The sequence below is a fragment of the Mustela erminea genome, chromosome 11 (genome assembly GCF_009829155.1).
Source record: "Mustela erminea isolate mMusErm1 chromosome 11, mMusErm1.Pri, whole genome shotgun sequence".
NCBI lineage: Eukaryota > Metazoa > Chordata > Mammalia > Carnivora > Mustelidae > Mustela > Mustela erminea.
This window is the reverse complement of record NC_045624.1, coordinates 103,648,787-103,720,875: the sequence shown is the minus strand read 5'-3', so window position 1 is coordinate 103,720,875 and position 72,089 is coordinate 103,648,787. Positions and strand designations below refer to the sequence as shown.

The 72,089-nt window shown below is 43.3% G+C and overlaps 1 protein-coding gene across 1 annotated transcript; it reads right to left on the bottom strand.

Moving 5' to 3' along the window:
* Positions 1-30,684: 30,684 nt before the first annotated feature.
* Positions 30,685-42,028, bottom strand: INHBA (inhibin subunit beta A). Its single transcript, XM_032305327.1, has 2 exons — positions 41,256-42,028; positions 30,685-31,685 (listed from the first exon to the last, which is right to left on the bottom strand). Exons 1-2 carry the CDS (start codon positions 41,641-41,643, stop codon positions 30,799-30,801), a joined length of 1,275 nt encoding a protein of 424 aa, XP_032161218.1. The 5' UTR covers positions 41,644-42,028; the 3' UTR covers positions 30,685-30,798.
* Between the last annotated feature and the right edge of the window lie 30,061 nt (positions 42,029-72,089).

Genomic DNA, 72,089 nt, shown 5'->3' with positions numbered 1-72,089 from the left:
TGAATGCAAACATTTCTAGCTTTCCCCTAGAAGATTTAGGCTGATTTTTATTATTTTTTTTCAGCAGGTGAGATTATTTATCGATTTGTATTTTGTAAGTGAATGGTGAATGTGTGTGTGTGTGCGTGCTTGTGTGTGTAAAATAAGCTTATGATCTACATATATTCTAAGGCTTCCTAGTATTTAAAAACATCATGGGATTCAGGGCGTCTGGATGGCTCAATCAATTAAGCATCTTCCTTCGTTTCACGTCATGATCCCAGAGTCCTGTGATCAAGCCCCACATCAGGCGCCCTACTCAGCGGGAGAGTCTGCTTTTCCCCTTCCCTCTGCCCCTAACCCCCCAACTCATGCTCTCTCTCTCAAATAAATAAATGAAATATTTTAAAAATAAATAAATAAATAATATAATGATTCAATTTTTTAATTATCTGTATTATAATTTGTTGTAGGCAAACTCTCAGTAAAAACAAGATCTCCCAGGGACTCCTGGGTGGCTCTGTCGGTTAAGGATCTGCCTTCAGCTCCGGTCATGAACCCAGAGTCCTGGGATATAGTCCCACATTGGGCTCTCCACTCAACAGGGCATCTGCTGCTCTCTCTCATTGTCCCTCTGTGCTCTTTCTTTCTCAAATAAACAAAACTTTTAAAAATAAATAAATAAAAAACAAGATCTCCCAGAGAAGCCAGTATATCTGGCAGTATTGGAAGATGAGCTTTTTTCTAAATTCATTGTTTTTACATTTTGCAGATCTTGGACACCCATCTTGGGGCTTTGCAGAAGTCTGTGCAAGTCTCCACTTAGAACTAAGTTATCTTCAAGGCACACATTTCCTTGAGAGCATTCTTATTGAAACCACATTTCCAACTTTTACATCCCTGATGTTACTGTGCCTATGAGGTTGGCTCAGAATCAGGAATATGTCTCCCATATCCCTGCCACATTTCCTGAGTGAATTCAGGGTTCCTGTTGTAGCTGCATATTCTCTGAACTGGAGACACATTCAAGAAAGACCATGTCTGATAGTTAAAGAGTAATCACCGACGTCTTCTCATGCTGGCAGACACATTTTCGTGAGTCATGGGAGGCTTTGTGTGTCCAGTACCACCACAGGGTCCTCTGGGTTTGGTCATTTTCTAGCTCAAGTGGTAAAGCAGTTGGCCTTCATTTCATAACACAACCCAAATGTAAAAGTAGGTCACCACAAGTGGCCCCTCATGGATAAAGGCACAAGGCATTTACTAGAGAAGAAAAGTGGGGAGAATAGACCAGTAGGTGCTACTTCATCTCCCATTTCTGCCATCTCTTGCACAATGTTTAGCATTGAACTTCACATTTCGAATATCAATAATGTGAAAAGTTTATTGGAACCCCCAGAAGCTATGTAATAGGCTTCGAACACCTAACAGAAATCACACTGAAATTGAGAACTATGCTGTATTGATGTATTTCTGCAAAGCTATGGGTTGTTGTTTTTTTTTAAGCTACTCTATCATCAATTCAACAGAAGGAAGCCTCCATTTTACTTCAGCCATTCACATTTGTGAATGTTTGTTTCCTTCTGTTTCTGCTGTATCTGAGATAGTTTTCTGATATGTTTATAGACTTTGACAACACTTGGGACCATATCAATAGGAGCTCACACATTTTAATTTCTGCCTTGAACTTAAATTCACCATATTTTAAAAATTGCCAAGATGGTTTTTCAAATAAGAAGAGTTTCCAAACTTCTGAGTACATTTTGGTGTACTTCATGTGTAGATAATTATTAGAAGGTATTTAAATGCTTTTCATAAAACTTCACATTTTGAAGAGTTTCAAGAGCCACTTACATAGAGACTCTCATGAAAATTTTTATTATGGTTGCTGTACAAACAAAAGAAATACATTAATATCCTGTCTTATGGAATGTTGTATTGTATTTCAAAGTCCATACTTGATAAACTCAGAACCTTGCTAGAAAAAAAAAAAGTTTAAAAAATAAATAACACTTATCTACAATTTAGGAAACCTAAATTCCATTTCCATTGGTCTTTGCTCTTGCTGAACTGACCAATTCCAGAGTATCTACCTATCTACATTTTATTGTGGGGAGATGGTAATATGGAGTGCTTGCAGATTAAAAAGGTTTCCAAAGGAATTAAACTAATGGTGCCATTTCTGAAACTGGGGCTGTCAGCTGGGCGGAGATGCTGGCAGCTGGTACATCTGCCCACTGGAAAGGTCAGCCATGTCTGTTCCTTGGCAGAGAGGACTGTGTCTTTTTCCCTACCCCACCCCCATTCCACGGAACCGGAGCCAGTTCCTAGGAGCATACCAGGCACTTAATGAACAATTTCTCCATTATTCTTTCAGGAGGGCACTAGCCACAAATCTAAGAAGTTTGGAGAAGAATTTTCCTTGGATCTATTTTAGTCCTTGCAGACTTAAATGTAGATAGACAAGAGGGCCCCCATTCATCCAGGGCATGTGTGTCAAACCACAGCGGAGCATCGGTATTGCAGTCTGTTCCTACAGGGGAATGCAGATCAGGGAGGGAGTCATACAAGGAAAGACAATCCTGCCTGAGGGAGGCCTGAGGAAAGAGATCTCTCTTCCAGGCTGACATCCATCCTAGGAATGACTGCTTTCCCTACTCCTGGTACTTAGCTGCATAACAAAACTCAGCTTATGTGATGAGAAAACAGAATGACTCTGGCAGTTTTAATTTGTGAGTATGCCCATGTAAAATGAAGAAGACACTGCTATCCAAAAGAAAAATAAGACTGAGGTTCTCTACAAGTAGCAAAAGTATGTTTTCTTCACCTACAGAACTGCCACAATAATGACAGAGAGCGTAGTGATAAAGCAGTGTTCAGCTTCACTGAGAACATGGTAGGAATCTGGCCCAATACACACCAGCACTCAATTTTTCTCAGTGGGAAGGGTTTAGGGGTACACCGCGAAGTACTAGTAATACTAGTAATACTAGTATTTCACTAGTATTAGTGAAACATTCCTGCTCTTGAGAAACAAGCTTTCTATGGAGACCTAGTAGGCAACTTTCTATGATTTACCATTTTTAATTTAATTTGCTGTTGCGAATAGTAACTGAAAGCAAAAGAGAAAGATGGAGGGAAACACTGACCATGCAAGCTACCTATTAATGTCTTACATCTATTTGGGGCTAGGTTTCTTGGGCACACCACACCTTATTTGATTTTTTAAGAATTTTAATTTTAAAAAGATTAAGTAAACAGTAATAACCAGTAGGTTTTCTAAATCAGATCCTATAACAAAGATCAGGGAAAAAGAGAGAGAGAGAGAGAGAGAGAGAAATCTCTAGAATAGTCATAATCAAACAGAGAAGAATCCCTTCAATCAAAGTTCTCTTCCCACAATAAATATCTCCCCCACCATGATGTTATGGGCAAGTTCTGGTGGGTGGATGTGTGGATAGCCTCAGTGCTGTGACGCCATTCTATCAAGGGTCAGCGTTCACTGAGCTGGTCTGGTGGTCCAGACAGGTGCCCTTGACATTTCTGGATGGAGACGTATAAGGGAGTTATCTGGCTTAAGAGAGAGGCCCACTCCCTAGAAAAGGGGTCCTGGCGGCCAGGAGGAAGGTAAACCCAAGGGCATGAGGAGGGAAACAATGGGTTTAATTTCAGTAAGACAGGGAGGAAGGACTATTTTATGTAAATGGACAAGGAAGTCTTCATAGTCAAGGCAACAGAAAATTGGTTTTACAGTGGGAAAAAATGAGGTTGAAGAGGTGATAATGGGTTATGGGGTAAGCTCTCTGATGACGTAAATTGTGGGTGGATATACAACAAAAACATGAAACTATTTCTCCCAAGGGTGAGGCTGAGCTAACCTAAATAGTAGAGTCATTATGATTATGTAATTTAGGGGGAAATGACACACAAAACCTGTAAAATGAAAGTGTGAAAACAAAAAAAGAGAGAGAGAAGGAAAAGAAAAAGGAAGACAGGATGACAGCAGAACAATGGGAAAAAAAAAAAGAAAGAAAGAAAGAAAAAAAGAAAGAAAGAAAGAAAGAAGGAAAGGGGATATGAAATCAGTCCCTGGGTCTAAGGCAGCATTTCCCCAGTCTTCATGATAGATGAGTGATTTTTCAAAATGTTTCAAACAACTGCTTCATGTAGTGTTAAAACCCAAAGAAGGTAGAGCTGAGGTGAAGGATGAATGGAATAGGTTCCTAGGTCTGGGGCTCCACTGCCTCTCAAAATCTAGTTCCCACTGTGTATGTAAATAATCCCATAAAATTATTTGGCTTCTGGAGCATAAAACAACTTTCTAAATGGTCATACCTCATAGTGGCCATTTAACCCTACTCTTGAGAGTAGGTTCCATGATGGGGCCTCCTTGACATCCCTACAAGTCAACTGAAAAAAAGTTTAAATGACTTAATTCTCAAACCAAGCTGACTCTCTCGAGCCTCCGTAACACTCAGTTACAAGAGTATATTAACACAGGCAACCGGCCCCATGTCAGTTTTTTGCTTACTGTGAAGGGGCAGGGTCATAACTGTTAGTGGAAATCATTTTCGTTATTCAGCTTTGCGCAGAAAAGGGTAAGAACCAGTGAAGTCAAACCCCTGGAGTTCTACCCTTGCCTCAGACATCACTTGCATCCTCAGAGATGGTCTGTGGACCATTTTTATGTGTCTTGTTTCTAAAGGAATCCTGACACCACCACCAATTTCCCACCTTTGCAACCTCTTTGGAATCTTCGGCCAACCCCACTTTATCATCTGAATTTTAAATAACAGAAAAACTGGTAGGTATCTTTCCTTTGTATTTATGTGGTAAATTTCAGGCAGTGTCACAAGGATTTGGCTACTAAACTTGGTTTAAATGAAAACAGTTTTCATTGTAACTCTGACCTAAATCAGTATTGGCTTATAGATCTGTCAGTACTATTGGTTAGAATTAATTCATGTGGAATGAGACAGGAATACTCCAAATTGCCTTGTCTCTTGAACTCTGTAACTTCCCAGTCCTTTATAGAACATTCTTGATCCACTAGGTCTAAGTGTCATTGTATCAAAATCCTACACATTTTGTCGTTTCTAATTCTTAATATATTTATAACTCAGTTCTGCACTATAATTCAAGTACTACACTTCTAAATCAAAAACGTTCATCAATTTTCATGTCCTTGTACCAGAATGTCTACATATACTAGAATTTCTTAGAAACCCCTAGATCTTTGCTAATCACATTAGTAAATTCTTCCTTGGTACCCTATCTTATTATGGCAACATGTGCTTCACATTTTGGCTGCTCACAAGTTATTTCTTACAGAAGAAGGAGTGCATTGCACTTGACTAAATGATGAGCATATGTTAGCACACAGACCCACACATGAACATACTTTGAGTCAAAGTCTGCTGTTGGGACCGTGACCCATCTGGCCAATGAAAGTTATAGATGTTCATTGGAGGGCTCTCTGTGCTAATTCACGTAATTAATAAAACTTGTTCAAAATGTCAGGCTCATATTGCTGTATTTACTTGAAGTATCTCTACCTTAACTAATAGAGTCATGTACCATTCCTCAATTCAAGCTGTGGCTTTCTGTCCCTTAGAGGCTTTCTGTCTGAATAGATTGCAGTCTTGACATCATCACGCTCTTGCGTGCTCTACCCACCATATGCCTGGATGCCATCTTTTTTTGAAATCCTGACTACATCTCACCAGACAATATGTACCTTCCAAGATGTTTCATCATTCCTTCGAATACCTGCTAAATCCAACCACACTTGAAATTTCACGTGTTTTCTGCTCTTAAAAATAAGAAACATAAAAAGGTAAGTCTAAGCAGGCGTTGTATATCATGCTTAAGCAAACTACTTCTCACATTATATGCCCCTGATTCATAATTTTACAACAAAAAAGAAATACTTGTGTTTGGCCTAGGATGATTTAAATGCTACACCTACACCACAACCGCTCATGCTGGAACCCAGTGAAGTTTGTTCCTTCCTAACCTTCCCATTGGTAACATCACTTTTGATAACCTATGTGGTAACCAAGACCTCTGAGGAGAGAATATTCCCCCCCAGTGACGAAGTGCCCCGAGTTGAATTGTGACCTCCAAAGAGGTCCTAATCCCTTAAACTTGTTAATGTGACTTTATTGTGGGGGGGAGGATCTTTGTAAATCTAATTAAGGACCTTGAGAGGAGTTCCTCCTGGATTATCAGGGTGGGCCTTAAATCCAATGACAAGTGTCCTATAAGAGAACAGTAGAGGGAGATTAGAAATACAGACATAGGGGCCCCTGGGTGGTTCAGTCAATTAAGCATCTACTTTTGGCTCAGGTCATGATCGCGGGGTCGCGGGGTCCTGGGATCGAACCCCTTGTCTTGGGGGTGGGGGTGGGGTCTCTGCTCCACAGGGAGTCTGCTTCTCCCTCTCCCTCTGCCTCTTTCCCAGGCTTGTACTTCCTCTATTTCTTCCTCTCTTTCTCTCAAATAATAAATAAAATCTTAAAAAAAAAAAAAAGAAGAAGAAGAAAGAAGAAAAATATAGACACAGGCACAGAGCAGAAGGCCATGTGAAGATTTAGCCAAAGACCGAAGTAATGCTCTACAAACCAAGCAACACAGAAGCCACCAGAGGCTGCCAGAGACAGGAAGCATTCTACTCCTGAATCTTCAGAGGAAGCACAACCCTGTTGACACCTTAATTTGGAATCTGGCCTCCAGAACTATAAAAGAATAAATCTCTGTTATTTTAAACCTCTAAGTTTGTGGTAAATTGTTATGGCAGCCTTAGGAATCTAATACACCATGACTTGCTCTCCCTCTGATATAACAAACAAAAATATAGGACCATTGGGTATCAATAAATGTTACCTTTTAGTACAGGAGAGGAAAAGCAAAACCTGGGTATAGGTATGAATATGGAAAGTGGAAAATTTTGTTGCATGATATAGAATTGATGGTATGATAGGCTGTTCCATTTCAAAATAAGAGGTATTGACATGGTAACACCTGAACAGGAAAGTCAAAGAAAGATTATTGACTTGGAAGGGAGTTTTACATAGTCAATGATCAGGTCAGAACATATTTTTTATAGATTTGGGGCTATAACATAAAAACACTGCAAAGAGCAAAATCTTATAAAATCCCCCAGATACAAGACTGGATAATAGCCATCTTCAGGAAAGTACAGAGTAAAGAGGCCTTCAGTGTGTCTTAATTGTAGAAGAGTCAAGGGACCCCAGTGTCTCATGATCTTATCTTCAGATAGGATTTCCTGAGATAGACACATATGATTCCTGTAGCTGGATCCAAAGTGCATCTGTTTACAGACTGTACTCTTGGGTGGTCTTCCAACGTCAGCATGAAACTCCAACTTCACCATGTTTTTTTTTTGTACCTATTAATTTTTAGAAACATTAATTTTTGTTTTAGCTCAAGTTGTTCTAATTTTGGTTACTTGTGATTATTTCTCATTAGTTGTAAAACAGATCAGGTGTCCCCCTGACTGCACTGATCTGCGAGTATTCAGCACTCAAGATATGAGAGAATCAGCTTCCATTTGAATTGATCATGGATTTCCAGGCTCTCCCTGGGGCTACCCTCTCCAAGAATGAGCTGTGGTTTCATCCTATTGTTGTTTCCATCTGAGAAGACATCTTGCTTCCAATAGATGGTGTGGTTTTATTATGAGAAGGTCATGGTAGGTCACCTCTTGATGCCTTGAACCTTCAAAGTGTTACTGCTTTCTGCATTATGTTGTCTCAACTTTGAGCTCAAGTCCTTTACTCAAGTTCCTTACTCAAGTCCTTCCCCTATGCCTCTGGGGAAGACTAGGTTCCAACCTTTCAGAGACTTTATTGGAATTTGAGGGAAACCTGAAAAGAAGAAAGACTCAGCGAATAACTTGCACCCATGACCAGGATCTCTGGGACCAAAGAGGGTGATATCAGAGCCTAACTCCCAGTTCTGTCCTTTTGAATAGGCTAGGTACCTCCCGAAGTGAGAATTTCTTCTGAACTCCAGTCTTAAAAACCAGACTTCAAAAAAAGAAAAAGAAGAAGAAGAAGAATACCCCAATCGAGTCCCCCCGCAAGGCCTCTCTATCCCAGCCTTGTCTCTCTTGAACAAGAGGGGAAAAAAACATGTGCACAGAAAAACAAAGCTAACTTCATGTTCATCTCATTCTGTGACAAGTCCTCCTTCTTTCCATCTTATCAGGCCAGAATTCTGGTCATCTCTGAATTCTCCCTTTGTCCCAGAGCCATATCTAGTACATCACTTTAGCTGTTTCCAGTGCGTATCTAGAATCTGAGCTCCTTTCACACCATCCACTGGTATCATATGCTCCGAGCACCCATTACCTTTTGCCTGGATTAATGAAGGAGGCTCCTAATTGGCCCCCTTTTTATCCCTTGCTTTTCCCATCTCTAGCAGTATCCAGTAGTCCCTCATTATCTGGAGTCAGCCGTGTTCTGGAAGCACATGATCCTCCTGACAGCTCATCAGAAGATCAGTAGTAGCCTCATACTACATCATAGGGCCTATAATGTCATTCACCTCATCACATAGCATTTATCACCTCCCATCATCACAAGAAGAAGGTGAGGGCAGTATAAAAAGATATTTTGAGAGAGAAACTGTATTCATGTAACTTTTATTACAGTGATTATCTTAGTATTATTGTTATTGTTGTTAATCCCTTACTGTGTCACATTCGTAAATTAAACCTTTCCATAGGTATACATGTACAGGGAAAAGCATAATACATATACATATAGGATATGATACTATCCATGATTTCAGGCAGCCACTGGGGGTCTTGAACACATCCCCCACAGATAAGGGGAGTGACTACTATATTTTCCACTGAGTAGTTTACTGAGATTCTTTTACCATTTAGGTCCTGTTATTTCATGCTCAGAATCCTCCGAGCTTTCTCTAGTACCAATCTTAGAGCCAAAAACAGGTGACCATGCAGAGCCCCCATCTTCCCTCCCCCAATATCCATTGCAAGATGAGTACCCCAAAGAGGAATTCTCTGACCAAATGTCCCCAGACCACTTCTCCAGCAGCGAGAGCCCCATCTCTGCTATCTTCTCTAGGCTAAATTGTGGAAGACCTAGGGACACCCTTAAGCTAAGAGGTGGGGTCAGGATGTGGCTATGGGCTTCCATTTGTCCTCTCACTCGGGTCCCAGAACTGTTAGAGACTGGTTTGTGCTTCTCATGTCACTCAGAGAAAACCTTCAAGTCTTGTAAGGTCCTTCAAGGGCAGATGATATCTATCTCCCCCACCCCCACCTTTTATCTCCAAGTTCATCTGCTCTGGAATTCTGAGCCTTCTAATGGTTTTTGGAGCACTTAGAAGGGTTTGCATCTTGGGCCTTTGCTCTGGTGATTGCCTCTGCCTGGTAATCTCTTCCCTTCTTCTCCTTTTCTTGCACAATTTTTCTTCACAGCACATATGACCTTATCATACGCTGTGTTACATACTACATAATATTATATAATATTATATTTTATATATTATATAATATATAAAATAATAATATATTAGCATTATCTGCATATAAATAGATATCTGCATATATATATGCAGATAATGCTAATATATTATTATTTTCAGAAAGGTAAAATGATGACTCTCCTATAAATATAAAATAAGAACAAGTCAAAGATTTTATTTAGTTTGTCAGTAAATTGTTAAAACAGTTCCCTAAGAAATCCTGCAGAGATTTATATTTACTTAATAAAATTCACTTGCATGGCCATGCAAAGGAAGCATTTGCATTGCTACGGGTGGGAAACTTTTGCATTCTGAGAAGAATTTACAAGTTTCTGCAAATTAAATTCTATCCTAACAGAACTGTAAAATAACTTAATCAAAGGCAATCAATGTGCACACCTCATAGATTCAGATAATCACTTGAAGATCTTTCAAAGAAGACATCCACTGAAAGGACACCAAGTGATCTCTTCTCCCATTTCTAAGCCTTGGACACATTCAATCCTACCAATGATTCTATACTCATATTCTACACTAATATACTAACCAGCATATACTATGTATTAATATATGACACTCTTCCCAGATTAGAATGCTCTTTGAAAAACAAAGAATCTTACACTTTCTTTCACTGCTGTATCTCTTGTTTCTATAATAGCGGCTAATCCATAGTCAGCATTTAATGATTTTTTGTCAAGAGTGACATGACTCCAAAAGTATATGCAATAACAGTATAGGCACAGAGGAGTCTAAATCTACATAGAGATAAATAATGGCTATCCCATAAAAGTCCTACGCTCTGAAGAGATGGCATTCACATAAAATTTGCCCTCAGTTTATATTATTAAGTAGAATGTTTAACTGCAGATCTTCAGCCCTCTTCAAGGTTTCAGTTAATCCCTCAAAGAGTGGCTTCTCACATTACATTTACTTAATAAATATACCCTAGTGTTAATATGTATATAGGTATATGTAAACACACACACAGACACACACACAGGTAAACTTAAATTATTTACCCATTGGAAGCAGAAACTTCTGACTTGGTTACTTCTCCACATCTTTAAAAATCTTGGGATCTAGAAGGTTAGGGTACCTAATTACACTTGGTAGTTCCCCCCTTATCCATGGAGGCTGGCTTCCAAGACTCCTAGTGGATGTCTGAAACCACGGGAAGTACTGAAAACTCTCTATACTATGTTTTTCCCTATGTAAACATCCCCATGATGAAGTTTAGTTTATAAGTTAGGCACAGTAAGAGATTAATGACAATAATTAATAATAAAATAGAATAAAATAGAATAGTTATTGTAATATACTGCAATAAAAATTGCATGAATTTGCATGAATGTGGTGACTCTTTCTCTCTCAAAATATCTCATTGTGGAGCAATCACCTTCTTCCTGTGATGATGTGTGGTGATAAAATACTGTGTGATGAGATGGAGTGAGGTGAATGATGGAAGCACTGTGATGTAGCTACTACTGACCTTCTGATGATACTTCACAAGAAAGATCATCTGCTTCTGGACTGTGGCTGGCCATGGGTAACAAACACTGTGGGTAAGAGGGAACTACTCTATATGCTTCTTATAAACTTTGATGGATATTTAAGGACATGAAATGTTTTCTATAAAGACTTTTTTCTTTTTTATTTTTAGTTGCCCTCTTCTTACTAAATTATTGTCTATTCCACACGTAGGGCCATTTCCCCCTTCTCCATGATACAGAGCATGAAAAAAACAACCATTCTAGCTTTTGACAGATTTGATTTCTTACTAAAAGGGCTCTTCAATCCAGCTGCTTGGATTCCAGGTCAGACTTTTTTCAGTGGGTCTCTTTTTCACATTTTTGGGGGTATCTCTATGGTAGACCAGCTGTCTTTAAAAATCTTATTAACTAGTATTTAAGAAAAAAAAAAAGGCAACAACAAAACAAGGCAACAGTCTTTTCTCAAAAAGCTCATCAACACTCTAAAAACCTCAAAAATTTGAAAGACATTCTTTTAAGAAATTGTCATAGAAATTCTTCACCCAGCTAAATGGTTGGGGCATTGAGTGCAAGACTTAGAGGTCTAATTGAAATCCTACATCATAAGGAGGAAATCCAAGCTTTCTAAGAATTCCCAAAAGGGAGATTAGGTCTACTGATTTCAGCCCAAGAAAGATATACATAAGAAAATATGTGGGAGGAAAGAAAGTAAACAAATGTTGATTGATTGCTTATTATGTCCAGTATGCTAGCCACTTTCAACCACTGTTTCATTTACTTTTCAGAATACTCCTAAGAGGTAGTTATCAGCCTCCTCCTCAACCTCATCAACATCTTATAAATTAGGAAGTGGAGGCTCATAAGGTTGATATCTTGGCCAAGGTCACCGAGCTGGCGGGTAGCAAAGGCAGGAAGCAGAACAGGTGCCTGGCGCTCTGGGTCCTTTGCTTCACGGGAGCAGGCAGGCCAAGGCCACGGTGATTTAACTCTGTTCTGCTTTGATGTGGGCACTTACAAATTAGTAACAAGGCTTAAGACCCTGCAGGAAGGAGAATTACAGAAGGGACAGATTTTCATCAAATTCATGCTTAAAGAATACATTTTGAAGGATTTTGTGACCTTAAAAGTCAGTGACCCACTGTAGATGTGTAGAAATGGTATCTGGTGAACCTCACATTAGGACTACGAAGGGTTTAATGGCTGCCACTAATCAAAGGTTACTTGTCTGGGAATTTATTAATTCCTCTTGTTCCATGGAAAAGGGCTTCGCCTGTAGAATTTGCAATTTCACTGAACTTAACCACTGTATATACAATATAAAGAAGTTCCTTGACTAAGCTCTAAAAAAAAGAGCAGTGTGGCTTTGGACCACAGTTTTCTGTATATGTAATATTTTGCTTCAATCACAAGGGAATGATCACAATTCTCTTACCTGGCCCTACTGGGATACAAATGAGGTAGGATTAAGGATACAAATGAAGTAGGAGATGAGAAAATGTTTTTGAAAACCTGATGATAGGCTTATTGAATGATATCATGGTAAGAAGTGATAGAACACAGAAATCAGGGTTCTGAACTTGCTTGCCCTTCTCGTCAATGGCCTCACGTTGTCAGCAAGTCGCCTATTGCTTTAGCTGTCCCTCCCTGCAGTAACAAGGACAGTCTTAAATGGGCACAGAGCTGCACCTATTAATCCTCACAAAAACAAAGAATCGAGTATCACTTCAATTTTTTTAGGTGAGACCATTAAAGACCCCAAATTTTAAATAACTGGTTCAAGATCATCCTGGGGAGACTCAATCTTACAACACCTAGCTCTGAAGGGTACATTTGCTTATCCATACCGTATTCCATAAGTCTTGAGATTATCGTGGCTTGGTGCACACATTTTTGTCCATAAACCCTCACTCAGTGATAGGGTTTGGACAGCACCCCAGGCAGGGCGACCACACCCCACTGCAGCCATGCTTGGAAGGCAGAGATGCCCCCCCCCTCCCACCAGGGCCCGGGAAGAGGAATATCATTTCTTTTGGGAGAGACAGCCTGTTAAATCTCTCAGCTGTTACAGCCTCTATAGCTGCTCGTTGGCCGCTCAGCTCAATTGGCTGTCTCATTAGCTTGTTGCTTCCCCTTATCTCAAAGCACAGAAAATGGAACATTTAGTTTTTATCAGTAAGAAGCTGGGAAAGGCCAGAATTTGGAATAAACTCTGAACCTCACCCAAACCCTCCTGTTCACACAAGAGCCTGAGTTCAGTCCTGAAGCTTATTAGTTCATGATGGCGAGAGGTGAATTTATAGGAAATGGAAAAAGAAGTGGAAAAAGAAGTTTCTGCCCTGGACACTTAGCTGGCAATCACTCAGCATAGACTCTGACAGGAGTCTGGAAACTTGGTTTGGATGAAATCAGCATTAGCTGCCTCTTTCCTCCATTTTAAGGAATGAATCACGTGACTTGAGGAGGCAAGAATGTCTCCAGTCTTACTGGGTATGATGACAGGAGGTAAGACAAAAGAAAAGACACTATATAAGTTGAGAGAAGAGTTTTTCCCTTTCATTAAAAACAAAACAAACAAACAAAAAAAAAAACCACTAGAAACAAAGGGAAATGAATGGAAAAGAGTGGTGGCCATTTAAATATCTGGTTTTGACTATAATGCTTGTGTGTATAGATCGAGCCTGAACATTTACTCAAGCCTAAATTTAGGTCCCCTATTATTTGTTCTGCCTGTCTTTATCATGATTTAGTCTTCATATTTCATTGTGGGGAAGGAGTATGTGGCAGGCTAATGGTCTAAATACCTATGTCTCATTTTATAAATATTTATTGCCAGCTGATGTGTTCCTATCTTTGAAGTCACGTGCGTGACCCACTGTGGGCCTGCCCTTCCCTCCCCTGCCTGGGAGAGTAACTACTCGGCACTCTTGTTTACATGAGGATCACTTCAACACAGAGTTAATTTTTTTTTTATCTACATCTTCTCACATCACTCATCTTTGCTTTGTTATATTTTTCTCCCTTCTTCACCTCACATCTCACGCAGTGAAGGCCAGAAGTAATAAACCAAGCAACATGATCTGTGCTGCTGTTGAATTCAAACAGTGGTTCAGGCTGAGCTGATCATTCATAACCTGCCTGGGGTTGCTACAGGGACCTGCCAGGTCCGGGGGAGAGGAATAAACAGAACTCAGGGAAGAAACTTGGAATACAAAAGAAAAGTGTGGAAGATCTTGAAGACCAAACTAGAACTCCTGGACACAATTCTACGGGCCACAGACTGTCGTTGGAGACTTTGAAGCAGGGAAAGCAAGTGAAAAAACGGGGCTTCGGGAAAATTAACCAGATACCACACAAGAAGGGTTGCCCTAGATTGGAGGAGGAGAGAGCAAATAGGAGGTAACCAAAAATACAGATGAGAGGGGATGGAGACCTGAATTATGAGAGTGGAAGTAGATAAGCAGGTGCTGATGGGAAAGAGGACAGCATTGTAGAATTGATAAAATTAGGGACTGTTGGAAATAGGGCAAAGGTGAGTGAAAAATCTATTAAGAATTTTGACAATTGGGAATAGGAAAATGAGAGTGATATTAACTAAAACAAGGACGAGAAGCGTGATGAGAACAGAAGTTGATATGAATTATTCATTTGGGGCCATTATAAATTTTAAGTGTGACTAGAGCCTGAATAAAGAGACATCCATAGAGGTAATGGGTGAGAAAGGCAGGCGGGGTGTTAAGTATTTGGATGGCAAGACATGGTAGATGAGGAAAGAAAGGCACGAGGATGATTAGCTTCTGGTTTCTGGCTTGGATGGCCATATGGTGGTGACAGAGTGAAGGGAGGGGTGTTGAAGAACAGAGGAGGGAGCCCACATATTCATGTTGGATTTAAGTTTCTTGTGGGACACCCCCCTCCCCCCCCCCCGCCCAGTGAACATTCAGAAAGGCAAAGTCACCTGCCTTGAGCTCAGTGGATTGTCTAGTTGAACAATCTAGATTTGGGAGAAAGGACAAGAATTTAAAACACCATTTGGGGAGCAGAATTCACTTCTGGAAAGATGAGATAGACATACCTTTTTCTATTCCTACCAGTAAGTAAAGTGAAAAGCCTGGACGCTATATATAAAACAAACCAAGAAAGTTCTTGGAGGTGGAAAGGAGGCAGGTAGATCTCAAAGGACCTCAGGATGAGAGGACAAATATGGTAGGCAGTTTCCTGGGTTTTCTTCTTTCTCTTCTATCTCAGACTTGGAGTTCAAGAAGTTGCAACCTGGAAACAGCAACAGATGCAGATAGAGGAGCCCAACCAAGCCTCTCCTTCAATCAAAAGACCAGGACAGGGGCAGCCTGGCAAGTCAGAAAACTAATTTTAGACAATGACAGTTCTGTTGCTTCCGGCTGAGCGCCACAGAAAAAAACTGTAGCCTGGTCCCAACCCACACTATCTAAGGCCAAGTGGAGAGCCCAGGCTTGTCCTTGCATGAGGTTATAACAAGGTGCCCCAATATCCTTGATCCCCACCAACCGATAATGAGCTCCAGTCAGGCTTGTGGTATCTGAGAACACCTGGCAGTTATGAGGCACCCCTCTCCTCTGCCTTCCTGCCAGGGATGGTGGCCCCAGAAGCCTAGTGGAAGCCAAGGACTGTCACCATTGCCCAGCAGTAACAAAGCCACCCCCCACACACAGAGTGTCAATGAATATGTGGAAAATGAAATTAAAAAGATGAAACCATTTACAGTCACTCAAAAAATGAAATACTTAGGTATAAACATAACAAAACCTGCATAGGACTTTTATGCTGAAAGAAATCAAAGGGGATCTAAATAAATGGGGAGATGTATTGTGTTCATGGATTGGAAGACTCATCACAGTAGACATGCCAACTGTCCACAAATTGATATACAAACTCATTTTCCGTTAACTTCTTGAGTCAGAATAATCTGACTTCTGCCTTCACTATCCCAGTGAAATGGCTCTCCCAAAAGTTGCAGACAACCTCCTTGTTGCTGAATCCAACAGATATTTTTCAGTCAATATCTTCCTTGGTCTTTTTATTTTTGGGTCATTCTTTCTTTAGGGCACTCCCTTCTTCTACACATGATCTCTCTAACATTCTTCCCTAGAGTCTTACCGCTTGTAAGACACATCCTTGAGCTTCCATGAAAACTCCAGTTCCTTGAATTTTTATGTTTCTGCAGGTCCCTCATCCTTCAATCTCTCCTTGGAAATGTGTCCGAACCCTTGATTTCATTACTCTCATGTCCACATGGAGCCAAAACCTCTCTCAGGTATGCAGACCCAACAATCCAACTTCATATTTCACAGATTCATAAGATGTGCCACTTCATTCATTTGTTCTTTCTTTTAAATATTTATTGTGCTTTCTGTGTCAGACCTTTGTTGGTGTTAGGGCCAGAGCTCTATAAACCAGAGCTCCTGCCATCAGGAGGCTCATTCTCTAGAGTCAATACAATATTTCTTGCATGTCATTTCTGCTTCTCACTTGGGCTTATGAGAATGCCTGCTTTTCTTCTTTCTTCACACCTTATCAAGATGTTTCCCTGTCATAGCTCCTGCCAAACCCTCCCAGAGAGGACTGTCTCCAGTAGGTACAGCTGTCCTCTTACCATCAGAACATCAGAGTTACCTGTGGCTGGTGACTTCACAAATGGAAGGAAAAATGGTCTCTCTTAAATTCTATACTGCTGATGTCAGATGTCTCTGCCCCAAATCATGTGCATCTCATTCCATTCAGCTCATCTATTAATTTAGGTGCTCAACCAGTTTGTGCCACATTTTAAGGGATATGTAAAACTGAAATGGAACAACCAGTTTCCTGATAGTCAACTCACAAGACTAAGTATAATCTTCTAACAGCTCCTCTAGATGCCCTGACTATCATACCCTTCCACTGCATTCAGGCTTTCTCTCAATCTCTCATTCTTGGGGCCCCCACCATCTTGCTGGACTCACCTCATATCCACCTCCCAACTAAGAGGAGCTCCTCCAACTTCCTACCAAACTTGCCACGTGTTTTTGGCTCCATTTTAACAATTTTCCTGGTCCTGACTGGCCACAATGCAGCCTCCTGACTCTGGGTTCATATCCACATGAAGTTCATGGTTAGTCTTTCTCCTAGTGATGTTCATCTAGATCTCTGTCCCTACTGCTCATCAGAGCAACCCTGCATTCCTGCACTCACCTGGCTTCTCTCTCCTTGCAACCATCCTTCTGCCCCTGTGACCTACCTCTTCTGCCTTTCCAGCATGGTGCCTCCACTTTTCCCTTCACTCAGAGTCTATATGCCCCATATTTACTTTTCCTTTTCTCTAACACTTCATGTAAATATGCCATTCCATGCAGCCTGCCTCCAGTACTTTGCCTTATGTTGGCATGCATCCCTTTGACTCAGCTGAAGATCCTGCAAGGGTCACTGGAGGAGAATTACAGAGATTCCTATAATCTACACAAATATACAACAAAAAGGTAGGAAAATTGACTCAAATTTCTCATGGACATCTGTGCACTTGAGTGGACAGTGGGCAGGCAATGGGTTTGGGATGCAGACTGATCTGTTCTGGAATCCTCTCTCTGCCACATACAAGCTGAATGACTTTGGTCAATACATCAATAACACTAGGGTCAGCTATGATTTAGGGTCGATTTCTTATCCCAAACTTTATCTACTTTATGTCTAAATTCCACAATAACTCAAAAGAAGGTACAGTTCTCTAAAAATTATAAATAAGAAGTAAGACTTAAAGAATTTGGCAGGAGGTTTGAGTTCCTCATCACGTGTGCTTCTCCATAGGGCTTCTCATGACAAAGCAGCCAGCTTCCCAGGGAGTGTGTGGTGAGAAAGAGGCAGAAATAGAGACAGAAACCAAAGGCTCTTTTATAACTCATCTCAGATGTGACACACCATCACGTCTGCAGCACCCTATTGGTCACACAGGTCAACCCTGAGAAAATGTGGAATGTGGGATCACACCAGTGTGTGAATACCAGGAAGCAAGGTTCACTGGGGCCTATTTTAAAGCTGACTGCTACACCAACAAAATCAGGACTGGTTAATATTTTTATATTTGTAAGAGTAAAGCTGGCACCCCATTAAAAAAATTAGAAGTAACATGCATATAATACAAAAAAAAAAAAACCCTCTTATATGCATTCCCCACACCGCAACAGTCCCACATCCCAAAGATAAAGGCTTTTTACACTTTGGCTTTGTGTTTTTGAGTCACTGTTCTAATGCGCTAAACAATGCACAGTTATATGATCTTTGACTCACTTTAGAAATTGTCTTTCTCTGAATAAGGTCTTAGCCTTCTGAATGCCTCTAACCCAACAACAGTCTTCCCTGCCACGCACATGCACACCCGTCCACCCTTTCATCCTTCCAATAGACCATAAATCCTTCTTGCTTAATGTGGAGGTGGTTGGTTAATAGAAGCAGCTGGTTAAAGAGGGTGAATTATACAAGAGGACGAATTGTTTTAACATTTGGTTTTAACTTAAAATGTGTCAATGTGCATTCATTCACCAAGCTGTAGATACAAGGCCATGGCCCTTTCTTTGAGAGTGGATCTGCTGATTGAAGGTTGTTGTCGTTTTCCTGTAGGAATCACATGAATAATGCATCTTCTACCATGGCCAGTTTTGGATTCTTTAAGGTAAAACAAGAGTTTAAAGACCCCTGCAAAATTTTATGAATTTTGTCATAAATTTTGTCATATTTTCTATATTTTGTCATTTTTCTTCACTCTTTTGCAATCATCTCTTCCATGGCTAATTTAGCCACCAATGTTTTTAGGGATTTTTTTTTCCCCCTTAACTCTTTAGAAACCATCAGCTTGTTACTTTGCTTCTTTGTGTTTTGCTTTACTCACGTTTCAGGTTTTTATGCAACATAATCACAAATACAACTGTCACATAAAGATTTGGGAACAAACACAACCGAGCCTTAGTAACCACAAAACTCAACCAGTGAGAGCAAAATTGCACAGGTATTGTACAGACTGACCCATTAGGTATATGTATGTGATATTCTGAAAGCATCACACAACATATTTTATGCAGGAAATGGAAATCATCCATCAATCCCAGAGTCAGTTCTGTGAGATCCATTACGAGATTTTCTGTGTTACTTCCCATCATCGCAAAGTAAAGTTGGGAAGAGGATTATTATCTATAACAAGAATTTAAGTTATTAACACCACAACAACTGAGGGGACAACGTATTCCGAAGAGCAGTAATAAAATTCAAAAAGAGCCAGGAACTGTTTAGGTGCAAACAGCTTTGCCCCCCCAAAACAGTAGCTACTGAGATTATTACTGAATAATAGTCCTTGTATCATCATTCCCACCCCCACCCCAAAAAGCCGAAATTATGACCAGTATTGTCCATTTAAGGATGTAGAAAGTGGGAACACTGTATAAAGATTTCCCTTAAGAATACTGAAATACGAGTTTGATACTTGTAGTATTTCTCTCTTCACCTTTCACCCTACCTAATCCCAGGTATCTAGCAACAGTGTGATTTAGGGAACAGACCCTCCCCAGGAAGTTGGCTCTGATTTGCTTTAGTCAATCATGGTTTTCTGTCCTTGTGATTGGCCTGGGCCAACTTGAGCCAGAAAGTCACTAGGAAAGATTCACTCTCTCTGTGAAGGGTTCTCACTGTTTTTAAGAGAAAACCATGGGAATCCGTGTATGCTGGGTGCAAATGAAGATGAATAATACCTAGGTTTTTGCCAAGGGTTTTGTAGAGATCATGAGCCTGAGGACAAAGTCCAAATGAGACGAATGATCAGAGAATTTTAAAGAAGTAGAGCTGGTGTCATGATTATAATGGGTCCAGAACCTTGGTTCCAAATTACATGAACAACAGATATCTTTATTATTTCAACCTGCTTCATCATATTTCTATTTCTTATAGTCACGCATACATTAATTTCTTTTTCAGTGCTTAAAAGATTCTTTTTCAATTAGGAAAAATTTCTTTATATGGGACAATTCAGTTTCCATCAATTCAAATAAGTTAGATACTACTTTAGTTTACACAGTAGACTAATAGAATTTGTTAGCTCAAGAGCTGGACTAGGCTGAAAAGGCTGGTGATAACCGGATTATGTAAGAAAGCTGTTTCTTTCGTTCTTTTTTTTTTTTTTTTAAGATTTTATTTATTTATTTATTTATTTATTTGACATAGAGAGAGAGAGAGATTTCAAGTAGGCAGAAAGGCAGGCAGAGAGAGGGGGGGGAAGCAGGCTTCCTGCTGAGCACAGAGCCCGATGTGGGGCTCGACCCCAAAAAACGGATCCTGAGATCATGACCTGAGCCAAAGGCAGAGGCTTAACCCCCTGAGCCACCCAGTCACCCCAAGAAAGCTGTTTCCATCAAAAACAAGAACCCTCCCTGATTAATCTCATAGAGAGCAAGCTACAACATCTACTTATAACATAGTTATCTACTCAAAACATCTACTCAAGACATAACTTGAGTCCTATAATGCATGGGTCAAGTGTCCAAAGAAAGAAGTGTTTCCAATAATTCTTGGAGAGTGGGGCCATAAAAATATAATTGGATATTTCTAGCAGGTGTCAGTGGTAACTCAGCATGTCAGACACTGAGCTCTGCCATTTATATCTTTTCACTTTCGAATTTTTCCAAAAAATCCTATCAGGTAGATATTATTTTTATCCTAAATTTAAAGAAGAGAAGGAAACATAGTTTTTGGATTTAAATAATTTGCTAGTGTCACAGTGCCACTAAGTAGCTGACCTAAAGTTTGTGCTACCTACCCTAGAAGCTATTCTCTTCACTATATTGTAAGATTCATGTAATTTAAATATTTAATTCATAGGCTACAAAATGAAAGATTAAAACTCAGAAGCTGAATATCACAGGGCAGGCATAACTATAATGATTAGAAACATCTTCCAGCAATTCCTCTACTGACCATTAACTCAGCTTCACTTGTCCTAATGGCACATATGCTCTCAATGGGCCAGAGGGGCTCTTCTGACTTTTCAAATAGAGGAGTTTTCTGTTGTGGGTCTCTGGAAATTGATAACCTGCAATAAATGCATTTCCAATGACAGTACATTGGAGTGAGATGGCAAATGTGTAGATAGTTTGTGATCGGCTCTACTTGAAAATTTTTTGGAGGAGTAACCTTCAAAGTTTAAAAAAGTACTCTTGAACAAGGTTGTGTTACATGGTCACTATCATTTTTAAAAAACTGTATTCACACAGACTGTGTGTATAATGGTAATCAAAAAATGAATTACGGAATTAAAAAGATTAATGTTAAAAACAAATTAGTGGCCTGGGTGATTGTGTTTATGGCTTAAAAAAATGGGAAGCCTATCTTCATCATTATGTTGATTCTTCAGTCCCTCAAGCACTTCCACTTGAGCTCACTCTCACAGCACTCCAGGGAAATACCCTCCTAGGAACACTGGCTCCACCCTCCAGAGGAATAAATCTAAATCAAAGCACCTAGTTCAAGGTCACCAAATTCAAGGACTGGCCAGACCAAAAATGCTTAGCATTCACTCTACGACCAACTCATCTTTGGTTTCTTCATGCATGCACAACTTCCAGTAGGGTTAATGCTGTACCTTAACCATTCATGAGAAACCAAGTTGACTTTTCTCAGAAACTGAGTTCATATACTTACTAAAATCACCTTCATAGTAAATCTAATGTGAAAACAAGGAGACAGGGTTATAACAATGAGCCCTATTCATACAGTTTAAAGTCACATCCACCTCCACAAGATCCTGGATGGAACTTAATTGACCACATAGTCCATTTTTACAATTTTTCCAGTTGTGCCTCTGAAAACTCGGGTGTGCCCATGTTCCACACCTCTAATGGGGATCCATCACTTGGCCACTGCTTCTAGAGGCCACTGCAAAAATGCTCAAATCTGCTGAAGGTCTTTTGTCTCATGGCCCCCCCCAACTGTTGACCCATTTTCTTTGCAGCAGCCATGGTGCTACCCTCAACATATAATCAGGGAAAATGGTTCTTTCTGCCATATACTATTATATTTGTTATTTGGGAACCACAGGGTCCTTGATGATAAGGGTCCTTCCATTTCTGCCCCAGCCACCTCTCTCCACTGGTCTAGACCCAAGTCTCTGAAGTCCGACAGGTGGAGGGTGAGACGTTCTTCACCCTATTTTTCCAGGGCCCCTTCTCCTCTCTCAGGAAAAACAAAACAAAAAACAAAAACAAAAACCTCAAGCAATTTGATTCTTCAAGGCCGGCACATGCACTCATCAGTTTACTCCTGCTAAGTAAGTCACAACTAAAGCTGGAGAGAATTATCTGACGTCCGCCTCACCTCCCACGTGTGTCACCTACTTTCTCCAGGTTCTGACCATCTGAAAGGTGTTGTTGCTGTTGTTGTTGCTTGTTTTGTGGGTTTGCTTGGTTTTTTGTTTGTTTGTTTGTTTGTTTTTTAATAGTGATTTCTTTTTCACAGAATTTACTTCCAGGGTTTAATCCATATATTCCTAATTCTAGGCTGACTACTTTGAAAGTCAGTTTCCTCGATGATGGGTGGATCTAGTTAGAATTTTAACTGGACACTTGTTCAATATAAAATGGGTTACAATTTCATTTCCTGTTTTGTGAAACATTTAAAGCCTAAAGATAAAAGCTGTTCACCATCACCCTATAAAGCCTGGTCTACAGGATTGAGGATTGAGCTAGAGTGGCCACAGATATTGGCATGCTTGTATTGCCTCTCCATACCCATTGATATTAGGCTTGCTGGACACTTGATGGGACCATCTAGCATCTGCCATTCACTCCTCTTTCAAGGAATCACAGGAGCATACTACTTACAAAGCAGTATGAAGTTCAGAAAAAAAAAAAAAAACAACAACAACTCTTAAGTCCTCTGAGTGCTTTATAAAGTGGCTAAATGAATGACTGATGCAACCCAATGATCTAGAATTTTTGATGTAATTCAAATCCTATTATCCCTAGCCCCAAAAGAAAGGGTTATATTTGCTTGTTCCATGTCTTCAATCTGAGGCCATTAGTAGTAACTTCATAGCAAGAAGGGCTGGTCCATGATCTTACAGAGATGAGTAAAAACTCACTGCTCTGAGAACGCGAGGGTTAGTTGATTTCAGAATTACAAACCCCGTCATACTTGGAATAATAAAAGCTACTAAATATATCATGGCAGTACCATTTCAAACCATTTCATCTCATTAGCAAATTGTTTAGGTTATGATACTCAGATGGAAAATTAGTTTTATCTTTAAAAATATCCTGTTTAATGACAATTTTACTTCGAGTCTTTGAGGGATAAATAAATTGACCATGAAACACAAACATTTGTTGTTGAGATCAATGGCAGGAAGCCTCCCTGGTTCCATTTAGAAGGATTTGATGATTGTCTTCAAAGTGCTTGGAAGTCCTCGCACAATAAGCACTTTGAAGGGCAATGCTTTGTCATCCCCCTGCCTTAGGCCTGCAGTTTCTGGCATAGATTAGCAGTGTTTGTCTTTTTTTTTCTTTCTTTCTTTCTTTCTTTCACAATGGATGAGTTCCCCCATAATGACTGCCTTTATCCCATGTGAGTAGCAAGCTTTTCAAACAACCCAGGCTGTGATGCTCAACTGTGTCGGAACAACTTCATTAATGAAAGGCGTATATATTTGATGGGATCTTTGTTGCCACGTTATAATATTTGTCTTAGAACATTGTGTCCCCACATAACAATGATCCAGGCACTGCCACCACCATGACAGCAGGAATTACAGCAGCATATTAACTCTTGCCCTGGGTGGCTATTTTTTTTTTTTTTTTTCAATGTTCTTTTCTGACTGTGACCGGACCATCTCTCAGTACTTCCTCTGACTCCTTCCTGACTCCTTCCTTAGCAGAAATCAGTTTTTAAAAAGGAAGATTCCTCATCACTTTTATTCCACCAGTTGGCCTAGTATCTCTCAAAACCACTTTTGGATTTTCATGGCCCAGTTTTCTGTGAGAAAGGGACTTCTCTGGTGTCCCCCTAGTGACTTATCGGACCCCTAGGATTTCAGGCTCTTCTCAAAGTGCACACAGGCAAGTGGGGCAATTGTCGATTTGAAAAAGTCCTGAAACAGCTTTGTGGTTTTTTGGTCTGTGGATAAACAATTTGCCTCCCTTTTTTTCTTACTGTTAATTACATGACAATTAAAGAAAGCCTCAAAGGATGTAATGGAGAATTTCTAAAGAAGCTTGCCTTTTCATGGACCAAAGAGAAGACTTAACATTGGATCAAGGCAGAAACAACAGAACTCTTTCAAAGGAGCCGACACCATATTTGATGTAAGAAGGAATTAATGCAGCGCTCTGTTGCCTTTGCTTTGGACACCTCCACAGACAGCTGTTTTCTGAGAAAGCATCAAACCTCTACAGGAAATGGGTTTAGATGTTTCCTTTACATGATGACAAAGCCTCTCTCTTTCTATGCCCCATGTATATGAATCTTCATCACATATGTTAGATGTGAGATATATATATATATATACACACACACATTTATATATTTTTTTATACCTGACTTTTGCTTTCTTTCATTTTTGCCTTAATTTATAACAGCATCCATATAAATTTCCTAATAACATTACTCATTTGTAATTCATTGGGGTTTTTACTTAGTTCTTAATGTGGATTCATTATTAAACCTGGTGGGACTTGAAGCCCAACACACGTGCACACATGCTACTATCATGGGGCCCATAAAGTAAAATACTTGGGGTCAAAGGTTTAATCCAGCAAAAGAATAGAAAAATAAGACATATTCATAAATATGAAGTAAAACTCTAATAATTCTTATTTTTTAATTTTCAGAAAATGTAGCTTTCCTATCTAAAATAAATAAAAAGGGTTTTGTATGAATTTACATGAATTTGGCATTTTGCTTGGAGATAAGTAAACGGTCTGGTGGGTACAAAGTGTCTGTGGTAAGAAGTCAGAAGTGTCTGCAACACTCCACCTCCACTTGACACACTCTTTTTTTTTTCCTCAGTACATAAGGAATCCAACAGCAAAACTGGAGTATGGAGCAGCAAAATAATTAATACTAATAATAATAATAGTAAACTTTAGGGGCACCTGGGTGGCTCAGTGGGTTAAAGCCTCTTCTTTCAGCTCGGGTCATGATCCCAGGGTCCTGGGATGGAGCCCCACATCGGGCTCTCTGCTCAGCAGGGAGCCTGCTTCCCTTCCTCTCTCTCTGCCTGCTTCTCTGCCTACCTGTGATCTCTGTCTGTCAGATAAATAAATAAAATCTTAAAAAAAAGTAGGAAACTTTAAACTTGAATATAGACTAATAATAATAATAAACTTCAAACTTGACCTGGCTTGGAACCCTCTTTCCAATTAATGTTACTTGATGCCTCCGATTGATTCGTAAAAACAGGGAAAACATCTACTGGGTGGTCACGTGGGGACTTGCTTGGTTCACATGGGCATTTAGAGTTGTTACTGTCTCCATATAACCCCTTCAGTGGACACAGATACTACAGCAAAACCTACAGAAGAAAAGACGAACAGTCCATTCGTTCTTGACTGGACTTCCTGATGCCATATAGGTCCTCTTGGTCCCGGTTCTTTTCTTTCCTAAGTTATATTTTTGTCTAGCCCTAGTTGTTCCCTGCAATTCCAATTTTCTAGCCAGAAGGGAAAGGAGGAAGAAAGGTGGAAGAGAGGGGGGAACAGAAGGAGAGAAGGAGAGAGAGAGGAAGGGAAGTAGGGAGGGAATGACAGAAGGGAGGAAAAGCAGGGAGGAGGGAAGGAGAGAGGGAAGCAAGGCATGCTACTTCATTTCATGTTACTTGCTACTACAGTTGGAGAAATGGGAAATTAACAAAATGAATACAATACAACTCCTGGTCCAAGCATCTGCAGCCCATTACAAAGCCTTGCCCCAGCAACATTTATTCCTTTCCTCTCTCCAGTTCTCTCCTTCCAGCTTTTGTCCTCTCTCTCCCATTCAGTCGGCTTCTCATACTTGCCCCAATAATTACAGGAGAAACGAAATTCTCACCCAGCAAAGGGTGTGGCAATAATGTGTGTAAAGTTGATCCTGGAAAACCGGTAAGACATAAAATAAAAATAAAAATAAAAAAATAAATCCCAAACAGGTTTTTTTATTTAACATAAGGCCAAAGAAGCTATCAGGCGTTGCTGAATACTGTCTGCTAACTGTACAAAATATTGACTGCATGCCTCGCAAACACCAAAGTATCGGCTGGAATGCCATAGAAATAAATAACTTCTGCTATAAACACATGAAAACATATCAAACTGTTATCTCTTTAAACATATTGTAAATAAAAAAATTACCAGTACTTCTACACAATAAATATTAAGAAACCATTGACATCGTTGAAATGCACTCATATAAATTAACAACTTTAATTACATTAGCCAAACAGACATTGGTTAAAGAACTGCATGTAGTATGCCAAAAAAAATAATAATAAAATAATAATAATAACAAAAATAAAAAAATAAAAACAAACAAACAAACAACATCAACCACAGAACATAAAAAGTTTTAAAACAAAACAGGCTTCAGATTCTCTTGGCTTTCGTAATTCTATTTTTCTTTTAAAGAAAAATATCAACCCATTGTCAATGCACTGTTTTTCAAAGCATTTAAATAGAGGGTAAAACCCATTGAAAATTAATACAGAAGAAATGATTCACTTTATGCATAAAAAATAAATAATGTAGCTGAGACATGTGGTTTGCTTCTGCCCTTGAAGATGTGAACAACTTCTAAGCATTCATTTTCTCTGACCCATACAACAGCTTCTCAGTGATAAAGGGTTTAATTTAAACACACACAATGTCCACCCCCAAACCTTCTGCCCACATCTACAAGTTTCAATTTATTGTGTAGGGTTTCAGGGTGACTAAGTTATTCTCTACATTTGAAAAGGGAAGTTGCCAAAAGGCCCCCAGGAAATCATTTTTTTCAAGTGAACATAATAATTTGAATCTAAGCTTAATACAACGGAGGCATTTGTGTTCTCTGTTTTTTTAGAGTTCCTTCTTGAGGTCCAATCCCACGGGGGTGAAAAACAAAATTTACTTGCTCTTCCTTAGAGGAGAATGCAGGCATTCTCCTTGAAAAGAGTGTGGAATCAATCTTAAATATCTATGAAATTGATTGGTCTTTAGGGATAAGAAAATCCCAACTCCGTGTTGTGGAATTTGCCATGCTTTTTTGAAAAAAATGAAAGAAAGGAAAAGAGAAAGAGAAAGAAAGGGAGGGAGGGAGGGAGGAAGGAAAGGAAAAGAAAGGAAAGGAGAGAGAGGAAGAGAGAAAGAAGAAAGAATCCAAACTATCAAATATTTATCATTCTTAAAAAATACTTGGGGACAAATACTTTTCAGAGTTTTTAAGATTGGTATGAGTAGATTTTTAAGAGCCTAAAGATTAGCCTTAGAGAAAGAGTAGAGAGATGCTAAGATCAGATAGAGCCACCCTGTTTTAAGGAAAACCTACTGTGAAGAACCCAATATGGTTGAAGCTGAAAGCTTTTTCTTTTGGCCTCTTGCTGCTACAAGAAAAGTGCGGTTGTTTACAAGCCTGCATATCTTCCAAGATTATTAAAGATAGCAGCAATTTATCATTCTATTTCAAGGCCACTTAAGTTTAATGAAATGTCGAAGTTTGGAGATGTTTGACAACCCAATAATTTAATTTTAACTAACACATCCCATTAAAATATTGTCATATAGAATTTTGTTTTGCTCTGCTACCAATTATTATAGCCACTAATCAAACTCCATCTTACGCCCACTGTGTTGAGCACTCTTTTAAAGGGCTTAAACAAGATGGCGCACACACTTGAGATGAATAGGTGCCACAAACGGGTATCAGCTATCTTTCAAGCATCCTGCTTTTCCCACTGACTTGGACATTCCTGCTAGTGCACTGTGAACTAGGACTTGGTTCCCCAAACTATTTTCATGGATTCCATTATTAGTGCCACTACCAAATAAGCAGCAGACCAAAAGGCCCTCTAAGTTTTTCATGCAAATTTGAAACTTCCCTCATCATGCCCACTTTCCTCACCCTGAATGATTTCCTGGTCAATGGTTAAGAGTGAGGAAGCAAGTACCAACTTACTCCCTCTTACATTTAGAGTCCACTCCCATGGTGTACATGTTCTATTTCTGCATAAGAAAGGGTGGACCTCAAGATGTAGTAAGTATATCTACTCAGGAACGTTAATGATTTGCCTACATACAGCCTAGTGTTCTAGTACACCAATTTAGTATGACTATCTCAAGAAGAGCTAAACCACCTTTTAGTAATGTTTGTTTTCTCACTATTTTATTTTTCTACAGTTAATTAAAAAAAAAATCTATGAATTGACATTGACTTTCTGAAAGCTTCAGTATTTTACAAAATACTAACGGATGCAATTTTTCCAAATTATTAGTATTTTTTTCAGTTTTTGCAAACTTCAAACAAGTCAGTAAAAATAAGGCTCTGTATTTTTAAAAGCATATAAATGAATAACTTATTAGCTATTCTAGGCAAGCTAAATACTGTGGAATAAATTAGTAGAAATTTAGCTTGAAGCATGTACTTTGATATTTATAAAACAAAGTGTTTTTTTTTTCTTTTTTGCATCTGAGTCAATACATACAAACTTATATACCAAGAGTTTTGGCTGTAAATTAAAATATTAGGGATTTTTACCACTGATGCCACCCCGCAGTTCTCTTTCTTATTCCTAATCTCTTAAGACTTTTCCCCAAGTTATTCATCTTTTAATTAGTGACAGCAATATTATTTAGCCCAGCAAGTCATATCTCTCACAATTAGGCCGTAATCACCCCCCTCTCCCCCCGAAAAAGTACCCAACTCTTATTTTGGCCTAAAGATGAATTTTTTTTCTTTCTGAAAAAGCTTTCTGATTTAAGATTGATTCCAATAGATAATAAATATAAGTCACACACACACACACACACACACACACACACACACAAATCAGCCTAGAACCTTGAAGAACAGGAGTTTCCTGTTTTCCCCCACAGGAAATATCTGGGGGGATTGGGGGGGGGGCAAGAAAGAGGAGGGAGCTGGGTCCCTGCACAATGAAAGAGGGTCTTGCTGAAAATAGTCGCTGGAGTTTCCAGGCTTCTTCCCATCCACATTTTTGAAAATGTGTCCACCTAGTTCAGAGGAAAAGCAAAAACGATAGCCTATCCTTCTTAAAAATACTGTGTTTTGCACACAAACATTCATTGCTTTAAGAACATTACAAAATGACAGCCTGACGTGCTTAAAATGTGCATGGGCATATGATGCGATCCATGTTTATATACACACAGGTATGCATATGCACAAGCCATGTACATATACACGGACAAGCATGTAGTATTCTATGATAGCCGACAGTGTACAACTACTGTACATCCAGTATGAAATGTCCCGTTTCATGGATGTCAAAGGAGTCAAAAAACCAAACTTCTCAGGTCTCTCCAGCCTGAACGCCATCCACCCTACTCCGCCTTGAATCCCAACCCCTGACTCACTGATGGTGAATGATACCAACCACAGACAGACTGTTTAAAGGCTCACACAAATGTCTTTGGTGTATGTGTCTATTTTTTAAGGTACAAAATAATAATAATAATTATAATTATAATAATAAAAATAGCTATTTTGTGTGCTGTAGCAGTTCTCTTATAGCTCACATTAAGTGCAGCTCTTAACCCCCCCAACCCCCACCCAAAGAAAATACTTGTTAAATAAGGATTAGACAGGTCAAACACCATTGTAGTGCAAATAGTAAACGATAAAAAAAAAACAACATTTACAAAATATAGAAATGTTTGGATCCAACAGATGGACAAACATATTCCTTTCAAGTATCTCTCCTTGAAGAAAATAAAAATTAATCAGGTTACTTCCAATACAAAAAAGTCTCTCATTTTGTTCTCTCTCAGGTAAACAGTTTCAAACCTATTAGGTTGCATAGTACTAAGATCATAAGCACCTTAACGAAATGTAACTTGGTATTCTTTGTTCCTTGATTTTGCTCTCTTCCCATTCTTGGTCTCAAATGTTTGTTTTGTTTCGTTTTGTTCTGTTTTTAGGTTGGTTTTTGTTTTGTTTTGCTTTGTCGCAAAACTGGTGCAGAAAAGAGAAGTGTGACCACCTCATACTACTGTTCCCTTGCCTGTACGTGTATGCACGTGTCGTGTGGAAATGCCTCTGTGTGTGGATGTGTGTGTGTGTGTGTGTGTGTGTGTGTGTGCGCGTGTATGCACGGGCTGATATACACAGAGAGAGGGCCACACAGACATACCTTACAACCTGGGTAACTGGCTCTTCCAAACTCATGGCTTTCTAGATGCTATTTGGGTTGTGCCTGCCCACGTTATTGCAGACTAGACAAGTCGACTTCGAGGCTCACACTGAAAAGGGGACTGAAAAGGAGGAGACAATACTCCCGTGTAAGCAACTGACGTCATCACCTTGATATCAGAAGAAATGAAGGGGGCGCTGTTCTCCCTCTCCCTCCCAATTCCCACCTGGTTCACTGCTTCATCTCTGAGCTCTGGCTAAGGAATTTTTCCACATCTTCCTTCATCTGTTTCAGGTTTTGTTTTTAGTTTATTTTTTTTTTTAATTTCTATTTTTTTTTTTTTTTTTTTTTTTTTTTTTTTGCTTGTTTAACTCAGAAACCTTAAACATTTCTTCATCTTGCCACTGTCTTCTCTGGACCGCTCTGACTCCCCGTCCCCCGGGGCCGGGCGCTCTATGAGCACCCGCACTCCTCCACTATCATGTTCTGAATGTCCTTCTTGATGATGTTCTGCCCATCGTCATAGTACAGCATGGACATGGGTCTCAGCTTGGTGGGCACACAGCACGACTTGAGGTTGGCGAACGGGCTGTGCCCCCGCATTCGGTAGTGGTTGATGACGGTCGAGTGGAAGGAGAGCGAGGACCCCGACGTGCCCGCTATGTGGCTCGGGCACTCGCCCTCGCAGTAGTTGGCGTGATAGCCGGAGGGAGCGATGATCCAGTCGTTCCAGCCGATGTCCTTGAAGCTGACAAAGAACTGTTTCTTACAGCAGATGTTGACCTTGCCGTCGCACTCCAGGCCCCGCCGCCGCCGCCGGTGGGGGTGGTCTTCCGACTGGCGGGCCTGCAGCATGAGGAAAGGTCTGTGGGACTGCTCCTTGTCCTCGTCCCCCCCTGCCCCTCCGTCTGCTCCGTCCTTCTTCTTCCCCTCCCCCTCCTCCTCCTTCTTCTTCTTCTTGCCCAGGAGCACCAGGCTGGCGCCCGTCTCATGGCACTGCTCGCAGGCAATCCGAACGTCCAGGGAGCTCCTGCCCTGGTCCAGCAACCGCTGGATGCTGCTGGACACCGGGAAGATGTGCCAGGTGCTCTTGCGCGCGTCCACCACCTTTTCCGATATCAACACTTCGTTCCTCTCCTCCGCGAAGCCCATCTCCTCGGCGTCCTCCCCTGCGTCCGCGCTGCCCTGCGGGTGCTTCTGCAAGAGCCGGATGGTGACTTTGGTCCTGGTCCTGTTGGCCTTGGGGACTTTGAGGAAGAGCCAGACTTCGGCTCGCTCCACCACGGACAGGTCACTGCCTTCTTTGGAAATCTCAAAGTGTAGCGTTTTCCTGGCTGTGCCTGCGGATGAAAAACAGCACGAGAGAGAGCAGGGACACTCGTTAGTTGTGGGGGGGGGGGGCGTTGAGGGGGGCAGGGGTGAGGGGGGTGGATCAGCACACACTCATCTCAGGCAAGCATGGCGCCTCTGCTGTGGGCCATCTCCGGCAGGGGTCAGCGAGTTAACAGCCCACCGGCCCGCAGAAAGGTGTTGACATTTTTAAATGGTGAAAGAGAAAGCCTATTTTGTGTCATGTGAAAATTACATGAAATTTACACTTCAGTGTCCATAAATGAAGTTTTATGGGACCACAGCTACACTCAGTTCTTTATAGGCTGTCTATGGCTGCTCCTGCCCTCGATCATGGAGCTGAATGGCCACAACAGGGACGGGCTCCGCAAAGCTGAGCACATGTGCTCTGGGCCCTTTCCGGAGAAAGTCTGTCTGTCAACTCCTGGCTCTAAAAAGAAAAGAGCCTAGATCTCAGCCAGTGTCCGGGAGCCTGCGGTGGGGGTGCGGGGGTGCTCTGCGTCTGTTCACTGCTTAATCTCCAATGCATCTTCTATAAAATGGGAATGGCACAATGACATTGGACCCACTTTGCAGCAGGCTTGACGTAACATGGGTGGCTCAGTCGTTAAGCATCTGCCTTCAGCTCAGGTCATGATCCCAGAGCCCTGAGATCAAGCCCTGCACTGGGCTTCCCACTTGGCGGAAAGCTTACTTCTCCCTCTCCCGCTCCCCCTGCTTGTTTCCTTTCTTGCTCTCTCTCTCTCTCTCTCTCTCTGTCAAATAAAAAAGAATAGTAAAATTTTAAAAAAGAAAGAAAGAAAGAAAGAAAACCCACTGTGAGCTCTAGCAAGCTGTCAAAGTGATGCTATTCCCACAGAAATACACAGGCACCCCCCCCATGTAAGTAAGTGGAGCCAGTGCCCATCGAGCTAGCCTCCGCCTTGGCCATGACCTGCCCCACCCCTCTGTTCTTTCTTTCCCGGGTCCCTGCAGCAGGTTTTTCTTGCATTTGGTTCTCCAGCATAGAGCCAGGCCCCTTTCCAATCATTGCTCCATGAAGCAGGTATAAAACAGAAACTATCTGGGATTCTGGGCATGACCTTGACTGCCTCACTTTCACCGCCAGCTCTCTCCCAGTGCCCCGTCCTCTGTGGTGCAGCCACACGGTGTTTGTTCAAGGTCAGCTGTACCGCTACACTTTCTCACCTCCAGGCAGTGACACCTGCCTAGAACACTCCTGTTCCCAACAAATCACCTTCAGTGGCTGCCCTTGCTTGATAAGGGTTCAATCCCTGACCGCCCTGACCCCCCTGCCAATCTGATTTAGGACGCCCCTGGTCTGAGATCCTATCTATCTTATTTACTGTCACGGCCCAGGGTTAACCAGGAACGAGGCAATCGCGTCCTCAGCATCCAGTCATGTTAGATTAAGAGATCCACCTCCCACTGCTGCATCCCCCGTTTTTGCCTCCTTCCCTTCTGAATGCAGCTTAATGAGCCCCAATTACAGCAACTGCTACTAACAGAAAGGAGATCCCCACACTGGCAAGGCAGTTGGATTCAGAGAGCGCGCAGTTCCTGCCTAACTTAAGCCGTTCTCTTTTCTTTCCATAAGCACCTGTGTGTCTATACACGCGGCAACATTTACTGCGAGGAACAGGTGTCCAGACTGGAACGTTCCAATCGAGGAAACAGCTTCCCTCAGTCGCACTTTTACCGCTCGCTGATCTATGAAACATGCCCTCTTTGCCCGACCGCCTCCTGTGGGTACCTGCTGACAACTGTCCAGCGTACACGCATCCCGGACGCAAATTGGAGAACAATGTCGGGGAAGGTCATCTTAGAACTCGCAACTCCCTGGGAGGGTCTCCCTGCCTGGATTTCTATAGCTAACGGAAATCCAGCCATACTTATCACTCTCAGCCCTGAGATGTTTACAGTACTATAAATTTTCGGCACAGTTTCAAGTTCTCTCTGCATCAGAAGGCAGGCTTTTCTGTGCATTGCGCACTGTAGATTCTGTTCTTAATTTAACACACTCTGCATGCTGTGATTCTGATAGTGGTAAATTACTGAGGCCAGGGCCAGGAAAGGCTACATGTGTATACAAAAGATTCTCTGGCATCTTGGTATAAAGTCACTAGCATGTTGGCCTCCAAGGTGGTGGTGCTGGTGGTGGGAGATGGCGGGGTGGAGGGGCTGGGGGAGGTCCCTCTGCTCCAGCCTTGGATCTCTGGCAGGGGTTAAAATGAATGATAAAGCTAGGGTCACGATTAGATCACCAGAGTAGAGAGCAGTTAGAAGGAGGGGAGACTGTCATTTTTTAAGGAACGTGATTTCTTTTCAAGACGTGAAGACAGTATTCCTCTTTGCTAAAAGCTGGTGGGTTTTCTGATATGCTGTTTGGCTTTTTTTGGGGGGGGGCGGGGAAGGGAAGAAAAAAGAGAAGATTCCAGGAGGGAGAGCTTAATGATTTAAATTTAAAAAGACATTCAGCAGCAGATCTGAAGGGGTAGGGTCCTTCTGGAATCTCCCCAAGCCGGGACAGCCGCCCCTGGATGGGAGTGCAGGAACCGCCCTCAGTATCCCTCAGAGAATAGTAACAAGCTACCTGCTGTTCTGAAACCTTACTCTGTGCGGGGTGCCACTGTAAAGACAGAGAGATAGTAGCTGCTAAATTAGAGAAGCCAGAGGGCACGAGTCTGTGTTTTGTTTTTCTAGGAAAGAGTGTGAAACTGGAGACTCTGACTCGTCCTTGGGATGGGAAAGTTCTCTGGGTTTCAGGTAACTCATTCCCACAAGATCCTCTCTGCTTTTCCCCCGGGCTTGGCAGGAGGGGCTGGGGAAGGTAGATAGATGGTCCTTCCTCGGGTAGAGAGAGGATCCCGATGGCAGTGTGGACCAGCCCACGGTGGGCTTTCTAAGAAGCCAGTCCAGAATGTCTACAGAGGCTGGGGGTGGGGCAGGGGCCAGGGTGGGCTAATTGGCTGACTTGATCCAAGGAGCTAGAGTACATGCAGATTGCTTTTGTAGGGGCCAGGGAGGCTGAGGTCCCTGGCTTCCAGGAACAGCCCACAGGACAGCCTCTCATTCCACCAGGGCAGGTTTCTAAGGCATGAGCTAGCCCCACCCCTTCTTCACAAGCAGCTGTACTCGGAAGCAAATGATTTAGTGTTCCTGAGAGAGGATCGTACAAAGAGAGTGCTCATTAGAGGGGGCTCAATCTGTCAGGTGCTGTTATATTAGGATCAGGGAGGCATCATAAAATGACTTTCAACCTGGTCCTGGCTAATAATTAACTGTGTGGCATCGCCCGCGTGTGTGGAGAAGCACAGGGCTGATTTACGCATCGGTTTAATTATCTGAGCTTGAAAAGACTGTTCCTGTATTCACATCTATTGCCTGCTTGCTGAATCTCTCCCCCATATTTCTGACATTTGGATTTTCCCCCTACTAATTGACATGCCTGTCGCCTCCTTCTCCTGGTGTCCATTTCTGGAACTGCTATTTGTATATTGCATGATATTTTATCAGGGAAAAAAAATAAAACAGATCCAATTTCATGAAAATGCTGTTGCCATAATGCTCAGGAGAACAGGGGGAAGAGAGAGATGCAAGTCTTCCTAATGTCTACCTTACATGCAGGTACATTTTAAAAGTTCTATTGTATTTGACTTATTAAACAGTGCAGTGTTTTTTTGTTTTTGTTTTTTTTTCTCTTTTACATTTAGCTTTCATTGCAGAAGGGGGTGGAGAGAATGAGACAGCTAGAAGCTGAGATGATTAATATTTATCAGGGCTGTAGGTTTCAGAAAGATATTACAACCCTCAAATTTCTTAGGTATGAAAAATAGAACTTGTCACTTGATTCTATTCCCTTTATCTGTATCTGACCTAAGAGAGAGTGTTAGACTGCGGTGGTGCTTTGAGAATGCTCCAGTCCTCAAATCTCTAGGCATAGCAACTTGAAAAATGGAAGGAGGTTGCCTGAGGCTGAGGTGTTTAGGATCAATTACTAATCAGTTTCAGGTTTGACTTAACGATCTCCTGCATCAAATCCTGAAATGGAAGCCTTCCCACAATGCTTTGTGAGCAGGTACAGATTAGTTGGTACAGGTGCGCACTGGGTTCCTACATTATTACCTAGCTACCTAGATATAGCTGTTGGCTTTGCTAACCTTTCATTACCTACTCTCTGATAATATTCTTTTCATCCTCTGTGCTATTTTTTCCCTCCCGAGGCTCGTGAGCAAGTCTTGTATCACAGCCTGCTCTGCCTGAGTAATTCACTAAGAAAGTCCCACGCAAACCCATGTGGGTGATAATATTTCATCACTTAAACCTCTATGAGCCCGGTGGACACAAAACCAAGGGCAGAGAGAGAGGTGCATAAGAATGAGTAGGAGGTATAAAGATGGCACCTTACAGGGAAGACCTTTGAAATGCTGCCGGGCAAGGGGTTGCAGCAGAGGAAAGACCAGAAGCTGCAAGGAAGAATCCCCAAAGCACCTTTTTTCCTTTGCTCTCAGAATTTTTCAGATATTTTTAAGAACTCAAGCAGGAAAGCAGGCCTGCCAAGGGTTAAGCAACCAAGCCCCTGGTTGTTCCCATCCCCCACACCAAGACTCAAAATTCTGCTCTTCCTCAAACTCTCACCTCAGATCTGTGGGCATATGAACATTTCCAATGAAATAAGCAACACACACACACACACACACACATACACAGCGTATTTGGTTTGTGTTCAGTTTTGTTTTCCTCACCGGGTTCCTGCTTAAAGCATCCTGCTCTTGTACATAGGGGTAATAATTCCATCTCTAATGTGAATGTGAAAACTCTTGTTGTTTATGGAGGATTTTAACTTGAGATGGGGGAAAAGCCTTGTTGTGAAATGCGGCAGTTACTTCAATTTTGCATTCTGGACCCAGATTTCGCTATGCTTAGATGGTGCGGTCACTGGTGGGAGCATACGGGCAACCAGGTGCGCATGCGTGTCCTCTGAGTCACTAACTCTGCATTTGGACTGTTTCCAGGGGTTTCTGCAGAAGGCAGCAAGTGAGGTCTTAGAGGTGATGCCTCCCTTAACCTGAAGCCGAGGGTTTTGCCTTGGAGCAGAACTACAAGTTTGGTCATAAATTATCTGGATAAGTTTTGTTAGCCTTCCTATTTTTTTTTTTTTTTCTTCCGATCTGCTATTGAATTGTAAATGCCAGGCAACATTCCGGCGTCTTCCATTTCAGTGGTGATGAAATAGAGAGAGAAAGAGAGAGAGAGAGAGAGAGAGAGAGAGGTTTTAGGTTCCGAAAAGAAGTAGAAAAAATTCTTAAGATTCAACCTACAGAAATTTCAGCGACTTCTTCCAAAGTTCCTGAGAACTTTTGCACTTTTGGTTTGGGGTCCAGGAACCGCTGGAGTATAAGGAATTCTGATCGACAGCTCACGCTCCAGTACAGGTTAGCAAAAGGGGCCAAGACAAATACAGGTTTTCATTAAAAGTGCCTGAGAAGGTATGACTCTCAGTTCTCCATATATGAAAGCTGACTTTCTATCCTCTGAGGGCTCCCCCACGCTAACTCCGACCCACCTACGTCACAGGCCCAAACCACGAGGCATCTTGCTTCTTGTTTCTTCTCCCCCATTTGGCTTCCCGCTCAGTTTAGAAACAAACGTATCTTCCGAAGCTGTACCCAGATTCTCACAGCAAACAGCCCTTTCCTCCCTGTTGGAAGTCGCTTGTCATTTGTTGCTGGTGAAAAGCGTTGATAAGACAGGCAAACCAGGCCACACAATGAGGGGAGGTTGAAGGCATTTTGGTCAAAGCCAGGCAGCCACGTCTTAGGGAGAGATGTGTGAGCAGATCAGCGCTGCTGATGATTCATGGTCACACTTCTCCACGCTCTGCTTTGTTTGCTTCTGAAATGTTTCATTCCTCTGTCCTCCACAGAGCTCCGGAATGCTCCCATGTATCACTAGAATGCCCACTTCCTTTCTTCCGTCTCATTTACTGGGTCCCAGAGAGCCATGTTTCTCCCATCCCATAAAATCCTCACGTTTTCTGGAGGATGAGAGGAAGCAGCGGGCAACCGATAGGTACCACGATTTGGGCGCTACAGAATGGGGCTTCCAGGAGCCGAAAATGCCTTTCCCTAGATTAACCGCTGAGGAGCAAAAGTCTTTGGAATGCGCCCTCTTGTGGCCCATCACTTTTCATTATCGAGAGAAGAAAGTGTGTAACCCCTAAAAGCACCCTTCAGTGCAGGGTAACTCGCAGGAAATTTCCTTAGGCTGGCATGAAATCGGTCTGAGTCAGCTCCGGCTTGAGATGACTTTCTTGGGCTGGGGAGAAATAGTCCCCCAAGCCAGCCTTCTTAGACCCCCGTTTGGCAAGTGCATATTTCTAATTCAACCCTTCTGTAATGGGAATCCTCCAAGAGGGGGAGATTTATGTGTTGCTTTCAACAGCACCTGGGCTTAGCGAGCATTATGCATTTCCTGGGGCTTCCTTTGTCTTTCTGTCCTTATCTGTTCTTCAACAAGTGTTGTCAATTGCTATGTTGATTACCATAATCAGCATATAAATCTGGCAGCATATGGAGACTCGGTAATATGCTGTTACTGTACACTGACCAGATATTGTCACAGATCACAAGAAGGTAAAATAAGATAGAGCCATTGAGAAGGCCACTGATTTCAGCCTGGCTGACAATTACACAGAGAGCGCACTTGACCCTACCCATCCCTTCTTCTCCTTTAAGGTCTTCAGGTAGACACAGAGCATTCCGTGCCAGCTGTCCTGAGAATGCAGTCATCTTGGGTGACATGTGTTACAAAAAAATAATTTTGATCTGTTGGGAGAAATTTCAGGGGGTCAGGGTGCAATTCCTCACCCCTGTTAGTAACAACAATTCCTAACCCCTGTTAGTAACAACTCGTATCAACTTTACAAAGATGGGGCACCTTCCACCTGAGCCCAAATGGGACAAACTCAGTTCCAAGAGTTCTAGGCACTTGAGTTTTTGGTGGCCCCTCACTGCTGGGCCACATCATGGGCTTTAGTTAACCATCAAGAGGGGTTGAGGCAAAAATTAGACATGAAACCCCCAACCGGGGAATCTTAAGTTTGAAAGACACATCTATGGGTATGCCTCTGTGGCCCCGGTCTCGGTGGCAGTGACTCACAGCCTTCCATGCTGTACAAAAAAGAGTTTGTGGAGGAAAGAAAAATGAATACCGTCTGCTATTCTCCAAGTTCTTACATTTGAAATAGTTTGAATATCATTAAGGTTGAGTTATTACAAAAGGAGCAAGACATTTTTGTATAGTCAGATGATAAAACTCTTTACTGGTTGGCAAAATCAGCAACAAAATACTCATCTGGCACTCCTCTTGGAGAATCAGCTGCCCAGATAGCAATCATTAATTCCGCGAAATCCTAGTAAATCAACCTGAAGTTGACGTGCGAAACTTCTCAGATGAGAAAAATAAGTAAGTGTGTCATAAACCTTCTCTGGGACTCCAGCAGCTCACCCGAAGTCGAGTTGTAAACTCAACCAGGAGAAGTTTTCCATTACAAACCTTAAACTGGAGTCAACGCGTGAGTCCAATGAATCACCTTTTAAAAAAGTAACTCAATTTCTTTTAAACTAAACACCTAATGGGAAAGAAAAATGAAAAAAAGGGCAAGATTTCCTATAAATGAGAAAAAGACGGCCTCTGAGATGAAGGCCATAAGTAAGAAAGAATGTAAAAGGTCAAATTCTTTCACTGCAGAACCTCTCAATGCCAAGACCGGGATTTGCTAGACAAGTCAGCTAGGTCAGGAAGCAAGGCTTTCTCCAGCATCAGGTGTATGTTAATAGTGGTCCCAGGGAATAGGTATACTTAGTCATCTGACACGGGTAAGGCCAATGGAGTAGGGCCTGAAATTCAAGCCATCATGTGTAGTAACTGGTATATAAAAACCTATACGGGTTCCCTTTGTATCAGCACAGGGAGCAGACAGACCTCTAGACTACTGGAATCCGTTCCCCTCCATGGGACTGAATGTCAGTAAAGCACTTTCTTCCCTGCCCTGCCATCAGGAAAGGTGAGTGGCAAGGTGGAAACGCCAACCTGACTTGGTCTCCTCAATAAACTTTAACAGATAAAGTTCTAAGGATCATGTCCTTTGGGGCCTGCATCTAGAAAGAGCTTTAGAGAAAGAGAGCCCTTCTTTGAAGAGAAGCTTCTGGTGTGAGAGAGAGAGAGAGAGAGAGAGAGAGAGACTGTCCTGCCAGGAAGCTTGTAGGACAGCAGGGCTTCTCTCACCAGGGAAGCCAGGAAGCCAAGCAGGCTATCTGCTCCCCAAAAGGATGCCCAGGTCTGGCAGGGTTTTCTTGAAAACAGAACATCTGAGTCAACAGGTTTTCAGGATTGGAAATTCTGAGTGTTGCCTTAATTGTTTATACTGCTGCGGCAAACTTTTAAACAGAAATGCTGGGAGTCCCTGCACGTACTTTACTGGCCATATGCTCCACCAAACAAAACAATGGCATTCCTTTCACATGGGTTTGGCAAGGGATATGATTCTTTAGGCTGGCATTACCGTGAAAGTAACAGGGTATGAACACATCTGTGTGCTGGGGCGTGCACGGGCTTGCCGCGTGCGAAGGGTCTGAGTCCCCTAACTGTAAAAATAATCTGCCTCCACGTCTGTGGCCACACTTCTGACAGGTATCTGTCTACTCAGCAACAGGTTCCTGTGGTCCTGAGCCAATGATTGGAACCTATTAAAGTTCTTCCTCTTAAGGATTGAGTGAGAGTTCAGCGTAGTATCTGAAGCACTTTGTCAAGGTTGCATTCCTTGGCAGAGAGCTCTTAGTAACTTTGCAGAGAACAAAACTCTCTTTTGGTGGTGGTGGTGGCGGCGGTTGCTGAGAGAGCAAAAGTCAGTGTTCCAAAAGTGACTGCCGGCTCAGTGTCAGCTGTCCCCCAAAGTCCCTCTTCCCTGCCTGGAAGGTGATGCCTGTGCTCCCGGAAGACGGAGTTTCTGAAGGGAGAAGGGGCTGTCACTAATCAGAAGCATGCCCTGCTTCCCCGGTGTGGCCCCTGGCTGGACTTTTAAAGGGAAGGTTCGCTGGAAGACAATGACTTCATCTGTGCCGTTCCCCGCGACCCCGCACTCCGCGCACGCCCCCCCCCCGAAACTTTGGATGCGGTCCGGGGGCCTCCTGGACCCCCTCCCCCCGCACCCGCAGACGCCCGGGCTCCCCCTCGGGGCTGCTCCGAGCCGGTTCCCGAGGCAGGGCGAGCGAGCCGCGGGCACCGCGGGCGTCCAGACGCAGCCCGGCCCTCGCAGCTCGCTCGGGGCGACCGGCCGAGTTCAGCAAGTGCGAGCGAGCCGCCCGCGGCCGGGGTCGGGTTAGAATCCCGTGCGGGCGCAGCCCGCTCCCCCGCCTGCCCTCCGGCCGCCGCTGCCGCCGCCGGCGCCCGCGGCCGAGTGACCTCCCCGGGGCGCCCCGCCGCCGCCGCGGGCGCAAGTTCCTCTCGGCCCGCCGGCCCGGGGCGCGCCGCCCCCACCCGCGAACGCCCGCACCGACCTGATTCCGCGAACGTGATGATCTCCGAGGTCTGCTCCATGAGTTCATTCATTTCTGCCCTCCTGCCGATGTCATCCTCTATCTCCACGTACCCGTTCTCCCCCACTTTGCCCACATGGAGCTTTCGGATGGCGTTCAGAAGCGCCGCCTTGGGCACCGGCTGCGTGACTTCGGGTCTCTTCTTCAAGTGCAGCATGTTCAGAATGTGCTTCTTGACGGCCTCCACCATCTCCGGCTGAGAGTTGGGCACGTCCTTTGGGAGGGCGGCCAGCGCGCAGGACGGGCAGTCGGGGGCCGCGCCGTGCCCCTCGGATCCCGGGGTGGGGGAGCTCTTCACTATAATCCAGCAACTCGCCAACAGAAATCCTCGCAGCCAAAGCAAGGGCATCCTGGCAGCAAAAGTTGTTGTGATTGCCTTTTTAAAAGGCCCTGCTTTTCCTCCCCCCTCGCGCACAGGTTTTGTTGTTGTTGTTGTGTTGTGTTGGTTTTTTTTTTCTTTCTCTCTCTCTTTCTTTTTTTTTTTATTTTTTATTTTTTTCCCCCTTCTCCTCTTCAGCAAATTCTCTGGAACAAGAACAAAAAGTTTTCTGTGAAGTTTTGTTTGCAGGTTCCCTCTCGGAAGGCAGTCAGTGCTGTAGGTTTGTGGCTGTCAGGGAGGAGAGTTCTGACTGTCTCCGAGTAAGAGAGAAGGAGGGAGGGAGGGAGGGAGGGAGGGAGGGAGAGACAGGGTGGGGGGGGACAGACAGAGACAGCGAGAGGATGGGAGGGAGAGAGACAGGGAGAAAGGGAGAGAGAGGAGAGAAGGGGGGAGAGGGAGAGGGAGGGAGGGAGGGAGAGAGGGAGGGAGAGACAGGGAGAGAGAGACGGGGAGAGGGCGCAGGAGGGGGAGAGAGGGAGAGAGAGAGGGAGAGAGAGAGGGAGAGGGAGAGGGAGAGAGAAGGAGAGAGAGAGAGAGAGAGGAGAGAGAGAACGATTGGTCCTAAGTGAGTGCGTGAATGGGCGAGGGAGGGAGTTTGTGAGTAGAGGCTGTGATTAGGAAGGGGAGGGACAGCCCGTTTTCTGACAGGCTGCTTTCCTTCTGCTCACTGTTCCCTCACACACACCTCTCTTCAGATATCACCATTCTCGGGAGTTCTACTTTCCCTTCTGAAAGAAATCCTCCTAATTTTGTTCTACTTCCCTCCCCCCTTTCTTTTTCTTTCTCTGCCCAGTCCCCTTGCTTCACCTTCTTCCTCTTTTGGAGGGGAAAGGAAACCCCACTGGAAGGCACTGTCCCAATCTCCTGGGATGACTAGGTTGAAACGCTCTGCCCCCAGGGCCCTCCACCCCGCAGCTCTAGGTGACACCCCTCCCCCACCCCGCACCCCGGCCCCTGCCTCCTGAGGCAAGGCCAGGGGTTCCTGGAGGTGGGCAGACAGGTAGTGGGGGTCAAGGGCAGAGGGGCTGGGGAGCCACTGGGTCTGCCAGCTGGTGAGAGGGAGTCCTGGAGGTTGCCGGCTTCCCATTCATTCATATTTAAATGTTCAGGGTCACCCGCTCTGGTTGGGGATCTGAGGGAACGGAGTAGAATTGCTGTCTAGGGTCATCTCAGACACTCTACTTCCCCCAACTGCAAAACGCAACCAGGCACTGAAGGATTCACAGGGAATATTCTACCTGCTCCTGTCACCTGAAACTCTCTCCCCTCTCCCTAACCGCCGCCGCCCCCTTCTGCCCTGCGCGCGCAGACACACACACACACACACACACACACACACACACACTACAGCCCACCACCTCCAGCCCGGACTTAACAGATAAAATGCAAAGTTCATTTGGCCTTTCCCACATTATTTCCTACAAACAGTGTTCTCCTAGGACTTGGATAACTGGTCCCAGGGGAAAAGACTCTCCAAAATATATTGGCCAATGATTTCCTCTGCCCTGTGAGACTTTTTCAGCCTGCCTCCTACCCTGTCCTGGACCAACGTGTTCCTGGACTGGGCCCCTTGATGGCTCCTTTATCCCCCCAAAGGAACAGCACAGATGAAATCATCATGGATTTCAGCGTTCACAGAAAAAGAAAAATGTGAATTTTTAAACAATGCCTCTCTGAGTTTTTTTTATTCTCCCCCCCACCACCCTTTTTTCATTTTCTGTCTTATTGCTTTTATCATGCAGAAGTATCTTTAAGAAGTCCATCTGTTAAAGCTTTCCTTCTCTCTCGGTTTCTTTCCCACACATAAGCCCTCAGTTTCTGTAGATATAGTCAGCTTATATCTGACACCTAGTGTGTTCAGAGTTTTGTAGTTAAGCAATGAGCTCTGGGTGGAAAAAGTTAATAAATATCATTACTACAAGCCTAGGATCTGAGGGCAAGAGGAGGAGGGTGAGGAAACTGTGACATTAAGGTAAAATTACAGTTTGCAGAGATAACAATGCTTTTCTGAATCTGACACCCTGTCCCCCTTTTCCAAAACAATTACTTGCAAGACTTTCTCTGTTCCAAGCCACCTATCACAGTTTGGGATTTCTTCTCCAGGAACATCAATTACTCTGCTCTTCTTCTTAAGACCTGGTCGACATTCCTTAAAGAGTCTAATTTTTTATTTTTTTTAAAGTAGGGGTAATGGTGATAGAGAATGGGGAGGGGGCAGCTGCGTTATAACCCGTTAATCAAACATCTTTGAAATACAAAACTTAACATAATCTACCGTATTTGGCGTCACATGTACAGCACCCAAAGCATTTTGTAGCCCAATTAAATTTTACACGAGAGTCTGAAATAAAATTCTAGGTCTAATGACTCCAAACAACTCAGAGGGTCCTAAGAGCCGCACGGAGATAAGGGCAGCTTATCAATATTTGGATCCCCTCTGTCTGTGTGTGTGTGTGTGTTCCCTGAATTTACTGGTGGTGAGTGGAACTCTTAAAAACAGCTTTCTCTGTGGCATATGTACTTGTCTATAAGTGCTGAGTGGGTTGAATACACACGCCGTCTATTTGCATGTTCTACTATTAAAAGCTGTATTAAGCTGCCTGGATCATATCAAAGGTACAAATCAACAACGTGCCTGGAAAAGCAGTAAGTAAATTCCTTCCAACCTTTCGAACTCTGCATGTGTCAAGACCTCCTAAGTAAGAGTTAAAAAGCATTACCTTTCCGGTCCTCTCTCTTCCACCAGCAGACTCTTGGATCATGTGGTAAGAGCTGTCTGAGGAGTTCCTCTTCATGGTTTTGGCACTCTGAAGTTTTATACTGTACTACTTCTTTGCACACTCACACATTGGTACCACTCAAACAGAGGAGGGCTGGGGCTTTGTTTGGGATTGGTTAGAATCAGCATGACATCAGCAGATGACTGGTTTTTCCAGTGTGAGACATATTTCATAATTCATTATCTAATGGAAAGCCTTTCTTGGCTGCTGGGACACTACTTGGTGATCACCGAGAGCCAGGGAAACCTCTGACCGACTAGACTACCTTTTAGAAAAACACTGACATTGAACAGCTAGAGCTCCCTGAGTGTCCAGCTTCCAACTTTTACTGCTCGAGCACACACTTCTCATTATATTCAGGTTCAGTTTTATGTCTTCACATAAAACATCTGTTACTTCATGAAGTTGCCTCTATTTACAAAGTATTTTATTGTTTCTTACAGGGAAGAAAATTTGCAGTGCTCTTTATGGGGATTCTGATTTTACTTTTTAAAATAAGATCCTTCACGGAGGGGAGAAAAAGGGGAAAATATGTTTACCTATATGAGAATGGTCTGCCTTCCCTGACTTACACTATGATTTTACGTCTTGAAATTGAATGTCTGCTTCATGAATCACATATCACTCAGAACTTGGAAAATACTCATTCTCTGCTAGTGAACTTTGTACCTATCCTTCCCAAGTCTTTAAGAATCCCAATCCAACTAACAGAGAAAGAAAGCAAGCTCACACATCATTCTTCTTTATCAGAACTGCCAGTCCTGTGATTTCTAAGTTGTTGCGAATATAACATGAGATTAATGAAAAGAAACAAACGTTCCTTGGAATAGGAGTTAAGATGGTGAGAGTTTCTGTTGGGGGAGAGGGTTGCTAGCAAGGCTGAGAAATAACACAGTTGGGAGGAATCTTCAGACCAGCACAGTGGGGAAGGGTTGTTTGAAGGAGCAAAGCTGAAGCATGAGCCGGGACTCATGACAAGTTGAATAAAATGTGCAAAATTGGGAGCTAATGAAAGCCATATGACCAGATATGTTGTTTTGTATGCAGGATTTAACATGCATAAAATAAACTTTTCACTGTGCCCACAAGCAAAATATAGAGGCTCTGGCCTCCTGATGTGTAGTTGGAGAAGGTTCCTTTAGGACACCAAAAGTTTGCTGTGTGGGAGGGTCTGCCTTGGCTAAGCACATAGAGAGTGTGGATGGTGAGTTGTGCATTGGGGTGGGGGGGGTAGTCTAAGAACTGCATATGCAGAAATAAAGTAAGAAATTAAATCATTAGGTTGTAGAAGAACAGAGGGAGTCTGGGAAGGAAAGATAGAGACAGGATCGGTGCTGGTTAACTCCAAAACTCCCTGCCAATCAGTTTGGAATCGGAGGGAGGGACTCAACCTCTATGGAAGAGCCTTTCTGATGAGCACTCCTGGACAGCCCTGGCAGGCAGGGCCTCTGAAACCCCCTGTCCCCCCACCCCCACCCCCAGGCATGAACCCCGGTGTCCTGGAAATACTATCGTGTTTATGACTTTGGGGGCACAAAACAAACCCAGATCAGACAGACCCTGTTCCATGGTTTGCTACCCACAGAACCTCAGCCCTCAGTGTCTCGGCCTATCAAGTGGGATCCACAATACTCAACTGCAGGGTTTAGGGCATGCTCAGAAGATCGCAGGTGATACTCTTTTGGAGATGCCTTGGGGGCTTTCTGTCCACATTCGTGTCCCAGAAACGTGTAGAGCCCCTTCTAGAGGAGCGACCTTCTTCTACATGTGTGTGTGACTCAGATCGAGTTGGCCCCCGGATGCCACCGAGGTGCCCACTTACCGGGTCAGCCCACCCGCAGTGATGTCATCCTCTACCTGAATCCCCAGCCTTAGAGCTGAGCCACGCTGGAAATGCCTCCTCACTCCGGGGAAATTAAGGTGGGGGCGGGGGGGTGGGGGCCTAGAGGACGCAGGCAGGTTAAAACAACTTGGGTCGCATCTCGTGGACCGGGAAAGAGCTCTTGCCTGCCGAACTCAGGGCCCAGGGGTCAGCCCAACTCCTGACAAGCATCTCCTTTTCCTGCCTCGGTTTGGTTTCTCTTTCACTTCCGGCCCCCTCCCCCCGCAGCGTCCCCACGCCCGGCCCTGCGGTCCCCGCTGCTCGGCCTGCTACTGTACCTTGAGCAACACCTGCTGGCAGCTCCCAGGGATCACGCCGGAACGCGGCCGCTGCTCGAGCCCGGCTCGCGGCGCCGGAGTCTGGGCCAAGCCGCTCCGAAGCGGCCGCCTCTATTTTTACCCCGAGCACCAGCAAGGGCAACTTCTTTTAAGAGCAGCTCTTGATTTTTCCCCCCTTTTGGCAGCTAAAGAATTCAGCGAAGGGGGAGAAAGGGGGGGGGGGAATCACTATTCAGTGAGTGCAGCTGGGAATCTCTGAACCCAGCCCTCGGTGCCAGGGTCGGAAGCACGGCCGGGGTCAGGGACCAGCGCGGGGACCCGCGGGAGGGCGGCGGCGCGGGCAGGGGCGCGCGGGGAGCGCTCACGCCCCACGAGCTGTCCCCTTCCCCCGCGTGGAGCTGGGTCCGACCCGCTTCTGCGCTAGCACGGTGGCCCGCTGCCACCGCGTTTTCCACCTAGTGCAGGCGGCCTGATTTACTGGCGACTTCACAAAGCTCCCGACTACTCGCCCGAGCGCTTGCAGGGGCTCTGTTCTCGCCTCGAGGAGCGGCCCCTGGAGAACCCGGCGGAGCAGCTTGCTGCGAGAAGGAGCCGGGAGGGAAACTGTGGTACCTTATTTTACTGTAATTGCAAAAGGCACGATGTGCCAGAGATTTATATTTAGACGTTGTATGTTTCTACTTTTATGTAAATGGAGCAATTAGGGCCCGTCTTGCTGCTGCTAACTCCAGTGCTTGTGCCTTGCTGGGGAGCTGGTGTTTTCAATCACAATTAGTGAGCTGGTCAAAAAACAAAGTTCATTTAAGGATAAGAGCTCAGTGGTGGGAAGAGAGGAGAGACCGGCGTCCCCGGGGGCCTCCCTGTGGCCTGTGGTGCCACACACCTTAGGGCACGGCTAACTTATAGTGGTGTTTACCCGTGGCAGCAGCTGTCCCCGTACAAAGTTGGCAGAGATCAAGAAGCAAGAATGTTCATTTTTCTTCTCAGGCAAACCGTATGTCCTTCGGCTTTCATCCATGCTATTAATTGGTCTCTTTGCTCACTACTCCTGGAACAAGGAGACAGGCCTAGAAAACGGGGCCGTTTTTCACGGCTCTCTTATTTTCCCTGCGGTTCACGCACTGCTGTTATTTGGTGAAAAATACACGCCAGGGGACACAAACGCCCCAAGCAGGTGACCGGCAAGTTGTCGTCTGATTCAGCTGAAATGGCAGGAGGCTGGGGGGGTTCGGAGCGCGGACTCTGCCGCTGACAACTCAGGGTGTTTTAGTTCCTTCCTATGAAAAATCTGTTTCCAAAAAAGCATGATTTCTGGTTCATCCCGTCTGGGAAACGGAACATAAAACGTGACTATGGAGAGAAATCAAAAGGACTCGAGGTGTTCTCAGCAGCTGCCGTGTTATTCTGGGCTCAAGGCAGGAAAGCCTTGCCTCGGTGGGGAGCGGTGACTCCCTCGAGAGGCAGCTCGGAATCCAGAAAACGTGGGCAGGATCCAGAGTGATATTTGCTGCAGTGAGATCAGGAGTCTCGTCAAATGGTTGAGATGGGATACAGGGTTGGCAAGCCCTGCCTGTTTCCTGGACAGCCGGAGCCTGCCCATTGCCTGGGCCCTTGGGTTAGTTAGAGAGACTTGGGACAAGGAAGGATCAGCGTTCCAGATCCACAGTTGAACCTGGAAGCTGTCTGCTTTTAAGTCAAATCAAGCAACCAACACAGCCAGAGAGGGAGAGGGAGACATTAAAATTCCTCCAAAACTCATTAGAAAATAACAGGGTCAGAAATAGTTAATCCCAAACCCAATTCCTAAACCTCATATTTCTCTGAGAACCACCAGAATAGCCCACGAAGCCTTGTGCTGTGTACAGCTTCTCTGTTTGCTGAGTATTTGGAAATGTCTTATCTAAACCGAGGGAACTCAGATGCTACGACTGAAATGATTAGGGCAATAGAAGAAGAAGGGGGAGAAGGAGGAGAAGAAGGTGGAGAAGGAGAAGAAAAAACCCAGTAAACTATTCTTCCCATCTACAGTAGCGGTTGATGATTTTCCTCCCCAGGAGACATTTGGCAATGTTTGAACACAATTTCGCCTGACGTATCAGGGAAGAAAAGTTCTAAGGGCATCTAGTGGGTAGAGACCCGGGATGCTGCCATGCATAGATCAGCCCCCAGAAACGGAGAAGTTATCGGGCTCCAAATGGTAATTGTTCTGCAGTTGAGAAACCCTGATCAAGAATTTAAATTTTCCAGTTTCACCTAATTCCCTTCCTAGGCGTGCTCCAAGGGGCCTTGGCAACTAGGCAAAATCTTCATAATTTAAGTGATTCTGCCTCCTCGCATGTCTTGTGCTTCCTGATTAATGGAGGCCCACACCCCACAGAGATACTGACACAGAACAAGGGTACCTCTGGGGTGACATTGTGGCCATCCCCACTAACTGTCCAGTGCAGCCGCTAGACATTTCGTGCTGGCTTTGTGTTCCAACCCAAAGCAGAACCTTGGTGACCAGCAATGAAACGACATGAGCTGGCCCACACCCAAGTTGTTAGGAGACAAGAGACTCCTGGAGAAGGGTAAGTGAGGGAAGAATGAGTTGTTCATTTTAGCAATTCGGTGTCAGATAAATCCACACAACGGAGAATTCCCTGAAGCAAAATTTACAAAAGTGAGATTACCGCACCTTTCTCCCTGAGCAAACAAATATGATGGAGCTTGGTTTTATTTGTTTAATACCTTAGGGGAATGACACAGAGTCAATATCCAAAGAGATAAAACAGAATGCTTTCCTAAATCCTAACGCCTGTTCCAAGCAAGATTATATTCTCCAAACTTCCCTTTTAAGAGGAAATGGTATGGACTATTTGAGGAAGGCTGTACCCTGACAGGTGGGGCTTTCCTTAAAGCCTGGGGGGTGGGGGTGAGGGTGGGGCAACGGGACTGTGTGCAGGGTCCCATGTCTTGGAAAATCACCGTGGTCATCACCCACTGGTGTTGCTGAGACCCACAAGAGGGAATTTTCCTGGATCCAACTCACTTAGAAGTGAAATGCTGTTCTCCACATGATGAGGCCAACTTGCCTGGCTCATGACTTAATCCCAGAGCGACTGGGCTCATCCAGAAAGGAGGGGGCCAGTCAAAGATTGTTTTAAGATGAAGAGACACCCTTGAGCGGAATATCTTAGACACCCTGTGGCCATTTCATCAACTCCAACATGTGAATCACAGTCTCCTCAGGTAGATGGTTATTTTGGAACCTGAGGCCCCAATCTACTTCCAAATGATTCAGAAATGCCTGGATTTCTTCCCAAGAAGTAACCATTTACTACTTAGGAAAAACTCAATATATAGAGAGACATGATCAGGTATAACTTCTACCAAAAAACATATAGTGAGGAGGGGAAAAAAACCACTCTCATGAATAAGAACAGAGTAAATGTGCACGCAAAGTCCTTGCCACCAATATATATTTCCAAATTGTTTCGCATAACTCAGTTCTAAGCCAAACAGGAAACCTCTGCTACAGGGTTGGACCTTCCTGTTGCCCCAGAAGAGTAGGAAAATACTCACAAGAACCCATCCGATGGACTGTTGTCATCATTTCTCTCCCCGGGTCCCCTCAGGGAGCGATGTCCATGGAGCCGTCTTGAGGACATACACGTTTAGCCTAGAAAGTCCACTGGACCCATAAGGGCAGAGATCTTGATTCTAATCCAGCTTCATCTATCCGCAAAGATACCCCACGACCTGTTCCCAAATTGGAGCTTCGGAGGGGAAGACGCAGAAAAGGCCAGGGACGGGACAGTTTTTTGTATGTATTTTTTTTTTTTTTAATCAGGGAATTGCTGCATCCCTCGTGTGCTGATAGAAAGAGTCCAAAGGTTCTACGCCTCTGTGGGAGCAGCTCCGTGGCACGTCCGGACCCGCACGACGGGAGCGCCACTATTCCGGTCACTGTGTACTTTTGTGCACACTGACAGCACGCCCTGGCTCTGGTTCAGCTCGGTTAGTAAATATTTCCAGGTGCCTCGCTCTCATTTTAGGAAGGTCAAGTTTGCAAAGGTGAACTAGCAAGCAGGACCTCTGTAAGCCTTTATCAGCTTGGAAAAGCAAACTGTAGGTGCAATGTTCTGAGAGTTTAGAACCTCCAGATTCTACAACTCATCTTCAACTTTCAGAAAAACTACCGATGCCCACCATCCCTTTTCTTGGTCTTCACTGAGTTCCTTTTCAAGGGTGAGAGAGACCAATGAAAGAAGGGAGAGCCATTGTATTAGAAGGAAAACAGCTTCTCCCAAAGAGCCGGGATCAATTTGGGATTGATTAGTGAACAGGGGCAGAAAGCCCATCGTGTCATTTGGCTAACTCCAATATGATTATTGAACTATGACATGAGAAAAATTAAAATGGTGCTCCCTGTAGAAAAGAGTTCAGCCAGTAAGTTCCCAAATTGCAAGGAGCTTTTGTTTTATTAGATGCTCTTAGCTTCATGTTAGTCACAGGGAAAAAAAAAAAATGCCCACATACACACGCACGACTAAATGTAGTCAGTTTGCTCAGCTGTTGCTGACGTCACTGCTGCCCACTAGGAATGAGTTACTGTAATAATCCCCCTTTTATTAATCATAGGCTGGAGGAAGTAGAAAGTGGGTGACATCATTAGGCAAAAGACTGGGCTAACTCATGCTCCCATTTACTCAGCTTTATTATAACATTTCTCAAGTGTCATATGAAAGCGATTACCATTTCACACTTTCCCCCTCTGAGCCATCATCCCTAACCTTCAATCCAGACTCCCATAGAAGAGCTTAGCTTTCAGATGGAGGCACGGAAAGGCCAGATCTCCCCCAAGGGTCCTTGTTCCAAGGAGGAAGGTCCTCTCCAGAAACAGCTTCTTCCTTGGCTTAAGAGGGAGGCAGTCTCTGGAACCATACGTAGCATCCCAAGTGACCCTCGGTTCACACTGGCCCGGTGGCGTCTGACTGGACAGGACAGCCCATCGGGAAGAGGACCCAAATGATCGGGATGGATGCGGCTACTCACGGCCTCCTGGTCACCAAGGGCATAGTCTCTGCACCTCCAGGGATCTGAAATAGGAAAAACTCCATGTGAAGATGGGCCAAAAAGTCATGGTTAAGGGAGTTGGTCCTGCAGCGAGGCTGCCTGGATTCAAATCCGGCTTCCACCACTTTCAAGCTGGGGGTGCTGGGCAAATGACCTAGTTGTTGCTCGTTACCTGGCCAGTGAATGCTGGCAATAATGGCACCCCCTTTTAGAGGATTGCGGGGAGGGCTCATGAGCTAAGCCCCACAAAGCACAGAGGGCGTGCCCGCTACCTATTAGGTATTACTTCTCCTTTTTCTCAAAACTTCAGCAAACTGAAGTGAACTGTCATTGTCTCTCTATGGAGCACAGGGAGGGGGGCAGACGAGCTACGAAAAGCTATCAGGGGAGCACCTGGCTGGCTGAGTCGGTTAAGCCTCTGCCCTTGGCGCAGGTCATGATCTCAGGGTCCTGGGATCCAGGCCCTGTCAGGGTCCCTGCTCAGCGGGGAGCCTGCTTCTTCCTCTCCCTCTGCCACTCCCCCTGCTTATGCATACTCTCTCTCTCTGACAAATAAATTAAAAAAAAAAAAAAAAAAGCAATCAGGGCAGACTGGTCCTAGGGGGGACCTGCCTGCATACTGTGGCTCTGTGGCTGACTGGAATGTCACTGGTCCGTCTACCTTTCCCTTCTCCAGTGCCCCCACCTTTGACAACTCACAAAGTGGACAAAACCCAAGTGAGTAAAACCAAAAGAAGACGTCTGTTCCGGGCTGCTCAGGAGCTCAGCATCAAGCTTCTGTCGCTTTTGTAAAACATTTTGAACAAAGTTGTCAGGCTGGTCAGTGGTCCCCGCCCACTCTCTCTAACACACATTCTGTGTATGAAACGTGGAAAATAGAGATAAATATAGGAGATGTAAATCCCTTATTAGCATCCTTTTCAGAAATAATCATTGTTCAGAGAAAAGCATCTCCGTTATGTGGACGCATCAGAGAAAACTCGTTTTTACTGTGAGCGGAGCTATACCTCCTTCTCTTCAACTCGGGGTCTTGCAGATGCAATTTTATAAACGTCTTCCCTCTTGCTTTCCTCGCAGCCCCATCCTGAGGGCTTAGGCGTGTGGGAGAATCTGAACGAACGACAGGCCAAAAGAGAAGTCTGGGGCTTTGACATGCTTCGATAGTGATGAAACTGACTCGGTCAGCGGAGGCCAACTGCAATAATTATTATCCAGGACACTTTAATACTCAGATTCACCTTTGCTCGGTATTGAGTTACGATCACTCTTACTAGGTGAAAGGGTTTAGGCTCCCAAAATGGTCAGCTAGGGCAGGAAGGAACTGCCAGGCCACGTCCCGTGGCAAAGTAAAATAATCCTATAATGGAGAGCAACTTGAGGATCTCCAAATTGGAAACTTCCTTTAGAGCCGAGGATGCCAAGATATCTGCTGCCCCCTATCGATATCGAGGAGAATAGCACGCACTTTTTAAGGAGCAAGGAAGGGTTGGGGACAGCTGGGGGCCGGGGCAGCCTGTTAGGTTGTAGGTGTGAACGGGCCCACTTCCATAAAGCCATGCGTGGCCAGTAAGGCAAAGCCGTTGAATTGGGTCCTGCTTTGCCTCAGCCTCTTCTGACGAGGGGCACTCGTGGGATCTAGCAGCCGGGGTCAGAGGGATGACCGGACAGAGGCCACCCACCCTGGGTGTTTGTCAAGAGTGTGACCAGAGGAAGCGCTTATCGGACCTTCAAGACTACATATCCGTCTTCTGTACAAATTTCCGGGAGACCCAGAAAAGGAATGTGACCACTAGGGAAGTGAGACTTTTCAAGTTAGGATGCTACCATCCCTGATAGGTAACGAGCGCTCCTGCGTGTGGGGAGGGGCTGCGGCGCCCTCTTCTGGCGCGTCTGTACGGAACGAAAGCCTAAGAGGGCTGCATCGGGGGAGCCTTCTCTGCTATCTGGCCACTCCCAATACAAAATTACTGCTTTTTAAATGGCATCTATCTTGATTTTTAAAGAAACACGCACTCTTGTAGAAAATGTAGACAATATAGATGACGACAAAAGTATAAACCTCACTTAACCATCTCTCCCAGAAATAATTAAAATTTTGATAAAGATCATTTACATGTATATACGTATACGTACCATGTACTTACCATACATACACATATACCCTATGTATAAGCCATGCTTTCCACGTCTATGTAAAACGAAATTGCAGTCATACTGTTAACATAATTTTTGTATAATAATTTTCATTTCTCATTATAGGGAGATGATTTTCGATGGCCTAAGTCCCTGAAACTACTAATGACAGAAGAGTAATCTATCGTATAGATGTGCCTTTATTTTTAAGCCTGTCTATTATTGTACATTGAATTTGTTCCCAAAATTTTACAAATTATAGTATTACAGATGGGTTTTTACTCTCCAATGCATCTCTGATTATTTTTTAAAGATAAATTCCTAGAGGTTGAATCATGGTATCTAAAAGCACGGGCATGTTTAAGACCTTCCTATAGATTACCAAATTGCCCTCCTAAAGGGTTTTATGTATTTCCATTACAACCAGTAGCATAGGGCATGGTTCTTCTCCTGTGTCCTGGCTTGGATGTTATTACAGTCTTTCCCCCAGGCCAAATATAATGTATGGTTTGTGGGAACTTCGATTTTTAACTATTAGTTGGGATAAAACATATTGTTGTCCATCTGAACAGCTTTCTTCAGAGTAGCTGTTCATGCTTTTGCCCATCATTTATATCTTTTATTTATAACAACTTGACTCATATAATTTTATATTTTCAATAAAATTTCATTACATATAAATTTATATTATATATGTATATATTTTAAAATAATTTTATTATTGATGAGAACTTTTATATTAAGGGCCCTGACCCATTATCAGCTACATATAATTTTAATTTCTCCCAGTTAGCTATTTGCCCTTTAATTTTGTTCACAATGTTTCTTATAAAAAGAGACTTTGCATTTTTTGTAGACTAATATAAGATTTTTTTTTTTTAACTTTATGCTGAAGCTTCCTCTCCATCGGGGAGTTAAATAGATATTCATCTACATGTTTCTTTAAATGTTTTTTGACATTTTATTCTTTAATCCAAAATATCTGGGCTGTGTTTTGGCATACAGAACAGGGAAGACTCATAACTTCAAAAATATGAAGTTCAAGTTGAATTTCAAAAATAACTTTAAAAAAAAGCTTTAATCAGAATCATTTATCGATTTCCTTTTATGGAATGACATTTTTATCACCTGTTGAATGTGTACAATTATACAGTATGCTTCATTCCACCGATCTATCTGCTGCTGAACTTTCTATTCCTTTCCATTCACCTCTCTTTCCAATTTTAATGTTGTTCTTTTAACTTGGTTTTATTTTTATTTTTATGCTGTCCACTACCCCCCAAAGTATTTATCTTGTAACCAGGAGTTTGTACCTTTGAACCATTTTCACCCATCTCACCCACTCCCCACCCTCCACCTCTGACAACCACCAGGCTGCATTCTCTGTGTCTGTGAGTTCATATTCTTTAGATTCCACGTCCAAGCGAGATTGCACAGTATTTGTCTTCCTCTGTCTGATTTACTTCGCTTTGCCTGATGTCCTCAAGATTCATCTGTGTTGTTTGCAAAAGGCAGAATTTCCTTCTTTTTCAGGGCTGAATAATATTCCATTTCTCCTATATACTACATTTTCTTTGCCCATTTATCGGTCAGTGAACACTTAGGTTGTTTCTATGTCGAGGCTATTGTGAATAATGATGCAATGAAGGTGTGTGGGGGGGTGCGATATCTCTTTGAGATAGTGGTTTTTGTTTCCTTTGGCTTTATACCCAGAAGTGGGATTGCTGGATCATATGATAGTACTACTTTAAATTTTTTTGAGAATCTCCATACTATCTTCCACAGTGGCTGTACCAACTTATATTCCCACCAACAGTGAAGGGTTCCCTTTTCTCCACATCCTTGCCAACACTCATTATCTTTTGTCCTTTTGGTAATAGCCATTCTAACAGCTGTGAAGTGATGTCATTGTGGTTTTCATTTGCTCTTCCCTAATAATTAGTGATATTGAGCACCTTTTCATGTACCTGTTGGCCATCTGGATGTCTTTGGAAAAGTGTCTATTCAGATCTTCTGCCCAGTTTTTTTTTTTTTAAAGATGTTATTTATTTATTTGACAAACAGAGATCACAGGTAGGCAGAGAAGCAGGCAGAGAGAGAGAGGAGGAAGCAGGCTCCCTGCCGAGCAGAGAGCCCAATGTGGGCCTCAATCCCAGGACCCTGAGATCATGACCTGAGCCAAAGGCAGAGGCTTTAAACCACTGAGCCACCCAGGCACCTCTAATGACAAAGATCAATCTGATCTTTGTCATTACTGAGTTATGTGGCTTCTTTACATATTTTGCTTATTAATCCCTTATCAGATAGATTATTTTGTCCTATTCAGTAGGTTGCCTTCTCATTTAGTTGATTGTTTAATTTGCTATGCAGAAGCTTTTTAATTTGATGTGGCCCCATTCATTTATTTTTGCTTTTTTTTGCCTTTGCTTTTGATGTCAGATCCAAAAAATCACCACCAAGAGTGATGTCAAGGAACTTACCATGTTGTTTTCTTCTAGGAGTTTTAAGATTTCAAGTCTTCCGTTCAAGTCTTTGCTTCATTTTGAGTTGACTTTTGCCTATGGGGTAAGACAGGTGCCCAGTTTCGTTCTCTTGCATGCAACTGTTCAGTTTTCCTCAACACCATTTATCAAAGAGACTGTCCTTGTCCTCATTGTCTACTCTTGGGGGCTTTGTCACAAAGTAATTGACCACATGTGCATGGGTTTACTCCTGAGCTCTCCATTCCTTTCCACCGGTCAGTTTGTCTGTTTTCCTGCCTATACCGCGCTGTTCCGATTACTACAGCTTTGCCGTTTGTAAGATGGTGTGATCACCGGGAAATGGGATGTCTGCAGCTTCGTTCTTCTTTCTCTCTCTTTTTTTTTTTTTTTAAGATTTTATTTATTTATTTGACAGAGAGAAATCACAAGTAGATGGAGAGGCAGGCAGAGAGAGAGAGAGAGAGGGAAGCAGGCTCCCTGCTGAGCAGAGAGCCCGATGTGGGACTCGATCCCAGGACCCTGAGATCATGACCTGAGCCGAAGGCAGCGGCTTAACCCACTGAGCCACCCAGGCGCCCCGTTCTTCTTTCTCAAGACTGCTTGGGCTCTTTGGGTTCTTTTGTGGTTCCATTCAAAACAATAGGTGCAGTGTCCTTTATCCTCCTTTCTACTTTTCTGAACACCATTAACATCTTAGTCTCAGACCTTTCGCTGGAGGGGTGTGTGCTGGTGGTCTATGGGGAGAAGAGCTGAAACCATGAGCAGGAACTTTCCACGTGCCCCTGTGACCACTGTCAGGCTGCCAACTTGGGAGCAGGTCCCTTTCTCTCGGAGGAATTCCCTTTAGGTTTTCTGTTACCTAGCTTTGGAATTAAGGGTGTTAGAAAGATGCTGTGCTCTATGCCATCTATCTGTTTTGGTGCTGCAAGTATCTGACTCTTGGTCACCTCCGACTTTCACTGCTCTTATTCCTCCTTCTTTTCTCTTGCCTCTAATCAACCCTCCACCCCACATCTCCAGAGCTGAGCCTGTCACCACCGACAAAACATAGCAAGGGAAAACAAAACCGGCCACATGCCCTGTGGGCCTGGCATGGGCTCACGGCTGACTCATTCCCTGGAGGGAGCTCCCAGGCCATCTTTGAGTCCTTCTACTTGTGGCCACTGTGGGGTGGGCTACAGCCCTCTTGTGGCTGGCTGCTGGCCCCTTGCTGGTCCCTTCTTCTGTAACAGCCCAGGTATAGTCTGTGATCCTCTTTTGACTGATTTAAAAATAGGCCCACTTGTGGGGCACCTGGGGGACCCAGTCAGGGGAGAGTCCAACTCTTGGTTTCAGCTCAGCTCTGATCTCAGGGTTGTGAGGTTGAGTCCCACGTCAAGCTCTGTGCTCAGTATGAAGTCTGCTCATGTTTCTCTCTCCCTCCGCCCCTCTCTACCCTGCTCACACACTCTCTCTCTAAAATAAATAAAATCAATCTTTAAAAAAAATAAGCCCATTTGCAGGTCACTTGTTACCACCCCATCACCACCACTTTGGTGAACTCACCATCCCAACTGACCAAAGTTTGTCACTGCATCTGAATCATTGCAATAACCTCCTTGCAAACACCCCTTGTTCCATCCTTGCCTCTAAAGGATGATCAGAACTCAGCACTCAAAATGACCCTTTAAAAAACAAAACTCAGATGAGGTCCCTCCCCTACTCATGCCATTTCATGGCTTCTTGGCCCACTCAGAGTTCTTACTGTACCAGAAAGGAGCAACATGATCTGGCCATGCCCCTAACCACATCTTATCTCTGTTATCCTGTCCTTACAGTCCACCCATGTGGCACCTTTGTTATATCTCCAATACGCAGAGCCCTTACCTGCCCCAGAGCCTTTGCTATTACCCCTCCTGCCGCCAGGAATTTCCTCATTTTCTCCACCAGACGGCCCCTTAGCTCACTTCCTGACTTTCCGGTCAGCTGTCCCTGTTCAATAAGGCCTTTCTTAACGGCTCAATGTAAACTAGCAACTGACTCCACCCTGACACTCCCTAATACCCAGACTGGTTTTATTTTTTCCTTCCATTATACTTATGACCATTCGAGATACTTCTTCATTGTCTACCTGACAACATAAGAATGAGGCTAGAGACACTGTTTTGTTAACAGCTAAATCTCAGCACCTAAAACTGTGCCTGACACTTATTAGCTGCTCAATACATATTTGTGGGCTGATGAGGGGATCCTAAGCACAGGCGGAAGGATTATCTGTAAGTAGGAAGAAGAAATTAAGTGTGGGCATAGACAGATGGGGTTACACCTGACAGAGAAGGGAATTAAGATAATTCTCATGAATTATAACTAATTTTTGCAGTGAAAAGGAGGGTCAGTTCATCTGCTGGGAGTGGTGAAGGCAGTGTGTTGGAAGGTTTGAGTAACCAGTTGAAATTTTGTAGTGGGGCAGAAGGACGTAGGAGGCAGAGCTAATGTGAAGAGCCTCAGGCATCCTTGAGGACCACTGAAGTTGAACACACTCAAGTTTCAAGGGGTACCAACCTGAGAGTTGTTCTGTTTAACCCAAGAGTGTTGTGAACCACAAGGTGTATAAGAGGAAAAGGTCATTGTTTGGATAAGGCACTGCTGTCCAGTAGAACTTTCTGTGATGACAAAAATGTTCTGTAATTGGTGCTGCGCAAAAAAGTGATCGCATCCCGTGACTGGCCGGCCGCCACACTGGATAGGGCATGGGGAGCGAGCTAGACTCAGGTTCCGGTGGGCAGAAGCCACAGAAGGACAGCAAAGTGTGGGGCCACAAGGAAATGTCAATAAAAAAATGGTAGGTGGACTCGGGGAACTGAACTTGGTGAAGAAAGCAGCGAAGCCAGAAAACAACTGGTAGTTTGTGGAAAATAGAGCCTTCCAGGAATCAGAAGCATGGATGCTGTGAAATGGTACGTTTGGAGCCAGATGGAGAGAGCTGACAGGAACTGTTTCTCAGAGAGTGGACTATAGAAGTTTAAGATTTCAAAAGGCAAACAAACAGTTGTAAACAGTGAAAAAGTGCAAGGTGTGGCCACGGGGATGGATTTCTTATGCAGAGCAAGTGTGAAAGTCCTTGGTGTTAAGGAATTCAAAGGTCTGTTGAGAGAGTGTAGAATGAATAAAAAAGCTGAGGTGAGGTCAGGCACAGAACATGGGCAACCAGATCCCCAGCACCTCAAAGCTGATTTTATACGAGTGATAGTATGATCAAGGTAATGCCGTTGTTAGTCAAGCACTCACCTTTGCTGGGCATTGATCAATATGCTTGACGTATGTAGGGTCTCCTTCTACCCTTTGAGCAGCCCACTCACGTAGGCTTTGGTAGTATCACCATTTACAAATGAAGCCACTGAGGCTCGGATGACTTGTCCAAGGAGGCGCTCTGGAGGAACAAAGGTTTTAATCTCACTAAATCCATGCACGCACACCACCTCTAAACTCAATTGCCTTCTTACTTAGAGCAGCAGGGGGTAGTTGTAAGAATCCTGAGTGGCTCCCTCCCACCCCAGGCCTTGAAGGATGTGGGAGCCACAGGAACGTAGATATACTTGATTGGGAGGAGAATGTCCACGAGAACTCGAAGTCAGTGACTAGAGGATGGAGCAAACTCTTGGATGCAAACAGAGTGCTTGGTAACTTACTCACAGTGGAGCAAAGTGGGTGGGTGCAGTGCCAGGAGGAAGGTGGGAGCCCAGAATCCTTTGGATGGGATCACTGGGAAGGACAGTTCTCTGAAGGCCTTCATTTAGGATGGGGAGAAAAGCTGACAAACATTAATTGACCTTAAATGTTCCTACTTGACAAGAACTAAAGCTGAAAAATATTTTAGTTTATGAGTTCCTGGTTAGCACAGTAGCATTCAACTGGTTTTTTTTGTTTTTTTGTTTGTTTGTTTGTTTTTGTTGTTTTTTTTTTCTTTGCCATACTTGTGTTCATGAGGATATTATACAAGGTAAAAATTTCCAGAAGCATTGAACAAAGAGTGGGAATGAATCAATGTACATTCATTGGTGGTTGGGTTAGGTAACTTGCTTTGTTTTTGTATAATTGCATTGAAGTGCTAGCCTGAGCCTTCCTTCGATTTTCCCTGTGCCAGTGAATGAACCTCCCTCTATTTAGTGTCTACCACTTGTCCCCTGCCCCTAAATTCTGAGATGGCAGGAATAGTGAAGGGTGAAAGGGTCAACATTAGATAGTTTCCCAATCTAATGCGTGAGAATGCATAAAGGGATCACCATCTATCTCACTTGTGTCCCTCAGATGTCTTGGTCTAGGTAGTTCATAGCTAAATTGTTCCTTTTTTTTTTTTTTTTTTTTTTGGCGAGAGAGAGACCAAGGAGGGAGAGGTAGATGGAGAGGGAGAACGAATCTCAAGCAGACTCTGCAAAGAGCACAGAGTCCAATGTGGGGCTTGATCTCACAATCCCAAAATCATGACCTGGAGCCAAAACCAAGAGTCTGATGCTTAACCGACTGAGCCACCCAGACACCCCTAAATTGTTCCTCATTCTTTTTTTTTTTTTTAAAGATTTTATTTATTTGACAGAGAGAGATCACAAATAGGCAGAGAGGCAAGCAGAGAGAGAGAGAGAGGAGGAAGCAGGCTCCCTGGCGAGCAGAGAGTCCAATGCGGGACTCGATCCCAGAACCCTGAGATCATGACCTGAGCCCAAGGCAGAGGCCTAACCCACCGAGCCACCCAGGTGCCCCTGTTCCTCATTCTTGACTTGTGGCTTCTTCATTGTTTTGCAAGTTCTGGTCAGCCCAACAAGGCAAGAAATAAAAATAATGGGGAAAATCTCAGGAAAATAAAAACAACTTACGTTTATGTCTTGGAGGGAGCATGAATGTGCTGCAGGTACAATTTTTCATTACACAAACTCATGGGCAAGACACATTCCATTTCTTTAGTTCTCAAACCAATACAAATCCATGGCAAAACCAATCTCCGTTATGATTTTTTGACTTCTCCTTGTTCCGAAGTTTCCTGGGTCTCCACTGAAGGAAAATCCTTCTATTTCTAGTTCCCCAACTGACTGAGCTGGGACACGACTGTGTTGGGCACAAGATCCCCACAAGGACTGAGACCTTGCCACTGTCTCACCCTTCTGCACATCTCCACTTCTCCTCGCGGTGGGTGCCTGTCTCCATCCCCCACTCCTTCTCTGCCCTGGGCCATGTCCTCTTCTATATAATGGATTATACCTAGAAATCATTTTAGAAGGCGGTTAGTTCTTCACCCTCCATTTTTTAGATGAAAGAAAAGACACAGAAACAAAATGACCAGTCCAACGTCATGCAAGTGCACAGTAACGAAACTAAACAAATTCAAGTCTATCCAGACCGAAAATGTATACACCCAGTCACTTCAATGCACTGGTTTAAGAAAATGATACATGTGTGTATGTGTACACCTCTAGCATTTGTTGAGCCTGTATATATGGCAGGCACCTTGCTAAATATTCTACAGACATTATCTCTTAATCCTACGATATCTACTGATAGAGGCCTTATTCATTCAATTCACACATGAAACAGGCAAAGAACTTGATAAATTTGTTTCTTGTTCATTCTTCAGCGGTTATCTGGCTTGTTCCCAGCATGACATTAAAATCGTTTTTGGAAAATAGTCATCTTTTACGTAGAAAATTCCAGTGCACTGGTGCCCATCCCTGACCACTTCTTCTCCAGGCCTCTCTTGTCCCGTGGCCATTTGATGCTCTGGTCCCACGATCTCCACTCACTAGCCTCCTTCCTGGTCTCTTCCTCAGGCTGCCTTGGCCTTGGCCATCATCTCTTTTCTGTCTACACTTCAACTTTCTTTGAGTGATTGGATCTGCTCTGATTTCAGCTGATAGATGGGTGATTCCTAAGTCTCTCTCTGGCCGGGACTTTTTTTTGAGCTTCAGGCTCATTGATTCAACTATCTATTGATCTTATCCCTTCTGATATCCTTAGGTACCTTCAACTCAACATGTTAAAACTGACTGTATCTTCTCCCCCCCCAAATTTGCCCCTACTTTTGCATGTCTGATCTCAGTGGTCATCCAACCACCCAAGAGTTAACCCCTTGACTATTTTCTCTTCCCCACAACTAAATACACTTAGTAACCATATCATAATCATTTACCTTCTAAAGATTCCTCTGATCTAGCCCCATTGTTCCATCAAAAAAAAAAAAGAAAAACTGGTAGGATAATAAAGCAAGATAATGCAGGTTAGGACCTTAACTCAGATTCCAGTACAATGAAAGCCTTCAACAAATGTTAGCTATTATTTGTACTAATACATAAACAATAACAACCACCGGCACCACAACAGAAGCAAACCATGTCACCATAGCCCCTGACTAATAATTAATCAGATATTGGCATTTTGGGATTAAAGCTTTCATTGTTTCCTTCTTTCTTTTTTTCTTTCATGTTTTTTTTTTTCATATCTCTGCTCTGTGTTTTGAGAAACGTCTTCAACTTTATCTTCCAGCCCTTCCTTAATTTCTGTTTTAACTTATATTTTTCATTTGTGAAGACTTTTGTATTGTCTCTTTCTTTTATGTCTTTGGGTTAATTTCTTCTAAAGTAGTTCTAATGGCATTTTTGAAAAGTGGCCTTAGAAAAACACTTTCTGTTCTGTGCCTTTAATTTGCTTTCTTCACCAGCAGTTCCTCTGTTCAACCTTTATAACTTTGGTTTTCCTCATGCCTGGTGATCCTAGATTGTCCCCTTGTAGTAAAGATGAAGTGTGTTAATTACCAAGACTAAGACAAGCACCCTTTGCTTTAGTCTAGGTAGGTCGATCTGTCCCCAAAGCCTAACTCTTGATGGTAGGAGACATAAGCACATGATCTTGTTTAGTTTAGTTCTCTGCATCTTACACCCTAGTGCCTAGAACAGTGCCTGGAACATACAAAGCAACTTTAACAGTCGGAACCCATTGTTATTGAGGACTTTTATTGTTGTAGTTGACAAGATTATGAGTGAAATCTAGAGAAAATTCTAATGAAATGTGGGCACTGACCTAATCCTGGGGAAGAGAAAAAGAATTTAAGCATGATCAACACTTCAAGCCAACTTTCTTTTTCTTTCATTTTTATTATAGAAACTTCCTAAAATTAATTCAAAATAGAAAGAGGTAATATTAATCTGATAACTAGGGTCCTTTACATCAAGAAAAGAGCATATGAATCTTGATTCTGAGACATAACACTTAATCTAGCTAAATCATACTTTCTCTGCATAGAGAGACCATGAATTTCATCGACTGTTAGTTTCCCAGGGCTTTTTGGGAATTCTAGTTGTTACCTTATAGGCGTATTTCAGTCATCTTGGAAACAATACTTTTTATAAATACCCATCACCAGCCTTCATTCATAATCATACCGTAACTCATAACTGTCCCATAGCATCTGTCTACAAGCCATTCTTTAAAAATGTGTGTGATAACACATTTTATTAACTTACACATATCACACAATGCCTTTCTGGGTTGTCACATATGAAATAAAAACTTGATCGAATCCAATACTCAGGAAGTATTTTCTTAACCTTAACACTCTATTGATCTCTCTCCGTGACCTTCATGTGTTTGCTTCTGGAAAAGTCTGAAGTCAGCACAATTTTTTCGTTGTTAATAGCTTGTTATTATTCTTTTGTTCTCTTCATGGATGCTTATAAGCTCTGTTTTTTCTTTTTAATTTTCATAATTCAAACACTTATCATGACAGAATCGCTGGTGGTTCTTTTTTATTAGCATTCCCTGAAACCAGTTTAACTGTTCTCAATCTATACATTGTAATGTTTTTTCCAGTTCAAGAATGTTTTCTTAAAATGAGTCTGATTTCCTCTCCAGGAACATCTATCATTCCTAGCTTGCCTTTGCATTTTAGAAGTGCTGTATTTTTTCTCTCCATGCCCATCTCTTGGTATGTTTCTTCTTTCTGGAAGAGTCACTGAAGAGTGTCACTGTCACCACTGTTGAATTTCATTCGGTGTAGAATTTGTTCTTCATAGACTCTAGTAAAGATTTTAATTCTACTCCGGCAAATATAGTTTCTTTGCAATCCTTTTTCATCTCACTTTGCTATTTCTTCATTCTTTATTTTTTTCTAAATTATTCTATTGCCCTTTATTATATCTTTTTAGGTCACTTTTTCTTAGATAACTTTAAGATACCAAATTTCCAGGTGGTGGGTATTATAGAGGGCACGGATTGCATGGAGCACTGGGTGTGGTGCAAAAATAATGAATACTGTTATGCTTAAAATAAAAAATAAATTAAAAAAGATACCAAATTTCTAAATAATCATAGTAGAAATCATTGTGGAAAGAATACTTTTCTGCTGAATGTCAAATATTATGGGTACTTTCTGTTTTCAACTTAATTTTTAGGTTGGTCCTTTTTTTCCTCTTAATTTTCAGATGGATTTTTTAAAAGATTTTATTTACTTGTCAGAGAGAAAGTGAGAGAGAGTGAGCACAAGCAGGGGGAACGGCAGGCAGAGGGAGAAGCAGGATTCCTTGCTGAGTGAGGAGCGAGTGTCCCAGGACCTGACCTGAGTCGAAGGTAGACACCCAACCGACTGAGCCTCCCAGGTATCCTGACATCTTCAGTTGGAAAGAGAGCTATTACTATTTGATATTTGCAACTAATAGGGTATGTGAATTTTTTGGATCTGTTTTCTGACTTCTGTGGTGTGGTTAAATACTCTGAAGGAAGGTCATTAGTAACTCCTAGAATCTGACAAGCACTCTTCTGAAGATGGCTAATTCTATGATACTCTTGACCAATGCTGTATATAAAAACCTACAATTCTCAAGGCACTTTTATAGAAGTATTTCCATTTCTACCTCTGCAAGAGGGCTTTACCAAGGAGATGATATTTCCAGGGCTTTACCAACGGGATGATGATTCCAGTGTCAGTATCTGTCCCCTCGTTTTCTGGAAGTGGCAGTCCCACAATTGATGCACAAACGTTAAAAGGACAGAAAAAGAAAGGAAAGGTGGGAAAAAGGTCATACATTCACCCCACTGGAAAGGCCCACTGATGCAGTGAAAGGGGACATACAACTGACTAGCCACGAGTCACAATTTGGGGAGGATAACGTACTGTCCTTTCTTCTGTTTGATGAAAGTGCTGCTTTATTTCATGGATCAGTGCATAGTTTGTCCAATCAGGCCCCCAGTGGAATGATAGTTAATGAAATTATCTCACAGATTCTTGGTTTGGTCGTCAGTATTAAATGTAACCAAAAGGTTGCATAATCAGGATTATGGTTTCTCTGTGAAACAACAAATAAGTTCAAACTGTGTTCCTGTTTTCCATCAGCAAAGTGATTCTATGGAAAGACAGAGCTTTATGTAAGGCTTTGATCGTGTGTTTTGACCAACTAATTTTCCCCCTTCAGAATTACAATAAGATTATTCTTATATACAATAAGATTCTGGACAAGAACAAAGGCTTCTCTGGACTTTACCTTTCTCTCTATCTCAAACATACCTTTCCAGCCTGTATCCCTGTGTTCATGCCATTTTCTGTTAACCAACCTGTTTCTATTCCAAATGACATCATGACTTGGTTGCTGATATTACTTAGTTGCTTAGTTGCTAATCATAACTTATCAAACACCCAAGAGAGATGATTTGTCTGATTTGAGATGTTTTAAAACACGGTAAGTAAAATAACACGTAGAAACCTAACTGCATTAATTATTAGAACTACCGTTAACCATCACAATAATTAATGTTTCTGTGCTTACAGTCTTCTGAGAGGAGGCATCTCAAGAGTTTGTAAACTTGCCACGGAGCACGGATTTGGCCAGCCAGTAGGGTCTTCATGAGTCATGGGTTCTGCCATGGCCAGGAGCTGCCAACACGCAGCCCTTCCTCATACTTTTCCACAGGAATTGAAGGTGCCTCTGCATCTGGAAAGCTACCTCGTACCCTGTCCACACTCAATAAACACTCCTTTATAATGACAATAGGAATGTGTGTTCCATCTCACTTTTCTCCTGAATGTTTCTATTTAGGGAGCCCCAAATGTTTCCCCAAGTAATTTATTCCATTGCTTGATGGGCTGCACAGTCAAAAAAAATGTTCCTACTGCCTCCTTTAAATATTTCCATTTTCTTTTTGAGCGCTAGCCTGGTGCTTATCCTGTCCACGTGCACTCCCAGAACTGTGCCCCTGATTGGGAAGACATGCCTAGGGGACCCTTCTTCAGATGTCTCATGTCCAGGTTACCAGATCCAAAAACATGTTCCTGGAGTCTACTAGAAGCTGATTTTGCTTTGCATCCATTCTTTACAAGAAAATAATCTTTTCCACTTATTTTTTTTTTCCCTCTAAATTGTTGAAACAATGCTGAGTCAGAGGACCACAGATCCAGAGGGCTGGATCCAGACACTGCCTAAGTCTGTGGTTGCATGTTGGCTTGCAGGGTCTGAAAGATGTTTAGCTGACTTTCTGGCTTTCCAAAGTCAACCTTCTTCCCCAAGAATGTTCTTTGGAGGTTACCAGTGCAAAGGCATGTGTTTGTGCACATGAGCCTAGAGGAGTGCAGGTGTGCATGTCCTTGTGTGTGTGAGTGAGTGTGATACCCAGTTAAGTTGGGTGGTAAGGAGGCACAAAAATGCCAATCAGTTAGGATCTTCAGAAAGTCCTGTGCTTACTTCTCCAACATTGATTCTTGCTCTAACAGTTGCGTGTAGGGTCAGTTGTATGAGATACTGGCATCCAAAACTGTTTCCCTTTGACACAACCCTAAAAGCCCTCTCTTTCCAGAGGAACTACTCTAGAGGAAGGTAATAGAGGCTAAGAGAGAGTCACTTCCTTGGGCTTCAGGAATTGTCCAAGTGGCCTCTCAATAGGGCAGCATCGCTGACATTGGTGTTGGGACACGCTAACTCTCCAGTGTGGTTGGGTCCGGAAAGGGGCCATGGAGGGTTCCTGGAGTCTCATAAGAGAGCAAACCAGGGAATGAATAGTGATGTTTGTTTTTCTCTGGAACCACATCTTGAGATCCCAGTAGTAAATAAATAAGACAACTCATGGAATGTGATTGAAGCTTATGCTTCTTCCCAGGTGTGCATCACAGAGGATCTCACTTGAGCTTTGCACCAATTCCCTCCCCTCCTGCCATCCCTGCCTCCAAGTGACGGGGGCACTGTCTTTGCCCTCTGTCCGTGAATGTGTAAACTCAGCTTTGGGAGCATTCAGTGAATTACCTGAGGTCACACAGCTCTTGCGTCAAAGAGCAGAAAGCGGTGAGCAAGCCTCCTAATTCCAAGCACAGGAACCTTCCTAGAACAGCCTTCAGAGAAGTTGGCTGCGGGACTGAGAGAACAGTGGAGAAGGGCTGGACTTCCAAGGTCCAGCTACGACAGAGGACCTCAGCTTATGAATTAATGCAGTTCCTTTAAAGGGGCATCATGGATGGGCCTGGGCTTCAGAGTAAGATCCAAGCTAGAAACCCAGCTCTCCCAATGACTGAGCCCAACCACGGGCACAAAACTCAACTGGGTTGAACCTCAGCCTCCCCGCCCACTACACGACTCCCTCCAAGCCAGCAGGAAGCTTGAAGGAGACACAGGGAGACACAGAGCCAGGCCCTGACCCCTTGAAAATCCCCAGTTACTAAGTCTCCCTCTTTTCTCCTTTAACCCAAGAAAGAAAACAACCAAAAGGGTTTATTAACTGAATAATAACAATCAAATGTCCCTGAACAGGAGAAGCACTGAAAAGACAGGAGACCTCAGTCCCAAGAAATGGCTGCAGTAACTCGGGAGAGAGGAGGTCACCCATGGATGGACGCCCGATTTTTCCTACTGATTTTGCTCCAGGACCCGGGAGAGCTCATTCCCACTGCAACTGAAGGAGACCTAGTAGGGTCTCTTTTAGGGGGAACATAAGGCAAAAGATACGAGATAGTATAAAGGCAAATTTTAGGGCCACCCATAATGTTTATCTCAATGAAGAATGCATTTTGCGTCAAATTCCTGCTTCCAATTTGCTCTCATCTTTATTCTTCTTTTAAAAAAAAATTATTCCCAGTTTTGTTGAGAAATAATTGACCCCACCACCACCACCAAAAAATCACTGTATGCGTTTAAGGCCTTACGGCATGATGATTTCTGTTCATTGTGAAATGATCACCATGAAAGGTTCAGCTAATCAGCCTTTGTCCCTTTGATCCAATTTTAACTTGTGTTACATTGTAATGATTTACATACCTTTAAAAGATTTTTGAAATTCTTTTGTGAAAATGTCGGCATAGCTAAAGAAAAATAAGAAGGCAAAGGAGTAAATAAATTAGGTTTATTTTTTGAAAGATTTTATTTACCAGTGAGAGAGCACACGCAGGGGGAGCAGCAGACAGAGGGAGAAGCAGTCTCCCCACTGAGCAAGGAGCCTGATGCGGGACTCCATCCCAGGACTGTGAGATCATGATCGGAGCTGAAAGCAGACGTTTAACTGATGGAGCCACCCCGGCGCCCCGCAAATAAATTAGATTTAGAGAATTGCTTTTGTCATTTATACTTGCCAGCTCTCAGAATGTTCAATCCAGTCTGTGAACCTTCAGGCTTCTCTTATTTTTCTGGGCTGTTGCAGTATGTCGCACAAAGTTTTGTTTAAATAAGAATTTGCCTGTAGATTTTAGCGTCCTCCCTGTGTGTGACCTTTACTGTAGCAGGGTGTGGCTGTCGAGCTCGGCCACTTCACTCCAAGTCCATCCCTAATTCCATTTGCCCTGGGCCACCTCCTGGATTAAGGCTACGAGAATTGAATTCATGCTTTTCCAGCTTTCTTTGTGCTAAATGTCCATGTGACTCAGTTCTGGCCAATAAAGCCTATCCTTTCGCGATAAAGGGATAAGTGGTTCCAGTGATTTCCTTTACCTCTGGCTTTGAACGCAGATGTGATGGTTAGGGCCAGAGCAGCCATCTCTGGACACGGAGGCACTAAGCCATCATGCTGAGAATGGCAATGCAGAAAGATAAAAAGGCAGTCCTCGGGCTGTCTTCAGAGACATTAACTGAAAAATACAAGCTTCTGTTTGGTTAACACCCTATTAGTCGAGGTTTCTATTAGCTGAAGCCACAAACCTTCTCTAAATTCATATAGATATATGCACATGTATATATAATAGCTATATACTTATAAACTGTGATGTAATTCAAATGTAATATAATAATTAGAGGTTGTATATTATACACAGTCATTGAAAATGTTCTGATTCTTTTCAGTCCAAGCACGTAAAAGATAATACAATTTCATTGTTCTGTATGATGTGAATCGTGGACTAAATTCCCATTTGAACGCAAACCTATAAGCGTCATCATTCAAGCCTGCTTCTTTGTGTTGTCCTGTAAAAAAGCCCACCTAAATCTGTAGAAATAACAGGAAGGCAGACACGACCAATGCCACATCAGCACGTTTTTCTCAAAGACAAAAGTTTTACTGACTGCATGTGAACAGTTCTCACCAGATCTAGAAAGAATCTGGAGCAAGTGGAGGTTAAAATATCAGGAAAAGGGAGCTGACAGACGCTCCAAAGAACTTTGGATCTGGAAGTGACCACTCTGAAATCCTGCCACCCCCCAAATTAGAAATGCATTCGTATTTTTATCACTAACAGTCGCAAAGTTTTATAAATGGGTGATGTAAATGATTGGAAACTGCTCCTGGTTGAGCCAGCCTTACTGATCAGCATATACGTCAATTGCTCGGTCTCTCTCTCTCTCTCTCTTTTTCTCTCTCTCTTTTTCCCTTGATCTTCTGTGCTTTCTCTTGCTCGCACTGCCTTGACTCTCAATTTTTGGATCCATTTCCCAGTTGATATGTACCTTTGTCCTGCTCCCCTGCCTGCTGAGAACATCCTGATTCACCCTTTGACATTTGGAACCTCAGCTGTCTTATAATTTATGAATTCAGCTCTTCTTCTAGAATGACTATCACCCCAAACTCTACATTGCAGCCCCAGATCATTGACGGAGATGGGACTCCAGCCCCATGCCAACAGAAAAGCCCCATTTTTCTCTCCCTGGCCAGTAACAAGATCACAGACAATACTAGGAAGCCTGAGATTAAAGGACAGAGTGGGAACCACATGACATGTCTCCTGGTCATGAATTATTTTCTCTGTGTCCCCATTCCAACAAGGGAAGGGAAGACAGCATCGTGTTGATCAAAGGCAAAAAAAATCTTGAATTGAAGAGACCCCCTGAAAATGGAAAGAGGCAGGGGATAGCTGGTATGGGGAGACTTGTGGATATTTTTACTAGGGAATCATGTAGCCACAAGGGCAGTAAGGATGAAGTTTCTAATTTGACCATGATGAGTTCTAGAAGCAACACAGCCATCTTCTTCCCTCCGCCACCATCACCACTTAGCAAGGCTGAGACAGTAATGACAGAGCAGATTCCCCCTGTAACCTGTTTCGTGGACTGTCATGCTTTTTATTTGTTATTAGTTATGGGGATCAGGATTCAAATACATTCAGTAGATTTAGGAGATGATGCTTGTGGGATTTAACATGTGCTCCCAAGTGCTTTGGGACACCTGGGAATATGTTCCAAAAGGGATAATCTTCAAAGTGCGAAATAACGAGGACAGTCTCCACCCAATGGAATTGCGTCACTTGGATAGAAAGTATTTGTCATCTGGGGTACGTCCTGGGCCTTTGGACCATTCTGAAACTATCAGTGAGTCTCATGTGAATGAGACTCCCCCCCCACTGGCCATAACCTTCCCCTCACTGAACGTAGACCTGTTCACACCCTCCTTCAGTCCCTGGGCCCACTGAGACTGTCCCCCTGCAGACAGTGGTTGATGACAGACCCAGACAAACTACCATTGTTCCTCTCTGTGAATATCACCATGTGAGGACGTGACACTGGCCACAGTCATCTCGCAACCCCAAAGACAAGACTTGTGCAGGCCAGCCGATATCACTGAGATACCAAGCGAACGTCCCTGGAATTACCCTGTGCCCAGACTTCCTGTTAGGTAAGATCAAACACGCCTTTATGTATTAAGCCATTTTTAGTGGGGTCTTCTGTTTCTTATACTTACAGCGGAACGTCTCCTAAGGGCTACAAAAATCATCCCTAGAGGCACAGAATCTTGAGGCTGGTTCGTTGGACTGGAGAAGGAGCAACTTGCAGACTCCCAGGGAAAGATGTGACTTGCTTAAATGATAGAAGCCAGACGTGCTGACGAGACTGCTGCATGTTTTCCACTCCACCACATCACCCCATGGGGTGCGGCTGGTTCATTTTAAGAGCATCAGCATTCACTTTCGTTTGAATGATTTTCCTTTAGTACCATCTTGCTGTTATTTTAGATGTAATATTTAGCTTGCCTAACCAGGTTATAGGAAATCTTCAGCAAGAGGTCTAGAAACTAGATTCAACCTTGTAATTTATCGTCTGCAACCATGAATCAAGCCAATGTCAGAAAGCTGAGAAAAAGAATAAACAATGGGACAGCTGCCGCCTGATCTGTCAACAATATATGGCAAGGCTAGACATGCCCAACAATTACAACCAAGCTGTAAATATATATTCTATATTTAACCCCACAAGCTTAAAGTTATTTGATTTTTATTATTGATGTTTGCACACCCTTGGGGTCCTAAATTATAAATCCTTTATCTTGTACTGTCATGTTATTAGGAAGAGGAGAAAGTGCTTTTTTAAAAAATGCCATTTTGCATAGCTTCTCCGCCCTTTGCCCCACTGGCATTTAATCCTGAACCCCACTGGCATCTGCAACCTGA

Bases quoted from the DNA above. Each gene is read 5' to 3' on its own strand.
- INHBA (XM_032305327.1), bottom strand. From the start codon at position 41,643: ATGCCCTTGCTTTGGCTGCGAGGATTTCTGTTGGCGAGTTGCTGGATT. The intron at 31,686-41,255 runs GTCGGTGCGGGC...TTTCATCCGCAG, and splicing joins CATCACGTTCGCGGAATCAG to GCACAGCCAGGAAAACGCTA.